Source organism: Phyllobates terribilis, unplaced genomic scaffold (assembly GCF_046119375.1).
Source record: "Phyllobates terribilis strain yellow unplaced genomic scaffold, ASM4611937v1 Scaffold_11__3_contigs__length_659146591, whole genome shotgun sequence".
In the NCBI taxonomy this organism is placed as follows: Eukaryota; Metazoa; Chordata; class Amphibia; order Anura; family Dendrobatidae; genus Phyllobates; species Phyllobates terribilis.
Genome location: NW_027362771.1, coordinates 638,322,284 through 638,394,372, shown reverse-complemented (window position 1 = coordinate 638,394,372; position 72,089 = coordinate 638,322,284). Strand labels below are relative to the sequence as shown.

The following is a 72,089-nucleotide window of genomic DNA, read 5'->3' as shown; positions in this document are numbered from 1 at the left end:
CAACTCTGCCTCTCACCACAAGTCGTGGTGGCTCTTCAGGTCGCATGGGTGCTAAGCCTTGCATAGCCTGGGCATTTTTTCAGATCGATAAAGATGACCCAACTCGTGTTATCTGTAACATTTGTCAGCAAAAGCTAAGTAGAGGCCAAAAAATACATAGTTTGAATACTTCATGCATGAACCGGCACATGGACATGAAGCATAAGTTGCAGTGGGAAGCTCAGTGTGCTACAATGCGGCCTAGCCGGCCGGGCCAACCACCGTCTGCCATATCTTGTGCATCCGCGGCCTCTTCATCCTCTGTGACTGGGGGGACTGCAGTCACACCTGTTTTGGGGCGCAGACCTGCCACCTCTTTACCCGCAACAGCCAGCGTGTTTGGCAGGTCATCATTTTCTTTGGAGGTGGTAACACCAGCTGTTGTTGAGCGCTGTCCGACATCGATAGCACCACCTTTGGATCAAGGCAACCTAACATGTCCGCCTGCATCTTCCTCACAGACCGGCAGTTTGCCGGGGACACCCTTATCAACCCCGTCTAAGCACAATAGCCAGCCCTCGGTCCCTCAGATGTGGACAAGTAAAAGACCATTTCCTCCTAGCCATGAGAAAGCTAAGAGGTTGAATTTCACCATCTGCAAGCTCTTGGCTACAGAAATGCTGCCTTTCCGCCTGGTGGACACAGAGGATTTTCGAGACCTTATGTCCGTCGCAGTGCCCCAGTACCAGATGCCCAGTCGGCACTACTTCTCAAAGAAAGGTGTGCCTGCGCTCCACCAGCATGTCGCACATAACATCACCGCTTCTTTGAGAAACTCTGTGTGTGACAGGGTGCATTTCACCACAGACACTTGGACGAGTAGGCATGGACAGGGGCGTTACATGTCGCTGACTGGGCACTGGGTAACTATGGTGACAGCAGGACAAGGGGCTGCTGTCCAAATCTTGCCGTCCCCACGAGTTGTGCGTCAATCCTCTTTATGTCAAAGTTCCTCCACTGCTTCTGCCTCTTCAACCTCCTCTCGGTCTTCCACCTGCACCCAAAGCCTGTCTGGTCATGCCACAAGCTTTCTAACTGCGCAGAAGGGATCCTGCACAGCTCCTTACTATGCTGGCAGTAGGGCTCAACGTCATCAGGCGGTTTTTACATTGAAATGTCTGGGAAATGTGAGTCACACAGCTGAGGAGTTGTGGTCAGCTCTGGAGAACCAATTTCATGAATGGTTGTCTCCACTGGACCTGAAACCAGGGAAGGCCGTGTGCGACAATGCTGCAAACCTGGGTGCCGCCCTTCGCCGGGGCAATGTCACACACATGCCTTGTATGGCTCACGTGTTGAACCTGGTTGTCCAGCAATTTTTAGCCCACTATCCCAGACTAGATGGCCTTCTGCAGAGGGCACGGTCGCTGTGTGCTCACTTCCGCCATTCGCATCCCGCAGCTCAGCGACTTACATCTCTACAGAAGTCGTTGGGCCTGCCACTTCACCGGCTAAAATGCGATGTGCCTACCCGGTGGAATTCAACTCTGCACATGTTGCAGCGACTGTGGCAGCACCGACAAGCCCTGGTGCAATACGTTCTGACGTATAGCCTGGGCCAACGAGATTCAGAGGTGGGGCAAATCACGCTGGAGGAGTGGTCTCAGATCAGGGACCTATGCACCCTTCTGCACAGTTTTGAAATGGCAACGAAGATGTTTAGTGCTGACGATGCCATTATCAGCATGACTATTCCGGTGATTTACATGCTGGAGCACATGTTAAACAGAATTCGGAGTCAGGTGGTGGCACAAGAGGAGGTGGAGGAAGTAGAGGAGGAGGAGTTGTATGCGGAAGGGCTAACATCTGCAAGGTCCAGACGGTCGGCAGCACCAAGGCGGCAGGCATGTGAGGGTGGGGGAGATGGTTTTACCAGGGCGCATGGTAGCAGCCAAACTAGTGAGGAAGGTGCAGGAGCCCAGGAAGAAGTGGAGGACGAACTGATGGAAGACTCATCAGATGAGGGAGACCTTGATCACATTTCTGTTGTGCGAGGTTGGGGGGAGAGGACAGAGGAAGGAAGCATGATTGTTACCTCGCCACCAACACAACAGGGACTTGGTGCTCCTGGATGCGCAACACACATGAGTGCCTTCTTGCTGCACTACCTGCAACATGACCCTCGAATTGTGAGAATTAGAAATAATCCTGACTACTGGGTTGCCACACTGTTAGATCCCCGGTACAAAAGTAAATTTGCAGAAATTATTCCTGCCATAGAAAGGGATGCACGCATGCAGGAGTATCAGCAGAGACTGTTGCAGAATCTTACATGTGCTTTTCCACAAAATACCAGTGGTGCACGTAGTGAATCTCACAGTTCCAACTTGCCAACCGTGGGACCGTCAAGTGTTCAGCACTCAAACCGTAACAGAACCACAGTATCTGCTGGTAACATCAATTTTGCGGAATCATTTCACCACTTTTTTAGCCCATCCTTTGCAAGGCCACAGGAGACAAGAAGTCTGACACATAGTCAACGCCTAGAGACGATGGAACAGGAGTATCTCCAAGTAAACATTGAAGCCACGACTGTGTCACTGGACCCTTGCTCTTTTTGGGCTTCCAATCTGGATAAATGGCCGGAGCTAGCCACTTACGCCTTGGAGATCTTGTCATGCCCCGCAGCCAGCGTTCTGTCTGAACGTGTGTTCAGCGCTGCTGGTGGTGTGCTGACAGATAAGCGCACGCGGCTCTCCACTGATAATGTAGACAGACTCACATTCATAAAGATGAACAAATCATGGATCCGAAACGACTTTTCTACCCCTGTGTCATCCTGGGGAGAGTAAAAGCTTGATGATTGGTTAAAATCACCCTACCAACCGTTTTAAGCTTTAAAATTACTAATCATGTTTATCTGTATCTTGACTGGAAAATAATTTGGGCTTTGTAGCAGTGTGCAGCACTGATCCTATTAGGCCATCTATACTAAAGCTTCACCAGATTTAAAATTAAAAATAATTTTTAGCTGCATCTAGCCCGGAAAATAATTTTGGGGCTCCGAGATGCGCAAGGCACATAAGTGCCTTCTTGCTGCACTACCTGCAGCATGACCCTCATATTGTCAGAATTCGAAGTAATCATGACTACTGGGTTGCCACACTCTTAGATCCCCCAAACTTTTCGATCAACCTTTTCATTTTAATAAAGACCAAAAAAATGGTCATTTTTGAAATTATAAGCATTAGCAGGTTGTTAGAAACTGAAACTTTATTCTAGGTGATGTTACATTTTCACATAGGACCCCTTGTTTGAAAGGAGCTTCTGAACTCTCTCGTCCATTGAATTTGTCAGGTTTTGGATGGTTTCTGCTTCAATTGTTTTGCATGAGGACAGAATACCCTCCCAGAGCTGTTGCTTAGATGTGAACTGCCTCCCGCCATCATAGACACTCCTTTTAATGATGCTCCAAAGGTTCTGAATGGGGTAGAGGTCAGGGGAGCATGGGGGTCACACCATAAGTTTGTCCCCTTTTATGCCCATATCAGCCAGAGATGCAGATGTTTTATGTGCAGCATGAGATGGTGCATTATCATGCAGAAAAATGATCTTGCTGTGAAATACACGGTTCTTCTTCTTGAACCATGGCAGGAAGTGCTGTTTGAGAAAATCCACATACATTATGGAGTTCATCTTTAGCGCCTTCAGGGATCCTAAAGGGGCCGACAATCTCTCTCCCCATGATTCCAGCCCAAAACATTACTCCACCTCCTCCTTGTTGGCGCTGTAGCTGTGTTTGCGTGGGGTGTCCATCAACCAGCCATCCTCCACTCCATCCATCTGGACCATCGAGCGCTGCACGGCACTCATCCGTGAACAAAACAGTTTTGAAATCAGTCTTCATGTAATGTTTGGCCCACTGGAGCCGTTTCTGCTTTTGTGAAGTGGATAGAGGAGGTCGACAAGATGGCGCATGCACAGCTGCAAACCTCTGAAGGACCCTGCATCTTGTTGTTCGGGGGACGTTGAAGGCACAAGCAGCTTCAAAAACTTGTCTGCTGCTATGACAAGGCTTTTTTGCCGCTGCTCTTTCAACCTGACGTAATTGCCTGTAGGAAAGAGTCCTCAATTTGCCCTTATCAGCACGCACACGTGTGTACTGTGAATCAGCTACATACTTCTTGATTGCCAAGACACTTCATCCTGATCATCGCACAATGTTGATTGTAGTCATGCCTTGACCTAAACACTCCACAATTTGTTGCTTCTCAGCAGCCGACACATCCTTTTTCTTTCCCATTTTGGCAGAAAATGTAAGCTGCTTAATAATGTGAGAGAGCCTTCTTAAGTAGTCTTGCCTTTCATTGGACACACCTGCCAAACTAATTAGCACAGGTGTCTGCAATTGCTTACAGTGATATAAAGAGCCCTGACACACATCACCATCAATGAGTTTAACTGACAAACAAACAAATTCTTCCCTTATCACTCCTAAACACTTTTTGCATAATAATTTGGAACGCAGTGTACATGTGCTTTTCCACAAAACACCAGTGGTTCATGTAGTGAATCTTACAGTTCTAACTTGCCAAAAGTGGTCTGTATGGAGTTGTTCAATAAAGGGCCCAAAATTAAGATAACATAGATGGGAGAGGTCTCTATGAATAGGAATTCCTAAGTATTTGATACCCTGTGAGGGCCAGGCAAAGGGAAAGTTGGACTGGATGTAATCCTATATGGATTTGGGGAGGGAGACATCGAGGGCCTCAGACTTCGCTGCATTGATTTTAAAATTTTACCATGTAACAAAGTGATCTATTTCAGCCATAACAGCATGGATGGATATATGTGATTGAGTGATATATACTAGGACATCATCAGCAAATAGAGAGCACTTGTACTCGGTGCCTCCCACCTCAATCCACCTAATATTGGGGTTATGGCGAATTGATGAGAGCAGGTGCTCCGTCACTAGGATGTATAAGAGAGGGGACAGAGGACATCACTGCCTTGTCCCATTGGTGATTGTGAAAGGTGATGAAAATGTTCTGACGCACCCCCTGGGCCTTGGGACACCCGGAGCCGGACCCTTTTTGGTGGATGCTGGTGGTTGTAGTCTTCGTGGCGGCGACCCGGTTCCGTGGCTCAGGGCGGTCAAACCAGTGGCGGAACTATTTATGTGGTTTTGATGTTTAAATGTCCGACTACGCCACCCGTGGATTGCGGTCAGAGTTAACCACCGCTACAGGGCAGACCGCTGAGGCTGGTGTTGTGGGTGCAGCAGAGCGTAGCATAACTCCCCACGGGAGGAGTATAGCCTCAGGGCAGTGTATGCGGAGGATGGGGGTGATGGTGCAGGGCAGCAGCAGTAACGACACGGAGTCAGTGATGCAGTTCAGGGCCTTTACTCACAGTTCTTATAATCCAGACCACGTCTGCAGGTAACGGCTGCCCACGTCGTACTGTGCTCACCAGGTGAGGGGCTCAGACAACTCCCAGATAACTTTGGAGCACTTCACAGGACCCCCTTTGTGTGTCCTTTGTCTGGCCTTTCTTACCAACACTTCTGTCCGGCTGCCTCGGGCCTCCTCTTGGTAAACTTGGCGCCAGTTTCCCTGACCCTATGTGGTGCCTTCCTAGCGGGTGTAGCGAGGGGCTGCGCCACATAAAATGTCAGAGCCTCCGGTTTCTAGCTGAGGTTCGTTTCCTGCCTCCACTAGTTCGGGGACCGGTCTCCCCCTTTGGCCTGACCCCTCCACACAGGTGGATTCGGGCGTGCGGTGGCGACTCGCCCGTCCGCACCCCTGGGATCCCTTCATTCCTCGTTCCTGGAGCCTTCTCCGCTCCTCTTCCTTCCTTCTCCCTCTTCCAGGCCTGGGCCTCTGTTACTAGGCCCGCCTCCGGAGCAGAGCTCATGCAGAGCCCCTGCTCCCTGCCACTTCTGCTCAGACTTCTCTGCACTGAACTAAGATGGTGCCCACCTTTTATACTCCCTTCTCAATGCACCCAGGAACTGCTTCCTCCCTGCTCCTGCACTACAGGGTTCCCCTTCCTCAGTGTTCCCTCCCCCCACTCCAGCCAGGGACAGGGACTGTCGTGCCCATCTCAGGGGCATATTGGTCACCCTGCCCCACGGCAATGTGGTGTAATGCATGCAGGTGTCGGGTCCTGATCCACACTCCATCCTTACCTGAGAGTGAGATATCACACCTCTGGGTGAGGTGCAATACGTCTGTAGCAACCGAGCCCTCAGGGTGCTACAGTTCCATTTATCTTCAGCCTAGGTGACGTATTGCGATACAGGGCCGTGATTTTGGCTATAAAAGGGTCCCCTAGACCCCTACCCCAAGCTTTTTAAGAGAATCATATATGGCGTGCCAGGAGACTCTATGGAATGCTTTCTCAGCATCCAACGAGAGTATCTAATTACAAATTTTTAACTGCATCTAGCCCAGGAAATACTTTGTGCCTAGTAGCAGTGTCTGCTAGTCAGCGGATTATCCCGGCTGTTAAGCAAGCTGCACCACCTGTAGTTTAGACACTTAATTTTTTCAAAGGAAATGCTTCGGGACCATGGGATACTTAGTGAAGAGCATCAGGAGGCACCCCAAGGCATAGGGGCTGGGACTGGCAGTAGGATGCCTTGCGGTGGACAGCCGAGCTCGATCCTTATAAAAGCTTTTTAACTGCAGCAGCTTTAGTGGACGCTACTGGAGCTGGAATTACCGCGTCTGCTGGCATGAGACTTGCCCTCCAATAGATCCTTGTAATTGGATTTAAAGTGTATTCATTCAAATTAGAGAGACAATTTAAATTAAAAAGCTTAGAGCTGCCTCCACCACAGGGGGGCTCGCTCGACCCACCAGCGGACAGGCACCAGTATTGGGAGAGGGGGGCTGGCCGTCAGGGTTCACCGCGGCTCTGGCACAAACCCGGCGACACGGAGGTGGCACGGGCAGGAGCGGACTGGCCGTGTCGGCTTCTCACTTTTTGGATTTTAGAAGGGCATGACATGCCTATATCTGTGTCTCCCCCTCCTTTTACTCCTCCACCTCTTTTATTTTCGCATGACTATATGTACTTGTCACTTTTCCATGTGTTAGTTATGTCTTTTGAGCAGTTTGTCAGCTTTTGGACACCTTTGAAGGTGTTTTCTATGTGTTTCTATGTGTTTTTGTTTGCCTGCCATTGGTTTTAACGGTGTTCGAAGGTGTTCGACGAACAGTTCGACGAACAGTTCGGCGAACACACAGGTGTTCGACGAACCGAACCGAACTCGAACACTACGGGGGTGGCTCAACACTAATGGTGATGTGTGTCAGGGCTCTTTATATCACTGTAAGCAATTGCAGACACCTGTGCTAATTAGTTTGGCAGGTGTGTCCAATGAACTGCAAGACTACTTAAGAAGGCTGTCCCACATTATTAAGCAGCCTACATTTTCTGCCAAAATGGGAAAGAAAAAGGATGTGTCGGCTGCTGAGAAGCAACAAATTGTGGAGTGTTTAGGTCAAGGCATAACTACAATCAACATTGTGCGATGATCAGGATGAAGTGTCTTGGCAATCAAGAAGAATGTAGCTGATTCACAGTACACACGTGTGCGTGCTGATAAGGGTAAATTGAGGACTCTTTCCTACAGGCAATTACATCAGGCTAAAAGAGCAGCGGCAAAAAATCCTTGTCATAGCAGCAGACAAGTTTTTGAAGCTGCTGGTGCCTCCAACGTCCCCCGAACAACAAGATGCAGGGTCCTTCAGAGGTTTGCAGCTGTGCCTACGCCATCCTGTCGACCTCTTCTATCCACTGCACACAAGCAGAAATGGCTCCAGTGTGCCAAACATTACATGAAGACTGATTTCAAAACTGTTTTGTTCACGGATGAGTGCCGTGCAACGCTCGATGGTCCAGATGGATGGAGTGGAGGATGGCTGGTTGATGGACACCCTACTCATACACGGCTACAACGCCAACAAGGAGGAGGTGGAGTAATATTTTGGGCTGGAATCATGGGTAGAGAGATTGTCAGCCCCTTTAGGATCCCTGAAGGGGTAAAGATGAACTCCATAATGTATGTGGAGTTTCTCAAACAGCACTTCCTGCCATGGTTCAAGAAGCAGAACCGTGTATTCCACAGCAAGATCACTTTCATGCATGATAATGCACCGTCTCATGCTGCACATTGAGCTAAGTATAGATGGCCTAATAGAATCAGTACTGCACACTGCTACAAAGCTCAAATAATTTTCCAGCCAAGATACAGATAAACATGATTAGTAATTTGAAAGCTTAAAACGGTTGGTGAGGTGATTTTAACCAATCATCAAGCTTTTACTCTCCCCAGGATGACACAGGGGTTAAAAAGTCGTTTCGGATCCATGATTTGTTCATCTTTATGAACGTGAGTCTGTCCACATTATCAGTGGAGAGCCGTGTGCGCTTAACTGTCAGCACACCACCAGCAGCGCTGAACACACATTCAGACAGAACGCTGGCTGCGGGGCATGACAAGATCTCCAAGGCGTAAGTGGCAAGCTCCGGCCATTTATCCAGATTGGAAGCCCAAAAAGAGCAAGGGTCCAGTGACACAGTCATGGCTTCAATGTTTACTTGGAGATACTCCTGTACCATCGTCTCTAGGCGTTGACTATGTGTCAGACTTCTTGTGTCCTGTGGCCTTGCAAAGGATGAGCTAAAAAAGAGGTGAAATGATTCCGCAAAATTGATGTTACCAGCAGATACTGTGTTTCTGTTACGGTTTGAGTGCTGAACACTCGACGGTCCCACGGTTGGCAAGTTGGAACTGTGAGATTCACTACGTGCACCACTGGTGTTTTGTGGAAAAGCACATGTAAGATTCTGCAACAGTCTCTGCTGATACTCCTGCATGCGTGCATCCCTTTCTATGGCAGGAATTATTTCTGAAAATTTACTTTTGTACCAGGGATCTAACAGTGTGGCAACCCAGTAGTCAGGATTATTTCTAATTCTCCCAATTCGAGGGTCATGTTGCAGATAGTGCAGCAAGAAGGCACTCATGTGTCTTGCGCATCCAGGAGCACCAAGTCCCTGTTGTGTTGGTGGCGAGGTAACAATCATGCTTCCTTCCTCTGTCCTCTCCCCCCAACCTCGCACAACAGAAATGTGATCAAGGTCTCCCTTATCTGATGAGTCTTCTATCAGTTCGTCCTCCACTTCTTCCTGGGCTCCTGCACCTTCCTCACTAGTTTGGCTGCTACCATGCGCCCTGGTAAAACCATCTCCCCCACCCTCACATGCCTGCCGCCTTGGTGCTGCCGACCGTCTGGACATTGCAGATGTTAGCCCTTCCGCATAAAACTCCTCCTCCTCTACTTCCTACACCTCCTCTTGTGCCACCACCTGACTCCGAATTCTGTTTAACATGTGCTCCAGCATGTAAATCACCGGAATAGTCATGCTGATAATGGCATCGTCAGCACTAAACATCTTCGTCGCCATTTCAAAACTGTGCAGAAGGGTGCATAGGTCCCTGATCTGAGACCACTCCTCCAGCGTGATTTGCCCCACCTCTGGATCCCGTTGGCCCAGGCTATACATAAGAACATATAGCACCAGGGCTTGTCGGTGCTGCCACAGTCGCAGCAACATGTGCAGAGTTGAATTCCAATGGGTAGGCACATCGCAATTTAGCCGGTGAAGTGGCAGGCCCATTGACTAGTGTTGAGCCACCCCCTTAGTGTTTGAGTTCGGTTCGGTTCGTCGAACACCTGTGTGTTCGCCGATCTGTTCGTCTAACTGTTCGTCGAACACCTTCGAACACCGTTAAAACCAATGGCAGGCAAACAAAAACACATAGAAACACATAGAAAACACCTTCAAAGGTGTCCAAAAGCTGACAAACTGCTCAGAAGACACAACTAACACATGGAAAAGTGACAAGTACATATAGTCATGCGAAAAGAAAAGAGGTGGAGGAGTAAAAGGAGGGGGAGACACAGATATAGGCATGTCATGCCCTTCTAAAATGCAAAAAGTGAGAAGCCGACACGTTCAGTCCGCTCCTGCCCGTGCCACCTCCGTGTCGCCGGGTTTGTGCCAGAGCCGCGGTGAACCCTGACGGCCAGCCCCCCTCTCCCAATACTGGTGCCTGTCCGCTGGTGGGTCGAGCGAGCCCCCCTGTGGTGGAGGCAGCTCTAAGCTTTTTAATTTAAATTGTCTCTCTAATTTGAATGAATACACTTTAAATCCATTTACAAGGATCTATTGGAGGGCAAGTCTCATGCCAGCAGTCGCGTAATTCCAGCTCCAGTAGCGTTCACTAAAGCTGCTGCAGTTAAAAAGCTTTTATAAGGATCGAGCTCGGCTGTCCACCACAAGGCATCCTACTGCCAGTCCCAGCCCCTATGCCTTGGGGTGCCTCCTGATGCTCTTCACTGAGTATCCCGTGGTCCCGAAGCATTTCCTTTGAAAAAATTAAGTGTCCAAACTACAGGTGGTGTAGCTTGCTTAACAGCCGGGATAATCTGCTGACTAGCAGACACTGCTACTAGGCACAAAGTATTTCCTGGGCTAGATGCAGTTAAAAATTTGTAATTAGATACTCACGTTGGATGCTGAGAAAGCATTCCATAGAGTCTCCTGGCACGCCATATATGATTCTCTTAAAAAGCTTGGGGTAGGGGTCTAGGGGACCCTTTTATAGCCAAAATCACGGCCCTGTATCGCAATACGTCACCTAGGCTGAAGATAAATGGAACTGTAGCACCCTGAGGGCTCAGTTGCTACAGAGGTATTGCACCTCACCCAGAGGTGTGATATCTCACTCTCAGGTCAGGATGGAGTGTGGATCAGGACACGACACCTGCATGCATTACACCACATTGCCGTGGGACAGGGCGACCAATATGCCTCTGAGATGGGCACGACAGTCCCTGTCCCTGGCTGGAGTGGGGGGAGGGAACACTGAGGAAGGGGAACCCTGTAGTGCAGGAGCAGGGAGGAAGCAGTTCCTGGGTGCATTGAGAAGGGAGTATAAAAGATGGGCACCATCTTAGTTCAGTGCAGAGAAGTCTGAGCAGAAGTGGCAGGGAGCAGGGGCTTTGCATGAGCTCTGCTCCGGAGGCGGGCCTAGTAACAGAGGCCCAGGCCTGGAAGAGGGAGAAGGAAGGAAGAGGAGCGGAGAAGGCTCCAGGAACGAGGAATGAAGGGATCCCAGGGGTGCGGACGGGCGAGTCGCCACCGCACGCCCGAATCCACCTGCGTGGAGGGGTCAGGCCAAAGGGGGAGACCGGTCCCCAAAACTAGTGGAGACAGGAAACGACCCTCAGCTAGAAACAGGAGGCTGTGACATTTTATGTGGCGCAGCCCCTCGCTACACCCGCTAGGAAGGCATCACATAGGGTCAGGGAAACTGGCGCCAAGTTTAAAAAGAGGAGGCCCGAGGCAGCCGGACAAAGGGTTGGTAAGAAAGGCCAGACAAAGGACACACAAAGGGGGTCCTGTGAAGCACTCCAAAGTTATCTGGGAGTTGTCTGAGCCCCTCACCTGGTGAGCACAGTACGACGTGGGCAGCCGTTACCTGCAGACGTGGTCTGGATATTAAGAACTGTGAGTAAAGGCCCTGGACTGCATCACTGACTCCGTGTCATTACTGCTGCTGCCCTGCACCATCACCCCCATCCTCCGCATACACTGCCCTGAGGCTATACTCCTCCCGTGGGGAGTTATGCTATGCTCTGCTGCACCCACAACACAAGCCTCAGCGGTCTGCCATGGAGCGGCGGTTCACTCTGACCGCAATCCACGGGTGGCATAGTCGGACATTTAAACATCAAAACCACATAAATAGTTCCGCCAATGGTTTGACCGCCCTGAGCCACGGAACCGGGTTGCCGCCACGGAGTCTACAACCACCAGCATCCACCAAAAAGGTTCCAGCTCCGGGTGTCCCAAGGCCCAGGGGGCGCGTCAGAACATTTTCATCACCTTTCACAATCACCAATGGGACAAGGCAATGATGTTCTCTGTCCCCTCTCTTATACATCCTAGTGACGGAGCACCTGCTCTCATCAATTCGCCATAACCCCAATATTAGGTGGATTGAGGTGGGAGGCACCGAGTACAAGTGCTCTCTATTTGCTGATGATGTCCTAGTATATATCACTCAATCACATATATCCATCCATGCTGTTATGGCTGAAATAGATCACTTTGTTACATGGTCAAATTTTAAAATCAATGCAGCGAAGTCTGAGGCCCTCGATATCTCCCTCCCCAAATCCATATAGGATTCCATCCAGTCCAACTTTCCCTTTGCCTGGCCCTCACAGGGTATCAAATACTTAGGAATTCCTATTCATAGAGACCTCTCCCATCTATGTTATCTTAATTTTGGGCCCTTTATTGAACAACTCCATACAGACCACGGTTGGAAAGTTAGAACTGTAAGATTCACTACGTGAACCACTGGTGTTTTGTGGAAAAGCACATGTACACTGTGTTCCAAATTATTATGCAAAAAGTGTTTAGGAGTGATAAGGGAAGAATTTGTTTGTTTGTCACTTAAACTCATTGATGGTGATGTGTGTCAGGGCTCTTTATATCACTGTAAGCAATTGCAGACACCTGTGCTAATTAGTTTGGCAGGTGTGTCCAATGAAAGGCAAGACTACTTAAGAAGGCTGTCTCACATTATTAAGCAGCCTACATTTTCTGCCAAAATGGGAAAGAAAAAGGATGTGTCGGCTGCAGATAAGCAACAAATTGTGGAGTGTTTAGGTCAAGGCATGACTACAATCAACATTGTGCGATGATCAGGATGAAGTGTCTTGGCAATCAAGAAGTATGTAGCTGATTCACAGTACACACGTGTGCGTGCTGATAAGGGCAAATTGAGGACTCTTTCCTACAGGCAATTACGTCAGGTTGAAAGAGCAGCGGCAAAAAAGCCTTGTCATAGCAGCAGACAAGTTTTTGAAGCTGCTTGTGCCTCCAACGTCCCCCGAATAACAAGATGCAGGGTCCTTCAGAGGTTTGCAGCTGTGCATACGCCATCCTGTCAACCTCCTCTATCCACTTCACACAAGCAGAAACGGCTCCAGTGGGCCAAACATTACATGAAGACTGATTTCAAAACTGTTTTGTTCACGGATGAGTGCCGTGCAGCGCTCGATGGTCCAGATGGATGGAGTGGGGGATGGCTGGTTGATGGACACCCCACGCAAACACGGCTACAGCGCCAACAAGGAGGAGGTGGAGTAATGTTTTGGGCTGGAATCATGGGGAGAGAGATTGTCCGCCCCTTTAGGATCCCTGAAGGCGCTAAAGATGAACTCCATAATGTATGTGGATTTTCTCAAACAGCACTTCCTGCCATGGTTCAAGAAGAAGAACCGTGTATTTCACAGCAAGATCATTTTTCTGCATGATAATGCACCATCTCATGCTGCACATAAAACATCTGCATCTCTGGCTGATATGGGCATAAAATGGGACAAACTTATGGTGTGACCCCCATGCTCCCCTGACCTCTACCCCATTCAGAACCTTTATAGCATCATTAAAAGGAGTGTCTATGATGGCGGGAGGCAGTTCACATCTAAGCAACAGCTCTGGGAGGGTATTCTGTCCTCATGCAAAACAATTGAAGCAGAAACCATCCAAAACCTGACAAATTCAATGGACGAGAGAGTTCAGAAGCTCCTTTCGAACAAGGGGTCCTATGTGAAAATGTAACATAACCTAGAATAAAGTTTTGAGTTGAAAACTGTTTGATTTCAGTTTCTAACAACCTGCTAATGCTTATAATTTCAAAAATGACCATTTTTTTGGTCTTTATTAAAATGAAAAGGTTGATCGAAAAGTTTGGGGGATCTAAGAGTGTGGCAACCCAGTAGTCATGATTACTTCGAATTCTGACAATATGAGGGTCATGCTGCAGGTAGTGCAGCAAGAAGGCACTTATGTGTCTTGCGCATCTCGGAGCCCCAAAATTATTTTCCGGGCTAGATGAAGCTAAAAATTATTATTAATTTTAAATCTGGTGAAGCTTTAGTATAGATGGCCTAATAGGATCAGTGCTGCACACTGCTACAAAGCCCAAATTATTCTCCAGTCAAGATACAGATAAACATGATTAGTAATTTTAAATCTGGTGGAGCTTATTATAGATGGCCTAATAGAATCAGTGCTGCACACTGCTACAAAGCCCAAATAATTTTCCAGCCAAGATACAGATAAACATGATTAGTAATTTGAAAGCTTAAAACGGTTGGTAGGGTGATTTTAACCAATCATCAAGCTTTTACTCTCCCCAGGATGACACAGGGGTAGAAAAGTCGTTTCGGATCCATGATTTGTTCATCTTTATGAACGTGAGTCTGTCTACATTATCAGTGGAGAGCCGCGTGCGATTATCTGTCAGCACACCACCAGCAGCGCTGAACACACGTTCAGACAGAACGCTGGCTGCGGGGCATGACAAGATCTCCAAGGCGTAAGTGGCTAGCTCCGGCCATTTATCCAGATTGGAAGCCCAAAAAGAGCAAGGGTCCAGTGACACAGTCGTGGCTTCAATGTTTACTTGTAGAAACTCCTGTACCATCGTCTCTAGGCGTTGACTATGTGTCAGACTTCTTGTCTCCTGTGGCCTTGCAAAGGATGGGCTAAAAAAGTGGTGAAATGATTCCGCAAAATTCATGTTACCAGCAGATACTGTGGTTCTGTTACGGTTTGAGTGCTGAACACTTGACGGTCCCACGGTTGGCAAGTTGGAACTGTGAGATTCACTACGTGCACCACTGGTATTTTGTGGAAAAGCACATGTAAGATTCTGCAACAGTCTCTGCTGATACTCCTGCATGCGTGCATCCCTTTCTATGGCAGGAATAATTTCTGCAAATTTACTTTTGTACCGGGGATCTAACAGTGTGGCAACCCAGTAGTCAGGATTATTTCTAATTCTCACAATTCGAGGGTCATGTTGCAGGTAGTGCAGCAAGAAGGCACTCATGTGTGTTGCGCATCCAGGAGCACCAAGTCCCTGTTGTGTTGGTGGCGAGGTAACAATCATGCTTCCTTCCTCTGTCCTCTCCCCCCAACCTCGCACAACAGAAATGTGATCAAGGTCTCCCTCATCTGATGAGTCTTCCATCAGTTCGTCCTCCACTTCTTCCTGGGCTCCTGCACCTTCCTCACTAGTTTGGCTGCTACCATGCGCCCTGGTAAAACCATCTCCCCCACCCTCACATGCCTGCCGCCTTGGTGCTGCCGACCGTCTGGACCTTGCAGATGTTAGCCCTTCCGCATACAACTCCTCCTCCTCTACTTCCTCCACCTCCTCTTGTGCCACCACCTGACTCCGAATTCTGTTTAACATGTGCTCCAGCATGTAAATCACCGGAATAGTCATGCTGATTATGGCATCGTCAGCACTAAACATCTTCGTCGCCATTTCAAAACTGTGCAGAAGGGTGCATAGGTCCCTGATCTGAGACCACTCCTCCAGCGTGATTTGCCCCACCTCTGGATCTCGTTGGCCCAGGCTATATGTCAGAACGTATTGCACCAGGGCTTGTCGGTGCTGCCACAGTCGCTGCAACATGTGCAGAGTTGAATTCCACCGGGTAGGCACATTCCATTTTAGCCGGTGAAGTGGCAGGCCCAACGACTTCTGTAGAGATGTAAGTCGCTGAGCTGCGGGATGCGAACGGCGAAAGTGAGCACACAGCGACCGTGCCCTCTGCAGAAGGCCATCTAGTCTGGGATAGTGGGCTAAAAATTGCTGGACAACCAGGTTCAACACGTGAGCCATACAAGGCACGTGTGTGACATTGCCCCGGCGAAGGGCCGCACCCAGGTTTGCAGCATTGTTGCACACGGCCTTCCCTGGTTTCAGGTCCAGTGGAGACAACCATTCATGAAATTGGTTCTCCAGAGCAGACCACAACTCCTCAGCTGTGTGACTCACATTTCTCAGACATTTCAATGTAAAAACCGCCTGATGACGTTGAGCCCTACTGCCAGCATAGTAAGGAGGTGTGCAGGATCCCTTCTGCGCAGTTAGAAAGCTTGTGGCATGACCAGACAGGCTTTGGGTGCAGGTGGAAGACCGAGAGGAGGTTGAGGAGGCAGAAGCAGTGGAGGAACTTTGACATAAAGAGGATTGACGCACAACTCGTGGGGACGGCAAGACTTGGACAGCAGCCCCTTGTCCTGCTGTCACCATAGTTACCCAGTGCCCAGTCAGCGACATGTAACACCCCTGTCCATGCCTACTCGTCCAAGTGTCTGTGGTGAAATGCACCCTGTCACACACAGAGTTTCTCAAAGAAGCAGTGATGTTGTGTGCGACATGCTGGTGGAGCGCAGGCACACCTTTCTTTGAGAAGTAGTGCCGACTGGGCATCTGGTACTGGGGCACTGCGACGGACATAAGGTCTCGAAAATCCTCTGTGTCCACCAGGCGGAAAGGCAGCATTTCTGTAGCCAAGAACTTGCAGATGGTGAAATACAACCTCTTAGCTTTCTCATGGCTAGGAGGAAATGGTCTTTTACTTGTCCACATCTGAGGGACCGAGGGCTGGCTATTGTGCTTAGACGGGGTTGATAAGGGTGTCCCCGGCAAACTGCCGGTCTGTGAGGAAGATGCAGGCGGACATGTTAGGTTGCCTTGATCCAAAGGTGGTGCTATCGATGTCGGACAGCGCTCAACACCAGCTGGTGTTACCACCTCCAAAGAAAATGATGACCTGCCAATCACGCTGGCTGTTGCGTGTAAAGAGGTGGCATGTCTGCGCCCCAAAACAGGTGTGACTGCTGTCCACCCAGTCACAGAGGATGAAGAGGCCGCGGATGCACAAGATATGGCAGACGGTGGTTGGCTCGGCTGGCTAGGCCGCATTGTAGCACACTGAGCTTCCCACTGCAACTTATGCTTCATGTCCATGTGCCGGTTCATGCATGAAGTACTCAAACTATTTATTTTTTGGCCTCTACTTAGCTTTTGCTGACAAATGTTACAGATAACACGAGTTGGGTCATCTTTATCGATCTGAAAAAATGCCCAGGCTATGCAATGCTTAGCACCCATGCGACCTGAAGAGCCACCACGACTTGTGGTGAGAGGCAGAGTTGTGTTTGAGGATGCAGTTGTTGACGTGCTTCCAGTACTACGTCTCTGTCCAGGAAGGCGCAACCTGACCTCGTCGTCACTAGCATCTTCCTCCACCTCCTCTGCTGACCTCATCTCTTGGCTGACTGTGGGTTGACAGTAAGTGGGATCTCCAACCTCATCATCATCACCCTGTGAGTTATCACACCCGTCGTCCTCAGAGCCAACCTGTTCCTGCCCTGACAAAAAACTAAAGTTGTCGCTCCAATCAGGTATTTGAGTCTTATCATCATCTTCCTCATTGTCTCCACCAACAGGAGTTACAGTTTGGGAATGAGGGTCTACATTATGGTCAGAACCTTCTGCGTCTGGTCCTGGATCCGACTCATAAAGATTCTGGGCATCAGTGCAGATCATTTCCTCGTCTGGATTCACAGAAGCGCTGGAGTCGACCTCTGATTCCCAGGCTATAGTATGAGTAAACAGCTGTGCAGACTCAACCATCTGTTCTACCTCATACTCAGACGGGCAGCTGGAGATTTGGGAGCTGTGAGGAAGCAAGTGCGATTGGGGTGACACCTTTGAGGACTGGAGTATTTGTGATGTTGAAGTTGATGTGGAGGAGAGCCCACTTAAAGGAGCACTTGATATCCGTTGAAGCACCTGCTGTTTTTGTGCCTCATCTGGAATTTGTAGCGATTGGCGTGGCCGTAAGAAAGGGATCTTATCACATTGTCCGCTAAAAGAAGTAGACATTTTAGTTTGGCTGGAAGATGGTCTTTCTTCTGCAGATGTTACTGTTGCTTTAATACCTACCCCACGGACACAACTTTTTTTCCCCTTCCCAACACGCCTATTCCCCTTTCCACCAGCAGCAGGCCTTTTTCCACTCATTTTGGTGGTTAACTAATTAACAACTCTGGAGTTGTTTGCACAAAAAAACAATGGATGGTAACCGAGCAGAGCTGAGTGGCCAAACTGTGGTATTAGGCCAAAACTATTGGCTGGGTTAGATGCAGAAAAAAATTATATTCAATTTGCAACCTGATGGAGGTCAGTATAGATGGACTAATAGAGAAAGTCCCACACACTGCTAGAAGGCCAAATATTTTTTCAGAGCTAGATGCAGATAAAAATTATTTTTAATTTGCAACCTGATGGAGGTCAGTATAGATGGACTATTAGAGAAAGTCCCACACACTGCTAGAAGGCCAAATATTTTTTCAGAGCTAGATGCAGATAAAAAATTATTTTTAATCTGCAACCTGATGGAGGTCAGTATAGATGGACTAATACAACAAGTCCCACACACAGCTAGAAGCCCAATATTTTTTCAGAGGTAGATGCAGAAAAAAATATATTCAGTTTGCAACCTGATGGAGGTCAGTATAGATGGACTAATACAACAAGTCCCACACACAGCTAGAAGCCCAATATTTTTTCAGAGGTAGATGCAGAAAAAAATATATTCAGTTTGCAACCTGATGGAGGTCTGTATAGATGGATTAATAGAACAAGTCCCACACACAGCTAGAAGCCCAATATTTTTTCAGAGGTAGATGCAGAAAAAAATAAATTCAGTTTGCAACCTGATGGAGGTCAGTATAGATGGACTAATACAACAAGTCCCACACACAGCTAGAAGCCAAATATTTTTTCAGAGGTAGATGCAGAAAAAAATATTTTCAGTTTGCAAACTGATGGAGGTCAGTATAGATGGACTAATAGAATGATGCTATGCCCAAAAGATTTTACTTCACTAGGTGCAGTAAAAAAATTGGTATTCTATACACAGGTGGTATATCTTGCAACACAGATAGGCTACTCCACTGACTAACACACTCTGCAATAGGCCAAAAAGGATTAGCTTTGCTAGATTCAGCCAAATGCTGTGAAAAAAACTTGCACAGCACTGGCACAGACCTGCCTGGCAAAAACTGATAGGAACTGATGTAACCTAGTCCTGAAAAGGACTCCAATTACAATTAGTCTTTACTCCCACAATCTATCTATTTAAGAGCACAGACCTGCCTGATAAAAGTCGTAGGAAATGCTGTAACCTAGTCCTTAAAAGGACTGCAATCACAACTATTCCCTACTCCCAAGCTATCTGTAGATTTGTGCGAAAATTGGCTTGAAATTAACAAGGTATAGCACACACAGCAACAGCGGTGCCATCTAACACGCAGCTGCAGCAGTGAGAAAATGGTGGCGACGGGGAAAATGGCTTGGTCTTATAGGGCAAGGACATGTGACATACACTGCCAATGACACATGCCCTTGCTTGTGTGAAAAAAAGCACTTCGCTCCGTGTGTGCGCTGCTGATAAGCTGACAGATTGCACCTCCCCACTGTAAATGCGGGAAAGAGAAAAAAAAAATGGAGATCTTCATTGTTCCTGCAGAGATCCATCCCCTGCCCCTCCCCCCACCCCGCTGTACACTCAAACTGCGTATTAACATTAATTTTCATCATTACTGAGAAAAAATCCAGTTATGATTTTGGTGCACGAACAGTTATCGAACATAACCTCGAACAGCTGAATTTTTCTCAAATTGTTCGTGTTCGCCGAACGGCTCGAACACCGCCCAAAACAGCTCGAATTTGAGATTGGCGAACAGTTCGAGTAGAACAACGCTCATCTCTACCAATGACTTCTGTAGAAATGTAAGTCCCTGAGCTGCGGGATGCGAACGGCGGAAGTGAGCACACAGCGACCGTGCCCTCTGCAGAAGGCCATCTAGTACGGGACAGTGGGCTAAAAATTGCTGGACAACCAGGTTCAACACGTGAGCCATACAAGGCACTTGTGTGACATTGTCCCGGCGAAGGGCCGCACCCAGGTTTGCAGCATTGTCGCACACGGACTTCCCTGGTTTTAGGTCCAGTGGAGACAACCATTCATGAAATTGGTTCTCCAGAGCTGACCACAACTCCTCAGCTGTGTGACTCACATTTCCCAGACATTTCAAAGTAAAAACCGCCTGATGACGTTGAGCCCTACTGCCAGCATAGTAAGGAGGTGTGCAGGATCCCTTCTGCGCAGTTAGAAAGCTTGTGGCATGATCAGACAGGCTTTGGGTGCAGGTGGAGGACCGAGAGGAGGTTGAGGAGGCAGAAGCAGTGGAGGAACTTTGACATAAAGAGGATTGACGCACAACTCGTGGGGACGGCAAGACTTAGACAGCAGCCCCTTGTCCTGCTGTCACCATAGTTACCCAGTGCCCAGTCAGCGACATGTAACACCCCTGTCCATGCCTACTCGTCCAAGTGTCTGTGGTGAAATGCACCCTGTCACACACAGAGTTTCTCAAAGAAGCGGTGATGTTGTGTGCGACATGCTGGTGGAGCGCAGGCACACCTTTCTTTGAGAAGTAGTGCCGACTGGGCATCTGGTATTGGGGCACTGCGACGGACATAAGGTCTTGAAAATCCTCTGTGTCCACCAGGCGGAAAGGCAGCATTTCTGTAGCCAAGAGCTTGCAGATGGTGAAATTCAACCTCTTAGCTTTCTCATGACTAGGAGGAAATGGTCTTTTACTTGTCCACATCTGAGGGACTGAGGGCTGGCTGTTGTGCTTAGACGGGGTTGATAAGGGTGTCCCCGGCAAACTGCCGGTCTGTGAGGAAGATGCAGGCGGACATGTTAGGTTGCCTTGATCCAAAGGTGGTGCTATCGATGTCGGACAGCGCTCAACACCAGCTGGTGTTACCACCTCCAAAGAAAATGATGACCTGCCAATCACGCTGGCTAATGCGGGTAAAGAGGTGGCTGGTCTGCATCCCAAAACAGGTGTGACTGCTGTCTCCCCAGTCACAGAGGATGAAGAGGCCGCAGATGCACAATATGGGGCAGACGGTGGTTGGCCCGGCCGGCTAGGCCGCATTTTAGCACAGTGAGCTTCCCACTGCAACTTATGCTTCATGTCCATGTGCCAGTTCATGCATGAAGTACTCAAACTATGTATTTTTTGGCCTCTACTTAGCTTTTGTTGACAAATGTTACAGATAACATGAGTTGGGTCATCTTTATCGATCTGAAAAAATGCACAGGCTATGCAAGGCTTAGCACCCATGTGACCTGAAGAGCCACCACGACTTGTGGTCAGAGGCAGAGTTTGGTTTGAGGATGCCGTTGTTGACGTGCTTCCAGTACTACGTCTCTGTCCAGGATGGCGCAACCTGACCTCATCGTCACTAGCATCCTTCTCCACCTCCTCTGCTGACCTCATCTCTTGGCTGACTGTGGGTTGACAGTAAGTGGGATCTCCAACCTCGTCATCATCACCCTGTGTGTTATCACACCCGTCGTCCTCAGAGCCAACCTGTTCCTGCCCTGACAAAAACTAAAGTTGTCGCTCCAATCAGGTATTTGAGTCTCATCATTGTCTTCCTCATTGTCTCCACCAACAGGAGTTACAGTTTGGGAATGAGGGTCTACATTATGGTCAGAACCTTCTGCGTCTGGTCCTGGATCCGACTCATAAAGATTCTGGGCATCAGTGCAGATCATTTCCTCGTCTGGATTCACAGAAGCGCTGGAGCCGACCTCTGATTCCCAGGCTATAGTATGAGTAAACAGCTCTGCAGACTCAACCATCTGTTCTACCTCATACTCAGACGGGCAGCTGGAGATTTGGGAGCTGTGAGGAAGCAAGTGCGATTGGGGTGACACCTCTGAGGACTGGAGTATTTGTGATGTTGAAGTTGATGTGGAGGAGAGCCCACTTAAAGGAGCGCTTGATATCCTTTGAAGCACCTGCTGTTTTTGTGCCTCATCTGGAATTTGTAGCGATTGGCATGGCCGTAAGAAAGGGATCTTATCACATTGTCCGCTAAAAGAAGTAGACATTTTAGTTTGGCTGGAAGATGGTCTTTCTTCTGCAGATGTTACTGTTGCTTTTACACCTAAGCCACGGACACAACCTTTTTTCCCCTTCCCAACATGTCTATACCCCTTTCCACCAGCAGTAGGCCTTTTTCCACTCATTTTGTTGGTTAACTAATTCACAACTCTGGAGTTGATTGCACAAAAAAACAATGGATGGGAACCGATCAGAGCTCAGTGGCCAAACTGTGGTATTAGGTCAAAACTATTGGCTGGGTTAGATGCAGAAAAAAATTATATTCAATTTGCAACCTGATGGAGGTCAGTATGGATGGACTAATAGACCAAGTCCCACACACTGCAAGAAGCCCAAATATTTTTTCAGAGCTAGATGCAGAAAAAAATTATATTGAATTTGCAGCCTGATGGAGGTCAGTATAGATGGACTAATAGAACAAGTCCCACACACTGCTAGAAGCCCATATATTTTTTCAGAGCTAGATGCAGATAAAATTATTTTTATTTTACAACCTGATGGAGGTCAGTATAGATGGACTAATAGAACAAGTCCCTCACACTGCTAGAATCCCAAATATTTTTTCAGAGCTAGAGCTTTATTATTTTACTTTTATTGCAGGAGATCGTTGGCTTCAGCTGGAATGGGCGAGATGGTAAGTATTGTTTAATTTAGAACAATAAAGAATTCTGTCTATATTTCAATTAAAGGACTTTATTCTGGGTGTTTGTGTTTTTTTTAACTTTGACTATGGGGTTAGTAATGGGGGTGTCTTATAGACGCCTCTCCATTACTAACCTGGGCTTGATGTCAGCTGGCATTATAAGCTGACATCAACCCCAGCCCTATTACCCCACTTCCACCGCTACAGGGCAGTGGGAAGAGCGAGGCTAAGGGCCAGAATTGGCGCATCCTATGGATGCGCCATTTCTGGGGCGGCTGACGGCTGGTGTTTCTAGCCTGGGAGGGGGCCAACATTCATGGCACCCTTCCTGAGCTATTAATATCAGGCCCCAGCTGTCTGCCTAGCCTTTGCTAGCTATTAAAATAGGGGGGATCCCACGTCATTGTTTTTAGGGGGTCCCCCATTTTAATAGCTAGTAAAGGCTAGGTATTCAGCTGGGGGCAGATATTAGTAGCCTGGGAAGCTCCGTGGGTATTACCCCCTTCCCAGGCTTCAAACATCTGCCCCAGCCGTCTGCTTAACCTCCGCTAGAGACTAAAATTACGGGGAGCCCCATGCCAATTTTTTTTTTTTATAAATCCTTTATTTTAACACTAAATGACAAGTACAGTAATCAACACTGTCACTGTACTTCATATATATGTGACTGACATGTTTCTATCTATCTAATCTATGTGTGATGCTCTATCTTTCTGTTCTAAACTGTCGGGTACTGCTGATGAATTGCCGGCCGGCTTTTTTAAAGAGACGGTGCACGAAAACACTATTATATTTTTTAATAAATCCTTTACACTAAATGACAAGTACAGTAACCAACACTGTCACTGTACTTATTATATATGTGACTGACATGTTTATATCTATCTATGTGTGAAGCTCTATTCTTTCTGTTCTAAATTGTCGGGTAAAGCTGCTGAATTGCCGGCCGGCTTTTTTAAAGAGATGGTGCACGAAAACACTATTATTTTTTTTAAGAAATCCTTTACACTAAATGACAAGTACAGTAAGCAACACTGTCACTGTACTTCTTATATATGTGACTGACATGTTTCTATCTATCTAATCTATGTGTGATGCTCTATTCCTTCTTGTCTAAATTGTCGGGTACCGGTGTATGCCGCTGCTGAATTGCTGGCCGGCTTTTTTAAAGAGAGCGTCTTCTGAGCAGTTTGTCAGCTTTTGGACACATTTGAAGGTGTTTTCTATGTGTTTCTATGTGTTTTTGTTTGCCTGCCATTGGTTTTAACGGTGTTCGATGGTGTTCTAAGGTGTTCGACGAACAGTTCGATGAACAGTTCCTCGAACATCCCGGTGTTCGACGAACCGAACCGAACACGAACACTACGGGGGTGGCTCAACACTAGTCTTTAACTCCCAACCTATCTATTTAAGAGCACAGACCTGCCTGATAAAAGTCGTAGGAAATGCTGTATCCTAGTCCTTAAATGGACTGCAATCACAACTATTCCCTACTCCTAAGCTATCTGTAGATTTGTGCGAAAATTGGCTTGAAATTAACAAGGTATAGCGCACACAGCAGCAGCGGTGCAGTCTAACACGCAGCTGCAGCAGTGAGAAAATGGTGGTGACGGGGAAAATGGCTGGGTCTTATAGGGCAAGGACATGTGACATACACTGCCAATTACACATGCCCTTGCTTGTGTGAAAAAAAGCACTTTGCTCCGTGTGTGCGCTGCTGATAGGCTGACAGATTGCACCTCCCCACTGTAAATGCGGGAAGGAGAAAAAAAAATGGAGATCTTCATTATTCCTGCAGAGATCCATCCCCTGCCCCTCCCCCCGCCCCGCTGTACACTCAAACTGTGTATTAACATTAATTTTCATCATTACTGAGAAAAAATCCAGTTATGATTTTGGTGCATGAACAGTTATCGAACATAACTTCGAACAGCCGAATTTTTTTCAAATCGTTCGTGTTTGCCGAACGGCTCGAACACAGCCCAAAAGAGATCGAATTTGAGATTGGCTTACAGTTCGAGTCGAACAACGCTCATCTCTACCAGTCAGACCTTGGGATGGAACACGTTCTCCAGATGCAGAGGATTGTGGGCCCTGGGTCAATCAGGGTTGCCCCCACATTCTCTCCTCCTCTTCTGACTCCTTCTCCGAAATAACTACATCAGTCGCAATCTGGAAGCACTGCCTCACTACCTCGGCCAAGCGGCAACAGGCTGTGCTGAAGCTAAAATTCTTAGGTGACAAACTGCACAATATTGAAGAGTTGTGGACAGCTCTGAAGCAGCAGGCATATTTGTGGCTCACACTGCTGAACCTACAGCCAGGCATGGTCATATGTGACAATGGCCGGAACCTGGTGGCTCCGAGGCGAGGCGAGCTCACACACATACCATACCGGGCCCATGTGCTGAACTTCGTGGTTCAGCGGTTTATCAAAACCTACCGAGATATGTCAAATCTACTTGTCAAAGTACGTTGCCTGTGTGCCCATTTTAGAAAGTTAGCTACAGCTTTCACCGCCCTTGCCGTGCTTCAACAGGGTTTTCAGCTTCCAGCCCACTGACAGATCTGCGATGTCCCCATGCATTGGAACTCTGCATTGCAGATGTTGGGAAGGACCTGTGAGCAGAAGAGGGCAGTTGTTGACTACCAGCTTTAACAAGGCCTTCGGTATTCAGGTCAGACTCCACACATAAAATCTCAGGAGTAGACATGGATGTCAGACATATGTACCATCCTCCAAAACTTTGAGTACTTCACCAAAGATGGTGAGCGACGATGACGCAATAACTAGCATCACCATCCCCCTTCTCTGTCTTCTGAAATGCACTCTGCTCACAATCAAAGATTATGCATTGCAGGCAGAGAACGTTGAGATGGAACAAGGAACCATGCATTGTGGTTCCACATAGTCCAGCCTCATCCCATCCCAATGTGGATTGGGTGACATTGAGGAAGGGGAGGATAAAAAAGGGAGCTAGTTTCCTGAGCTATAGATGGTACTACATGCACAACTCTCATACCGTCTGCTAAGCATGGATGGCATGAGGAAAGTGAAGAGGAGGAGGATGAGGAGGAGAGCATGATCAGTCATCCTCTTGGTGAGAACACAGAAGTCTTGCCACTTTGCAGTCTCTCACACATGGCTGAGTTAATGTTACGCTACCTCTCCTGTGACCTTCGCGTTCTCCATATTTTGGGTGACAGTCATTATTGGTTGGTGATATTTTTAGACCAATGCTACAAGGAGAACCTGCTGTCTTTTATTCCCTTGCAGGACAGGCCTAATAAAATGGCGCAGTATGAGAAGGCCATTGTTGCAGGATTTTAAAAAGAATTCCCATCTGAAAACGTTGGCGACAGAGGTCACAGTTCATTTAACAACCAAGGAGAATAGGCGAGAGAGACACAAATACAATCGAGCAGAGGCACAGAAACACTGTCAAAGTTCTGGGACGGTTTTCACAGACCCTTCCATCGCACAAGACCTGATGTGCAGGGTACTCTCTCAACAAGGGAAAAGTTGCGTAATATGCTGAGGGAGTACCATGCCGACTGTACCAATGTCCTCCGTGATTCCTCTGTGCCTTATAATTACTGGGTATCCAAGCTGGACACGTGGCATGAACTGGCTCTCTATGCCTTGGAGGTCCTGGCCTGTTCTGCCTCTAGTCTTTTGTTAGAGTGGGTTTTTAGTGCCGCCGGTGATATTATAATCGATAGGCGCATCCCCCTGTCAATTGAAAATGATAACAGGCTGACTCTTATAAAAATGAACCAAGGCTGGATTGGGCAAGACTTCTCAACACCACCGAATGATAGCAGCGTAACATAAACTCAAATAAAGTGTCTTTTTTTGGGAGGTCTAACTCTATTTCCATGCACCTCTGACTTCACACTAAGACATGGATATACGCTTCCTGATTTTGCTCTTGTCCTCCGCATTCTCCGCATCCTCATCCTCCACCACCATATCACCACCATATGTACCATATCAACATATCTACGTCTCTTGCAAGGGACATTGGCGTTCTTCCAATTTTTGGCAGCCATTGCTTCACTTCATAGGCAAACAATATGGGAGACCCTCTTCTTAATAATGGGAACATTGTTTTTAGGAGGCCCTCCGACCTCTATGTCTCTTGCAAGAGGTATTGGAGTTCCTTCAAATTTTTGGCAGCCGTTGCTTCACTGCATAGGCAAACCATAAGGGAGACACACTTCCTTATAATGGTAGCATTTTTTGCATTAGGCCCTCCAACCTCTCTGTCTCTTGCAAGGGGAATTGGACTTCCTCCAAATTTTTGGCAGCCATTGCTTCAGTGAAGAGGCAAACAGTATGGGAGACAGACTTCCTAATAATGGGAGCATGTTTTGCAGGAGGCCCTGCAACCTCTACATCTCTTGCAAAGGGGCATTGGAATTCCGCCAAATTTTTGGCAGCCATTGCAGTCACTGCATATGCAATAACAGTATAGGAGACCCACTCATTAATAATGAGAACAACAAAGCATAGCGGACTGCTGGCCCTTTAAGAATAGTAAGGGCCGCCTGATGGCCCTATAAAAATAGTCTTTGTGACTTTCAGCATCCCTCCATCCTAAATTAAACAGGATATGTCTGATGATGTGTCACAAACAACATGGCCAGATAAGGTAGTAAAATGTTAAAATGCATTTGTCTTGGTTGAAAGCAATGCAAAAGTGCAAAAACACAACAAAAACACTACTTGTGAACATAGCTCAAGATGTGGAGGAGCAGTTTTGTTTTTGGTTATTTATTTTGCCCTATATACAAGTCATTACCCTGGAAAGGATGTTCCTTAACTTATTTCCCTGGAAAATCCATTTTGGTTTCATTTTTCTATGTTTTATTGGGAGTCCGTAAACGTGGCGTAATACCTCTGACAACATTGTTGACAGCAGTAACCTGGGAGTCAGAAATGCTTCCAGCGGTCTTCCCAATCGATTTCCCATCGATTTGGGCAATTTTAAGGCCCTCTGCTGACCTCTGGGGGGAGCCGCCGGAAAAATTCTGGTGTTTCTAGACTTATATTGGGCTCATTATTTGGTCTGAGCACTCGAGCATTCAAATTTGCTTGACTCAAACAATGAGCACCCGAGCATTTTAGTGTTCGCTCTTCACTAGTAACCACTCTATGATTGTTTGTCATCAGATCACTTTGATCTCACTTAAGAAGCCATTGATTCATTCCATTCTCCCAAACTTCTCATTGTGTCATCCCCGACCGTAGGCATTCCAAACTATCATGAGCCATTTTTTTTGCCCTGCACTGACCAAGCAGGTTATTCAACAACGTTCCTAACATAAAAACATGGTGACAAAGCTTACCATTCATCACAATTAGACCCAGTGATCAGAGGGTCTCCTTTGTGTGTCTATACTGTAGCGGCTTCTGCAGGACTGGTTGGGAAAGCATGTGGGATCACACGGACATTTTCTTTGTAAATTTATTCCCCACATGACATCCATGCCATAATCGAATAAGTCCAACCAAAATACCTGTCTATGTCCAGACAGTTCAGACCTGAATGTGCCCTTATGATTCCTTAACATGTCACCCTCAAAAGATGTAATTTTCTGAATCCAACAAACTTTCTGCCTGAGGAGTCAGAAAAGGGGGAAGTGGTGACAGTGTCAGCAAGTGTGGAGGATTACTTTGACATCTCACACAAACATGAGTGTATAGAACTGATGAGTTGGGAGACAGCGGGTTTTTCACATGTCCATGATAAACCTGTTCCTTATATAGATTTTGAGTTTTTTGTGGATGGCACCAGATACCTCCTAGATGGGTGATTCTACACTGAATATGCAGTATTTTCCTCACATGAGGTAATCTGAGCTGAACTACTCTTTGGTCACATGACAGCGCAGGAGGCAGAGCTGAAGGCACTCACTGAAGCCTGTAGATTTGCAACAGGTAAAATGGCCAATATTTACACAGACTCTCATTATACATTTGGGATCTCACATGAAAATAGCCCTATCTGGAGAAGCAAAGCTTTTCTTGCATCAGCTGAAAAGACCTTTAAACATGTAGAATTGAGGAAGCAATTAACGAAAGCACTGATGTTACCAGTCTGGGTTGACATAATGAAAGTGAAAGTGAAAGACTCAAAAAGTCACATGTGTACCATGGTAAATGCCTTCTGGATCGATCCTGTTTTCAGTCACATAGATGCCAAATTCCTGCCTCATCTGTGCACAACACAACCCAGGTAAAACAGTAAAAGACCCAAAGAAAGCGACACCGAGGCCTCTCTACCCATTTCAGAGACTGCATATTGACTACATAAAACTACATGTTTTCATCCATTCCAGATCCTAATTCAAATGCTGTGCATCGAGTGAATCCAGTTTATAGTGTGGTGATATGCAGATACGTGAGAAAGAGCCTAGATCAATGGTTTGATGACCTGTTCCAAGTCCAGCTGACCTGTTCCAAGTCCACCTCAATGAAACTTGTGGGAAAATCCATCTGAATCCATGCCAATCACTGTAAAAAGTTCACTTCACTGGTAGAATAAGTGTCCTATTATTTGTTCTGCCCGGATTAGCACGGCTAATAAAGATATTGGATCAAGTTTTAAATATGGACCAGTAGAATAAACTTATACAACACCATACTTCTCTTATAACGCAAATGGAAAGAGAAAAGCCAAAGGTCTCTGGTTCTTCATACTCAGTCAATATCTTCCAGGACTGAGTTGACTTTAGCCTTACCTCTGGAACTGTGGGAGAAATGAACACCACACTTCATACACAATGAAACCTGGATTCAATCTAAGTTTTGAAAAAAAGATATGTCTTGTGACGTATCCGCCACATTAATGATAGCTGGGTCAGAAACTTACCCCTGGTTCCAGTTAAATATAACACGACCTATGGGACAGATGTGGCGGAGTGTATACAATCTGGATGTAGCGGGTCTGATTACCAAAATAAGGACTGGGATTCAACATTCAAACCTCATCCCCCACAATAAATTATGATTCAGTCTTCAACACACTGTTGTCGGTATCTTTTGAAAGAACAACAATTGCTCCCTCCTGTTGCCATTTTATTGACCCTGCAGGGATTCTCAAGGTCAAAGCAGAAATCAATAAAATAAGTGAACTTAGAGATAAATAGTTAGTGACTCTTGATGGGGGAATACATTCTCCTTTTTCGAATCCGGCCAACTGGTTTATGGGCCTAGTTGGTTGGGTTTCTGGCATTATACAGACTATCATGCAGATTCTATTGTTATTATATTATATATTAGAAGCAGGAATTTTCTCATCTTGATTCCTCTGTAAAGTAGTGAGAATATTATTTTTCAAATCCTAAAGACTGGATCTGTGGTAATACGTGCTCAAATAGATTAGTATTATATATTGTGACATGACTTCATTTACATTGCAAAGATGCTTTTTTTCCCATCGTATATCTAAAATATCCATACATAATATTACAAATATTCTTTTAACTCTCCTAAACACGGCTACATTTTCAAGAAATTCTTAGAGATGAATATAATAAAGCAAGCTGTTAATGATTTATTTTTATCACCTTTGTTGCCTGAAATGAAGGCGACTTGTGGGACAATGGAAAGTCTCCCATGATTTGTTTCACCTGGTACTGAGACTTCTGCTTAATATATAAGTATCCAGACTTTCATCCATTCAGGCCCATATTCATGTGTCTAGTGATGGCGTACTGAGGCACGATTGTGATGTTGCCTGTTGCCTCTGGTGAAATTCTTCATATAAGAAATGAGATTTGTAAAATATAATATATCTATGTGATATTTACTAATGATGAATAATAAAGAAGCTGCTGATGTAAGTATTGCCAGTGAACATCTTTGTGATAATACCTAATGCAGATTGCTTAAGATTCATTTCAAAATTATTGATTTACAATATTAAAAAAAATAGGAAAAAGTATTACTATTATCTAATTTGGAATATGACAATCAAAATGAATTCTCTCATAATTAACTATTGTATACAGGTGAGTAAATCTGCCAAAATTCAAATTTGGCAAATTCTAAGAAATTCAGGGTGGAAATTCAATTTGCATCAAATTTATATTCAATGCTATTCAAATGAGCCCCAATCACAGTTGGAAGTCTCCCAATCCCAAAGTATAATACATTGATGGGTGGAAATTGTTAAAAAAACAGAAACAAAACATACTCACCTTGCTCCTCACCTGTAAGTACCACCACAGCTCACCGATATCACAGCTCACCTCTAGTTTTGGATTTTTCTGCCTTTGCTCCAGTGCTGGTCTTCTCTTCATTCTTCTCCATCTCTTCTGTCCATTGAGGTAATGTAGGCTGATACATTACATGATGTTATGGAGTCATAATATCAGAAAGTTGGCCTAGACCTACCTGGTGCCAAAAGCGATCTTGAAGAGTTAAAGGACACTTGAGCGAAGCTGGTGCCTGAGGAAGGTAGCAGAGAATCATCATTAAGCTTCTGCAGCAGGGAGGGGTGAAAGGTAGGTGACTATGACTTGTTACTTTTTTTAACCTTATCCTGGCCCATATTTATCCAGTAAAACAGTAACTGACAAACCAGAATTTTACTGGATTTACGTAAATTAAATTGTCGAAAATCCAGGTTGGGAAGTTTGGTAAATTTTAACAAATTCAATTAGTTTAGATTTTGAATTGTTCATACTTATTACTGTATTTTAGATGCTTTTCTAAACTTCTAAACAATGTACAAAAAGCTTCAAAGCGAGCACCACTTCATAATTTCTTTCATTTAATTGCAAAAAAAATCTACTCACATATTATAGAGACAGTTTTGATAGATAGAAGTCTAGTTATATGAAACACTCTCCCCCTAACTGATAAAATGAAGGTGCTGAAGTCTAACGATGGTTTGGATAGACAGTCTATGGAGCTCGTCTCTGGTGTCTGAAGAGGCCGTGCTCATCTGAGTTCTTCTGTTTCTTTGTCTTAGCAATTAGGATCCACCAGGAATTCTATAGCTATCTAGAGCAGGAATCTTGTAGCCATCAAGCTATTTTATTTTGCTGTTTTCAGTTTATTACATTATAATTAAAATTTGCTTTGTGTACAGGAGAACAATCTGACTGTGGTGACTGAGTTTTTCCTTTTAGGCTTTCAAATCAGACAAAGTTTAAGAATTCCACTGTTCTGTCTTCTCCTCGTGGTTTTCTGTGGGACAATATGCGGAAATCTTCTGATCACCACTCTGGTGTCCACCACAAAAAGCCTTCAAACTCCAATGTACTTCTTCATCTCCCAGCTGTCCATCAGTGACATTCTGGTGATTACAAATATTGTTCCTAATTTGCTTCAAATTCTTCTCAATAATGGGGGATCCATTGCTTTTATTGATTGCTTCACTCAGCTGTACTTTTTATGTGCCCCAGAAGTGTTTGAATGTTTTCTCCTCGCTGTGATGTCTTATGACCGATATGTGGCCATCTGTAATCCTCTCCGTTACTCCACCATCATGACAATAGCACTTTGTGTCATATTATCTGTTATCTGTTGGATGCTTGGATTTTCTTTTGTTTTGATTTACATTATAAAAATGGCAAAACTAAACTTTTGTGGTCCAAATATCATTGACCATTTATTCTGTGATATTGTTCCCCTACTAGATCTTTCCTGTTCTGACACATTCATTGTTCACTTGGAGATTTATCTTATGGTCATTCCAATTGTAATAATTCCAACCATAATCATAGTATTGTCTTATACTTATATTATATCAGCAGTCTTAAAGATTAAATCTAGTGTTAGTAGACAGAAAGCCTTCTCCACCTGTAGCTCCCACCTCACTGTGGTCTCCATATTCTACTGGACCATGTTTGGTGTTTATGTTTTCCCAACAAAAGGTCGAACACTCACCATGAGTAAGATCCTATCCCTGCTATATACTGTGTTTACTCCTTTCATCAATCCCATTATATACAGTCTGAGAAACCAAGACATTAGGAAAGCCATCCTTAAGCATGCAACCTGGTAAATTACCAACTAGAGATTTTTCAACTTGATTTGTTACTGTTCCCAATTTTCCAGATCAGGACATCCTTTCGTTACAGCACAATTAGTCATCTATGATGGACAGGGCCATGCCGAATCACACCCAGGGCTTAACCAACTTCAATGGGAACAACATACAAATGATCTGCTGCACTGCCCTAAATTCACTCCTGACTGTTGCTCTCAGAAGCTCCCTTCCCTTTACAGCTTTGAAGGGTAGGACATCAAAATAACCATACACACACCATGAAACAAAATATAGTTATTATTGATGTGTGCATATTTGCCAAAACTAGTAAATAATAAAAATATGTATCTTATGAAATGAATCCTAAAACAGGAAAAAGTTTCTCCAAGAAAATACAATAAAAAGTGGTCAAAAATTTGCATGTACGAATATTCTCCTGTAGTTACCAGGCTCCTGATGTCTCTCCGTGCCTCGAATAACAGCTCCAGGAGAGCGTAAACCATTGTATTTCAGATGAGCTGCTGCTGAGTGGGCTCAGGTATGGTGAGACCCACGAAATCCTGCTGATGGGAATTCCAGAAGGAGTGGCTGCCATCTTCTGAACCTCGCTGGCGGCGCTGTGGATGGGTGTCAACTGAGGTAAAAGATTTCACAATTGAAATGTATAAAATAACATGGTAGGTAAGAGGTCTTAAATCCCTTCTTAAAAGGGTTAAGGTATTTTTGCAGATAAAAGGTTGTAATCCACATATGTTAGCATTAGTAGAAATGCACCTCACTATGGATTCAGTCAGATAATTAAACCATGGGTACTGTGGTCGCTACATTCCTTCCATACAAGTTACTCGAGAGGTGTGTCGCTTCTAATACTCCAAGCTGTCAGATGGGAGCTTGGGGAGGCTCCAGAAGGGTGAATTGTTTTTGTAAATGCCATGGTAAATTCCAAAGAATATGTGTTGTTTTGTACAGTATATACTATTTATCCCCTACTAATTTTACAATTATCCAAAATGCAGTAAACTTTGAGCTGAACTACCCAGATGCTCATATTTAGCTGTGTATTACAAGGTACTAGTCCCCAAGTCTTTCTTTACATCTCTTAACACGCTGATGTCCTTGTTTATTTGGGGAAGTATCAGACCAAAGTTTAAATGATCCACTCCTCAGACACCAAAAAATATGGCAGTGGAGGCACTTCCATTTTTTTCCCTGTACTATCTGGTGGGTCAACTTAAGGCACTCCATAGCTGGATGCCAGATTCTTAGTTACCAAACTCAGAGAATCATCTTGCTTGAGCAGCAAGAACCAATTATTTCCTGTTTTTTTTTTTTTAATTAAATAAATCTACCGCCCCCAAATTTATTACCCTTACTTAAACTGGCAGGTGCAGTGTGGAGATAGACTAAGAATTGAGTTAGTTTTAGCCACTGACAGTGAAGGATAGATGATGACGCTACATCCCTAATATCCATGAGAAGGAAAGAGAGGGGATTCTGGAGTCCTCTACTCTTCTTTCCCCTTTGACCATTAACAAAATGATTCAACTCTATACTATTCATCAGACATATCTTACTCATCTCAAGCTATTCCGAATGGGGCAATCTCCTACCTCAAAATGTCTATGGTGTGATACCTTGGATGCAGATTTCATACATATGATTTGGGCTTGCCCAATTGCTTCATCCTTTTGATGGGAGGTGACTACTCTATTAACTTCTGTAATATCTTTTCCAGGCAATATGTTGGATGGGTAATTCACAGTCAACACTGCGATCTTGGATCTCACTGGTTAATTTAATAATTCTATATGAAAAAACAGTCAGAATAGAGGAGGTCCTTTAAAGTTTTCTATAATTTGGGACTTTTGAAACTCTTCATATCTTAAAGTCTCTACTCGTGAGATGAGGGTACAAGTGTTGGGATACTTTTAAATTTGGCATATAGTTGGGATAAAGTGCTACTCATTAAGAAGATAGACTAAATTTGTGTGTGGATATATACTTATTAGTGTTGAGCGAGCAATAAAATGCTCGGGTGCTCGAAGCTCAGGTTGAGCTCAGTGTGATACTCGGGTGCTCGACCCGAGCAACGAGCCCAATGTTAGTTTATGGGAGACCCGAGCATTTTTGCGGTGGCACCCCCGGCAGTCTTTTAAAAGCCTAACAAGTGCCCAAAACAATAGTGACAGTGCTAAAATGACATGGGGACAGCATGGGGATCGCACCAGGAAGCATTTCTGACCCCCAGGTCACTGCTGTCAACAACATGGTCAGAGGTATTAAGCCACTTTTAAGGGCTCACAATAAAATGTTCAAAAACGAAACTGAAACTGCTTTCCTGTGAAATATGTTAAGGAAGTTCCTTTCCATAGTAAAGACTGGTGTATAAGGTAAAATAAATAACCAAAAACAAAAATACTCCTCCACACCTTGGGCTATGTTCACAAGTAGCATTTTTTATGCGTTTTTGGACTTTTGTATTTCTTTCAACCGTGACAAATGCATTCACCGGGAAATGTAATTTTAACATTTTACAACCTTATGTGGCCATGTGCTGTGTGACACATGCATACAGTGCTGAAAAGACATGGGAACAGCATGGGGAAGACCCCTGGAAGTATCTCTGACACCCAGGTCACTGCCTAAAAGTGTGCCCATCAGAAGTGCTCCTTGTCGCATCAGAAGATCTAGACTTGCAACAATCCCCGTGCAAGTCCTTGTCCCAGGGCAGTGTTTAATTGTAGCTCCCCCATTCCTTGCAATGCAAGCACAAATATGCAGCCAACCACCTACCCACCAACCTGCAGGCTGCAATGCTATACTGCTAGCTTGCACTTGAAATGGGGATTTTTAGTTTGGAGGAGCCGAAGCTGACCACTACCTCATGGCTGCTTCGGCAGCGAGGTATCCATACTCAGTTCCCAGCCGCCCCGCGGCCGGGTGTCCACACACGGTTCCCAGCTACCTGGGGGCGGCTGGGTGTCCATAAACAGTCCCCAGCCGCCCCTATATCTCCTTTCACCTTCCCACACACTTTTCTTAGCCTGGCCTGCTTTAGGAGATCATTGGACTAAGCCCACCAGAGAACCATACTCCTCCGGTGGGCCCTGGCTTCTCCATCAGGGGAGGTGAGAGTGCCAAGGTGAGGAGCATGATGATGATGATAGAATTTAGCATCTGCTTTGTTTTCTTTTAATGCAAGCGTAAATGTGCAGCCTGCCACCCACCCACCCCCAGGCTGCAATACCAATACTGCTAGCTTGCACTTGAAAAGGGGCCTTTTAGTTTGGAGGAGGCCGAAGCTGGCCACTAACTCATGAATGCTTCGGCAGTGAGGTATCCATACTCTGTCCCCAGCCGCCCGGCGGCTGGGTGTCCACGCTCGGTCCCCAGCTATCAGGGGGCAGCCGGGTGTCCATACTCGGTCCCCAGCCGCCCCACGGCCGGGAGTCCACACATGGTCCCCAGCCACCTGGGGGCGGCCGGGCGTCCATACTCGGTCCCCAGCCGACCCACGGCCGGGTGTCCACACATGGTCCCCAGCCACCTGGGGGCGGCCAGGTGTCCATAAACGGTCCCCAGTCGCCCCTATTTCTCATGCAACCTTCCCACACACTTTTCTTAGCCTGGCCTGCTTTAGGGCAGCATTGGACGAGCCCACCAGAGAACCTGACTCCACCGGTGGGCCCTGGCTTCTCCATCAGGGGAGTTGAGAGTCCATAAACGGTCCCCAGCCGCCCCTTTTTCTCCTGTCACCTTCCCACACACTTTTCTTAGCCTGGCCTGCTTTAGGGCAGCATTGGACGAGCCAACCAGAGAACCTGACTCCTCCGGTGTGCCCTGAATTCTACATCAGGGGAGTTGAGAGTGCTAAGGTGAGGAGCGTGATGATGATGATAGAAGTTAGCATCTGCTTTGATTTCTTTTAAAGCAAGCGTAAGTGTGCAGTCTGCCACCCACCCACACGCAGGCTGAAATACCATACTGCTAGCTTGCACTTGAAAAGAGGCCTTTTAGTTTGGAGGAGGCCGAAGCTGGCCACTAACTCATGGATGCTTCGGCAGTGAGGTATCCATACTCTGTCCTCAGCTGCCCGGCGGCCGGGTGTCCACGCTCGGTCCCCAGCTGCCCCGCGGCCGGGTGTCTACACATGGTCCCCAGCCACCTGGGGGCGACCGGGTGTCCATAAACGGACCCAGCCACACCTATTTCTCCTGTCACCTTCCCACACACTTTTCTTAGCCTGGCCTGCTTTAGGGCAGCATTGGATGAGCCCATCAGAGAACTAGACTCCTCCAGTGGGCCCTGGCTTCTCCATCAGGAGAGTTGAGTGTCAATGTGAGGAGCATGATGATGATGATAGAAGTTAGCATCTGCTTTGTTTTCTTTTAATGCAAGCGTTAGTGTGCAGCCTGCCACCCACCCACCCCCAGGCTGCAATGCCATACTGCTAGCTTGCGCTTGAAATGGGGCCTTTTAGTTTGGAGGAGGTCGAAGCAGGCCACTACCTCATGGCTACTTCGGCAGTGAGGTATCCATACTCAGTCCCCTGCCACCCGGCGGCCGGGTGTCCACGCTCGGTCGCCAGCCGCCAGGGGAAGGCCGAGTGTCCATACTCGGTGCCCAGCCGCCCCGCGGCCGGGTGTCCACAAACGGTCCCGAGCCACCTGGGGGCGGCCGGGTGTCCATAAACGGTCCCCAGCCGCCCCTATATCTCCTTTCAACTTCCCACACAATTTTCTTAGCCTGGCCTGCTTTAGGGCAGCATTGGACGAGCCCACCAGAGAACCTGACTCCTCCGGTGGGCCCTGGCTTCTCCATCAGGGGAGTTGAGAGTCCATAAACGGTCCCCAGCCAACCCTATTTCTCCTGTCACCTTCCCACACACTTTTCTTAGCCTGGCCTGCTTTAGGGCAGCATTGGACGAGCCCACCAGAGAAACTGACTCCTCCGGTGGGCCCTGGCTTCTCCATCAGGGGAGTTGAGAGTGCCAAGGTGAGGAGCATGATGATGATGATAGAAGTTAGCATGTGCTTTGTTTTCTTTTAATGCAAGCGTAAGTGTGCAGCCTGTCACCCACCCAACCCCAGGCTGCAATACCATACTGCTAGTTTGCACTTGAAAAGGGGCCTTTTAGTTTGGAGGAGGCCGAAGCTGGCCACTAACTCATGGATGCTTCGGCAGTGAGGTATCCATACTCAGTCGCAAGCTGCTAGGCGGACGGGTATACACGCTCTGTCCCCAGCTGCCCCGCGGCCGGGTGTTCTCACATGGTCCCCAGCCACCTGGGGGCGGCCGGGTGTGCATAAACTGTCCCAGCCACCCCTATTTCTCCTGTCACCTTCCCACAAACTTTTCTTAGCCTGGCCTTCTTTAGGGCAGCATTGGATGAGCCCACCAGAGAACCAGACTCCTACTGTTGGCCCTGGCTTCTCCATCAGGGGAGTTGAGAGTGCCAAGTTGAGGAGCATGATAATGATGATAGAAGTTAGCATCTGCTTTATTTTCTTGGAATGTAAGCGTAAGTGTGCAGCCTGCCACCCACCCACCCCTAGGCTGCAATACCAAACTGCTAGCTTGCACTTGAAATGGGGCCTTTTTGTTTGGAGAAGGACAAAGCTGGCCACTATCTCATGGCTGCTTCGGCAGCGAGGTATCCATACTCAGTCCCCAGCCGCCCCTATTTGTCCCGGTGTGCCTTATACATAAGATTAAGCGCGCATACCAAAACCTTACCTGTGCCCTCCCCAGTGCATTTAGTGGGAAGGACAGCCCATTTCGCTGTAGTGTGTGCATGCCAAAGCCCTGCTCATGGTACATGTGAAGATGCCTCCCACCATGCACCTGTCATTGCAGACTTGCAACTATCCCCGTTCAAGTCCTTGTCCCAGGGCAGTGTTCATTTGTACCTCTCCTATTCCTTGCAATGCAAGTGCAAGTATGCAGCCTGCCACCCACCCACCCCAATGCTGCAATACCATACTGCTTGCTTGCTTGTACTTTAAATTTGGCATTTTAGGCATGTCGAGGTGGAATCTGGCCACCACGTCATGGCTGCATTGGCGGCCTGGTATTCATACTCAGTCCCCAGCCGACCGGCGGCCGGGTGTCCACGCTCGGTCCCCAGCCACCAGGGGGCGGCAGGGTGTCCATACTCGGTCCCGAGCCGGCCGTGGCCGGGTGTCAACAAACGGTCCCCAGCCACCTGGGGGCGGCCGGGTGTCCATAAACGGTCCCCAGCCGCCCCTATTTCTTCTGTCACCTTCCCACACACTTTTCTTAGCCTGGCCTGCTTTAGGGCAGCATTGGACGAGCCCACCTCCTGACTCCTCCGGTGGGCCCTGGCTTCTCCATCAGGGGAGTTGAGAGAGCTAAGGTGAGGAGTATGATGATGATGATAGAAGTTAGCATCTGCTTTGTTTTCTTGGAATGCAAGCGCATGTATGAATTAGCGGCTAGGCCTGAGGTGGTCAGCGTTTTAGCGCATATCCTACCTCTTCCGAGTATTGCTGGTAGTTTTCCTGCTACTATCCCAGTTCTATGACTCCCATTAAAACAAAGCTTCAGGTGATAAATGATGGATGAGGTGGTGGCAAATGAGAAAGGGCAGGAGGAACAGGGACCATTCACATCAATATCATGCTAGTCAACCACACATGTCTTGCAGGATATGTTTCTGTAACAAAAGGAGCGGATCGGCTACCCAGTTATAGGGCATACAGTGAGTGCAATGCCTACCAAAAATTTCGAGCCACTACAATGCCCCTTGGAAAAGACATGGAGGTCAGAGGGCCTTAGCTAAGCTGTTTTTTCCATTTATAGCAACTGGGTCTCCTGTACACTGTTAGCCTAAGCAGTGAATGCAAGGCTTTCCAAAAATTATGAGGAACTGCAATGCCCCTTGAAACAGACGTGGATTACAGCTTGCTAAAAACCTTCTACCCATTATTGTGGAGTGGGTCTCCCTTAGTTTTTGCCTTTGCATTGAAAAGCAAAAGCTGACTAAAATTTGGAGGAAATGCAATGCCCGTTGGAAGAGTCGTGGAGGTTAGAGGTAATTAAAAACAACATTTCAATGCCCCTTGGAAGAGCTGTGGAGTTCAGAGTGGTTTAAAAAGACGCTTTTAATGACCCTTTGAAGAGACATGGAGGTCACAGTAGCTTAACAAGACGGTTTTAATGCCCCTTGGAAGAGACGTGGAGGTCCCAGTAGCTTAACAAGACGGTTTTAATGCCACTCGGTAGAGACGTGGAGGTCCCAGTAGCTTAACAAGACAGTTTGAATGCCCCTTGGAAGAGACATGGAAGTCCCAGTAGCATAACAAGATGGTTTTAATGCCCCTTACAAGAGCCATACAGTACAGCATCTTTAAAACATTATTCCCATTATTGGGTAGTGGGTCTCCCATAGTCTATGCTTATGCCTTCCAAGCAAAAGCTGCCAAAAATTATGACAGAGGAACATGCAATGCCCCTTACAAGAGCCATGTAGTACATCATATTACAAACATTATTCCCATTATTGGGGAGTGGGTCTCCCATAGTTTATGCTTATGCATTCCAAGCAAAAGCTGCCAAAAATTAGGAGGAAATGCAATGCCCGTTCGAAGAGTCTTAGAGGTTAGCGTTAATTATAAACAACATTTCAATGCCCCTAAGAAAAGCTGTGGAGTTCAGAGTGGTTTAACAAGACGCTTTTAATGCCCCTTGGGAAAGTTGTGGAGGTCGCAGTAGCTTAACAAGATGGTTTGAATGCCCCTTGGAAAAGGGGTGGAGGTCGCAGTAGCTTAACAAGACGCATTTAATGCCCCTTCCAAGAGACAAACAGTACAGCATATTATAAATATTATTCCCATTAATGGGGAGTGGGTCTCCCACAGTCTTTGCTTATGCCTTCGAAGCAAAAGCTGACAAAAATAAGGACGGAGGAACTTTCAATAATGGCAATATGGACCACAGTCACCCTGGTGGTATAGTGGTGGTGGAGGCTGAGGATAAGGAGAAGAACATAAAACAGCCGAAATGAGGAAGCATATACCCATGTGTTGGTGTGAAGTAGTGCATGTGAATACACTTCCCGAAATAACACAGTGGATTTGACTTTATATTACTATGCTGTCATTTGGTGTTGATGAGAAGTTTGTCCCAATCCAGCCCTTGTTCATTTTGATAAGGGTCAGCTTGTCAGTTGACAGGCGAGTGCACGTATCAGTTATAATTCTCCCAGCGGCACTAAAAACACGCTCCGATAACACATTAGCGGAAGGGCAGGCCAGGACCTCTAAGCGTACAGAGAGAATTCATTCCAAGTGTCCAGCTTGGATACCCAATAATTAAAAGGCATAGAGGAATCACGGAGGACGCTGGTACGGTCGGCAAAGTACTCCCTCACCATCTTTTGAAACTTTCCACTCCTTGTGAGAGTACCCCGCGCCTCAGGGTCTCTCCGAAGGGAGGGTCTGAGAAAACTGTCCCAGAACGTTGACAGTGTTCCCCTGCCTCTGCTGGATTGGAGTTGCGTCTCTCTCGCATGTACGCCTTGGTTGGGCAATGAACTGTGACCTCTGCCGCAAGTGTGTTCAGATGGGAATTTTTTTAACAGTTCTGCAGCAAGGGCCTTCTGATACTGCCCCATTTTTGTAGACCTCTCCACATCAGGAATAAGAGAGTGAAAGTAGTCCTTGTAGCGGGGGTCTAAAAGTGTCACAAACCAGTAATGACTATCACGCAACATTTTGACAACGCGAGGGTCACGGTTAAGGCAGCGTTACATATTTTTAGCCATGCGTGCCAGACTGGTAACGGGCAAGACTTCCATGTACTCACCAAGAAGATGACTGACCATGCTCTCCTTCTCCTCCTCCTCCCCCCTGTCCTGTGACCACCCACGCTGAACCGACTGTATGACAGTTGTACAGGTACTATCATCTACATCACATGATACAAGCTCCTGTTCTTCCTCCTCCTCCTCCTCCTCTCCCTCATTGTCCCCCAATGCACATTGGGAAGAGATGAGGCTGGGCTGTGTGTAATCGACCTCTACGGCTTCTTGATCCATCTCATCATACTCTGGTTGCAATGCCTCCTATTTAATTCTCTGCAGAGAGCGTTGCAAAAGACAGACAAGTGGAATACTGACGCTAATGATGGCGTCATCGCCACTCACCATCTTGGTGGACTCGTCAAAGTTTGTCAAGGTGGTACACATGTCAGACATCCAGGTCCACTCCTGAGGTCTTATGTGTGGAGTCTGACCTAAATATCGATGGCCTTGTTGCAGCTGGTACTCAACAACTGCTCTCTTCTGCTCACAAATCCTTTGCAACATGTGGAGGTTAGAGTTGCAACGTGTGGGGACATCACAGCAAGGGCGGCGGAAGCTGTAGCGGACTTGCGAAAATCAGCTGACAGGCGGCGAACTTTGAGAAGCAGATCTGGCAACTCGGGGTACGAATTAAGAAACTGCTGAACCACAAGGTTAAGCACATGAGCAAGGCATGGTACGTGTGTGATCTCGCCTCGCCTCAGAGCCGCCACCAGGTTACGACCATTGTCTCACACGACCATGCCGGGATGTAGGTTCAGCGGTCTCAGCCACAGCTATGCCTGCTCTTTCACAGCTATTCACAACTCACAAGCAGTGTGAGGTTTCTCACCTAAGCTTATGAGTTTCAGCACAGCCTGTTGCCGCTTGGCGGAGGCAGTACTGCAGTGCTTCCAGCTTGTAACTGATGTGGTGATATCTGAGATGGAGGCTGAATATGAGGAGGATGATGCGCAGGAGTTATACACTGTGGGGGCAACTCTGACTGACATAGGGCCTGAAATTCTTGGTGTGGGGAGGATGTGTTCCGTCCCAAGGTCCCACTGGGTCCCGGCTTCCACTATGTTTACCCAGTGTGCCGTCAGGGAGATGTACTGTCCCTGGCCACAAGCAATTATCCACGTGTCCGTTGTCAGGTGGAATCTCCCAGTAAATGCGTAGTTGAGGGCATGGCAGATATTTTGGACACGTGCTTGTGTAGTGCGGGGATGGCACACCGGGCAAAATAGTGTCGGCTGGGGACCGAGTACCGAGGGACAGCCACCCATAAGGTTGCGGAAGGATTCCGTCTCCACCAGCCTTAAAGGCAGCATTTCCAACGCAAGCAATAGTGAAATGTGCAAAATTAACTGTGGCCTGTGGGGCGTTGGCTGCGAATTTCTGCATTCACTCGAAGTTCTGGGATAAGGACAATTGAACGCTGTGGTGGGATATGAACGTGGACATTGATGCTGTTTCTTGAGAAACTACCATAACAAGTGAAGACTGAGAGGAGGGGACATCTTTGCATGCAGTATGGACAGGGGATTGCCTTGCACACACAACAGGGGGTTCTATTGCATGCACAACAGCGGAAGAAGAAGTGGTGACACCCGCTGACACTGGTCGTGGACCCTGGGGTTGAGCCAACAAAGTCGGGTGCTTTGCTGCCATGTGCACTGATCATGCTGGTGGTGCTCAGGCTGGTAGTTTTGTCACCTTTGCTTATGCTGGCATGGCAGGTGGTACAAATGGCCTTTTTGGGGTTATCAGCAGAGTCTTTAAAAAAATTCCAGACTCTGGAAGAACTACAGGTTGCATTGGCAACGTCCCTCATATTGGTGTTATGGGGAACTGTTGCCTGCCTTCTGTGTGTGGCCACCACACTTCTACTTCCTGCCTGTTGGGGTACTCTGCCTCCCTCACCGTGTGTGCTGCTGGCCTCACTCTGCATGTCCTCATGCCACGTTGGGTCAGTTACTAGATCATCCACCACCTCCTCCTCTTCCTCTTGTACACCACTATCCTCCTCCTCACTTCCAGGCAATTGTGTCTCGTCATCGTCCACCTCTTGTGACAAATTGCCAGTGTCGACTTCCTGTGGCCGTGGCTGTTAAAATATTTGTGCATCGCTACTTCAGAGTGTCCAAGTGTGGGATCGGTTGCTGTCTGACGACACTCGGTATGGTGGGAGGAAGGAGCATCAGGGTGAGGAGGATTATGCGGTCGAGACTCACGGCTACTAAGATTTGACCGTGTGGAAGACAGACCGGAGGTGGTGGTGCCCAGGTAACTGGAAGTATTATCTGCTATCCAATTAATAACCTGTTCACACTGATCAGTTCACAATACTGGTGTTGTTCTGTGCTTCCCTAGTAATTCGGTGAAGAAGTGGGAGCGAGAAGATGTGGCTGTTGGTTGTGGCACATTTTCACCTTGGCCACGGCCCCATCCCCTGCACGTACCATCACCAGAACGTCCAGTTCCACTTCCCTTGCCACGCGCCTTGCCCTTTGTAAAGGAAGTAAAATAGCTTACACTCGCACTATCAATGGAAAAATGGTAATAGAAAGTAGATTAGAACCGTGGAAGAGGAAATCCGCAGTTCTATTTCTCTGGCCTACACCCGAGTCTTTTAAACAATCTGAACAATCAGGGAGAAACTTTTAATGTTTTTTATTACGGAAAAAATACCAAAAGGTGAATAATAGAGATTTTTTACCGTGGAATAGCAAAACCACAGTTATTGTTTACTGGGGTATACAAGACAATTTTAAATAGATATATTTGCGGCTGAACAGTGAGCAACACACTCAAAATGTTTTTTTTTAGGTAAAAATGGCCCAAAAGTGGATAATATAGAGGTTTGAACCATGGAACTGCAAAACCCCACTACTATTTCTCGGGCCTACACCAGACTATTTTCAACAAATATATTTGTGTTTGAAAAATCAGGGAGACACTGTTAGTTTTTTTTTTACGGCAAGAAATGCCAAAAGCAGGATAATAGAGATTTTTTACCGTGGAACAGCAAAACCACAGTTATAATTTACTGGTGTACCAGACTTTTTTAAATATATATATTTGCTGCTGAACAGTGAGCGACACACTCAAACTGTTTTTTTTTAGATACAAATGGCCCAAAAGTGGATAATACAGAGATTTGAACCGTGGAACTGCAAAACCACACTTCTGTTTCTCTGGCCTACACCAGACTCTTTTCAACAGATATATTTGTGTCTGAAAAATCAGGGAGACACTATTAGTTTTTTTTTTTACGGCAAAAAATGCCAAAAGCAGGATAATAGAGATTTTTTACCGTGGAACAGCAAAACCACAGTTATAATTTACTGGTGTATACCAGACTTTTTTAAATATATTTATTTGCAGCTGAACAGTGAGCGACACACTCAAACTGTATTTTTTCCAGATACAAATGGCCAAAATTGGATAATACAGAGGTTTGAACCGTGGAAACTGCAAAACCACATTTCTGTTTCTCTGGCCTACACCAGACTATTTTCAACAGATATATTTGTGTCTGAATTGTCACAGACACACATTTTTTTTTTTTTTTGGGGGGGGGGGGGGAACGACAACGAAAGGTTACTAAGATGGGTATTTGTACAGTGTGAAGGAGGAAAAAACAAAGAGGATTTAGATGAAAAAAAAAGGATTTTTCCTGGCCCCCGAGACCTGGAGCTAAGTCCAGCAATTTCAGAAACAGGAGCGCACACAGGACTGTAATTCAGCGTTTGCTGGTATAACCATATAACCACTGCATCTCCTATACAGCCTGCCTGCCTGCCTGATATCTGGGATGGATATTAGTCCTGAGAAGAACAGTTTGTTTGATCTGGCAGCCTTTACAGACCCTACAGTAACTATTTTGCAGTATATATCTCTCCCTAAATCTGCAGCGCTGTCCCTACACTGTCTGATCCCAGCCGTCTGTGTCCAAGATGGCGGTGCCCGGTTTTAAATACTCGAGGTGACGCTGTGCGGCCAGTCAATCAATGTAATGCCCACAACCAACATGGCTGCGGCATTACAGTGACTGGCTGGCAATCCCTGCATGTTCATTGGTTCTGTAAAGAGCGCCAAACATGCAGGGCGGAGACCCGAGCTCCCACCCGAGAAACCCGGAAATGCTCGGTGCTCGCCGAACATCCCGAGTAGCGTGATGCTCGGGCGAGTACCGAGCAGTGTCGAACATGTTCGCTCAACACTAATACTTATCTATACCATGATAAGATGTGATATGAATATGGAGGTAATCATGGCAGCAAAGTTGAAATTGATGTTGTTGTTGTAAGTTTAAAGTTTGAGAAAAACCTACCGTAAGTTGTATTACTCTTGCATCCTTTTAGGCTATAACTTATTTATCCAGAACAATCAGCGATCATATACAGTGCCTACAAGTAGTATTCAACCCCCTGCAGATTTAGCTGGTTTGATAAGATGCAAATAAGTTAGAGCCTTCAAACTGCAAACGAGAGTAGGTTTTATGAACAGAAGCATAAATCTTACAATCCAAAAAGTTATGTTGCTCAGTTGAATTTTATTAAATTTTAAACATAAAAGTGTGGGTCAATTATTATACAACCCCTATGTTTAATATTTTGTGGAATAACCCTTGTTTGCAATTACAGCTAATAATCGTCTTTTATAAGACCTGATCAGGCCGGCACAGGTCTGTGGAGTTATCTTGGCCCACTCCTCCATGCAGATCTTCTCCAAGTTATCTAGGTTCTTTGGGTGTCTCATGTGGACTTTATTCTTGAGCTCCTTCCACAAGTTTTCAATTGGGTTAAGGTCAGGAGACTGACTAGGCCACTCCAACACCTTGACTTTTTCCCTATTGAACCAGGCTTTGGTTTTCTTGGCTGTGTGCTTTGGGTCTTTGTCTTGTTGGAAGATGAAATTACGACCCATCTTAAGATCCTTGATGGAGGAGCGGAGGTTCTTGGCCAAAATCTCCAGGTAAGCTGTGCTATCCATCTTCCCATGGATGCGGACCAGATGGCCAGGCCCCTTGGCAGAGAAACAGCCCCACAGCATGATGCTGCCACCACCATGCTTGACTGTAGGGATGGTATTCTTGGGGTCGTATGCAGTGCCATCCAGTCTCCAAACGTCACGTGTGTGGTTGGCACCAAAGATCTAGATCTTGGTCTCATCAGACCATAGAACCTTGAACCAGTCTGTCTCAGAGTCCTCCAAGTGATCATGAGCAAACTGTAGACGAGCCTTGACATGACGCTTTGAAAGTAAAGGTACCTTACGGGCTCGTCTGGAACGGAGACCATTGCGGTGGAGTACGTTACTTATGGTATTGATTGAAACCAATGTCCCCACTGCCATGAGATCTTCCCAGAGCTCCTTCCTTGTTGTCCTTGGGTTAGCCTTGATTCTTTGGACAAGCCTGGCCTCGGCACGGGAGGACACTTTCAAAGGCTGTCCTGGCCGTGGAAGGCTAACAGTAGTTCCATAAGCCTTCCACTTACGTATGATGCTCCCAACAGTGGAGACAGGTAGGCCCAACTCCTTGGAAAGGGTTTTGTACCCCTTGCCAGCCTTGTGACCCTCCACGATCTTGTCTCTGATGGCCTTGGAATGCTCCTTTGTCTTTCCCATGTTGACCATGTCTGAGTGCTGTTCACAAGTTTGGGGAGGGTCTTAAATAGTCAGAAAAGGCTGGCAAAAGAGATCTTTAATCCACACATGTGAAGTTCATTATTCTTGGTGCCTGAACTACTTCTTAATACTTTAGGGGGACCAAACAGAATTCTTGTGGTTTGAGGGGTTGAATAATAAATGACACTCTGAATTAACTTTTTACGTTTTAAAAAAACAAAAAACAAAAAAACTAAAACAAAATTTGCTGCAGTGCATTTCCCACTTCCAGGCTGATCTACAGTACAAATGTCACAATGCCAAGTTAATTCCGCATGTGTCAACCAGCTAAATCTGCAGGGGGTTGAATACTACTTGTAGGCACTGTAACAAAACACAAATGTGCAACCTGTTCTTTTCCTTCTTCTTTATTGATAACATATGTCACAAGTTATCCAATAATATGCTGTTCTCTACATGGTTTATTATGATTTGTTTGTAAAATTATTTAATAAAGCAAATTAAAAAAAAAATGTTACATGTACTCCAAAAGTGTATCAATACATATCTTAGGTCAACAGCGAAAAACAATCCCTCATTCCGGACTTTTGATGAGAAGTTGAAAAATGTTGTGCATCTATAAAATGTACTTTAACCCCATAATATATTTTATACAATCATGTTTTCTTTTTTCCAAATTTTTTTTTCTTTAGCAAACTTTATTACTTTATTATCACCATGCACGCATTAGATTTTTTTGGGCGCACCCAGTGGGCTTTTTGCTGCCCTGCTGCACTTTTTGAACATTTTAATAATAATAAAAATAATAATATTAATATTTATATTTATATAGCACCAACATATTCCGCAGCGCTTTACAATTCAGACAATTTACAGACATTATCGGCGCTATCCCCATTGGTGCTCAGAATCTACGTTCGCTATCTCTATGTTTTTTTGAGTGAAACCCCTTACTGCTCTTAGTTCTGTTTTTGTTTCATTATGAATGTTCTTGAGAAAAAAATCAGTTGGGTTGCAAAACGCGTTGACAAATAAACTGCTTTATCCTTTTCACCAGCACCAAGTTTGGATGTTTATTTATATGGGGCTCACAACAATAAATATTATTAGTCTTACCCAATCACTGAATATAAACTAATGGGAAGACATTTTAAAATTATATATTTATTAAGATATAAAGTTAAAAACATTCCAAACTATTATGCAAAAAAAACACAGAACCCGACCCACAGACTAACAGAGTAAACTTTGTACCCTAATTACCTATCAAACAGAATCCCCCCAAACCAATAACCTAGGTTATGATCATGGTTCAGCCTCCCATCTGCTGTTAGTAGTCATATTGTTCGTGGTCAGCCTATACTCTACCCGGTATACCTAAACAAGCAGTATATTGGTTAGATGATTTTCAGTATGACAAATATCTATAACCATCCACTCAAAGGAAGATGCCTCGTTCCCAATTTCAAATATAACCATTCATTCAGATGAAAAATGCTTAATGCCCAAAAAATGCTTAATGCCTGTTGCATTTCACCACTAACTGTCGTAGCGGCTCTTCAGGGGCAACACAAGTTAACAAGCCAATATATGGTTGTGTATAACACATTACAGATAACAGTTTCCGTTTACTTCACTGAGAAATCAGCATATAAGTCTTCTTCCAGTGTCTTTCTTGCTGCAGCTTTTATTTAGAGATTCATCTAGTGTTCCCCAGGACCTATAGAATTTGCTATTCCATCATAATTTAGAAACACTCATCAGATCAGAGCCAATACTCCTTTTGATGATATCGACCTGAGTTTGTCCTGCGTGACATATTTATGGGCGGAGCCGATTTTTTTGACGCGAACAAGCCCAAACACCGAACACGAATTTGAAATGCCAAACAAATTCGCTCAACAATACTCAATTTGCAATTTGGTCATGGAGGATGAGGAGAAGGAGGAGGACAAGAGCAAATAGAAAAATTCAGGAAGCGTATACCCATATCTGGGTGTGAAGACAGAGGTGCATGGGAATAGAGCGAGACCTCCTCCAAAAAAAGACACCGTATTTGAGTTTATGTTACGCTGCTATCATTCGGTGGTGTTGAGAAGTCTGGCCCAATCGAGCCCTTGCTCATTTTTATAAGAGTCAGCCTGTCAGCATTTTCAGTTGACAGGCGGATGCACCTGTCAGTTATAATTCTACCGGTGGCACTTTAAACCAGCTCTGACAAAATGCTAGCGGCAGGGCAGGCCAGGACCTCCAAGATGTAGAGAACCAGTTCATGCCACATGTCCAGCTTGGATACCCAATAATTATAAGGCACACCATGGAGGACATTGGTACAGTCAGCAAGGTACTCCCTCAGCATCTTCCGTAACTTTTCCCTCCTTGGGAGAGTATCCCGCGCATCATGGCTTGTGCGATGGGAGGGTCAGAGAAAACTGTCCCAGGGCTTTGACAGTGTTCCTCTCACTCTGCTTGATTGCATGTGTCTTTCTCGTCTGTACTCCTTGGTTGTCCAGCAAAATGTGACCTCTGCCGCCAGCGTTTTCAGATAGGAATTTTTTTTAATAATTACGCAGCAAGGGCCTTCTTGTACTGCCCCATTATATTAGGCCTGTCCTGCATGGGAATAAGAGACAGAAAGTTCTTCTTGTAGCATGAGTCTAGAAGTATCACCAACCAATAATGACTGTCACCCAAAATTTGGACAACGCGAGGTTTACGGTAAAAGCAGCGTAACATAAACTAACCCATGTGTGCCAGACTGCAAAGAGGCAAGACTTCCATGTCCTCACCAAGAGGACAATTTACCATGCTCTCCTACTCATCCTCCTCCTCTTCCTCCACCTCCTTGTCCTCAGGCCAACCACGCTGAACAGACGGTATGACAATTATGCAGGTAGTACCATCTACAGCACAGGAAACTAGCTCCTGTTCTTCATCCTCCTACTCCTCTTCCTCATTGTCACCCAATCCATGTTGGGATGAGATGAGGCTGGGCTGTGTGGAATCTTGCTTTATGAATCATTGCTCCATGTCATCGTGCTCCGCCTGCAATGCATCCTTTATAATTGCGAGCAGAGAGTGTTTCAGAAGACAGAGAAGCAGGATGGTGCACTAATTATGGCGTCATCGCCGCTCACCATCTTGGTGGAGTCATCACAGTTTTGGGGGATGGTACATAAGTCTGACATCCATATCCACTCCTGATGTTTTATGTATGGATTCTGACCTGAATACCAATGGCCTTGTTGATTCTGGTAGTCAACAACTGCCCTCTAAGCTGAAGGATGCAAACACTGCTGAAGCATGGCAAGGGAGACAGAAGCTGTAGCTGACATTCTAAAACGGGCAAACAGGCGGCGTACTTTGACAAGCATATACAACAGTTCCGGGTAGGTTTTGAGTAGCCACTGAACCAGGTCAAGCAAATGGGCCAGGCATGGTACATGTGTGAGCTCGCCTCGCCTCAGAGCCACCACCAGGTTTCGGCCATTGTCACTCATGACCATGCCTGGCTGTAGGGTCAGCGGTGTCAGACACAGATCTGCCTGCTCTTTCAGAGCTGTACACAACTTTTCAGCATTGTGCGGTTTGTCACCAAAGCATATTAGCTTCAACACAGCCTGCTGTTGCTTGGCCGAGGAAGTGCTGCAGTGCTTCCAGCTTGCGACTGATGTGATCATTATGGACATGGAGGCTGAAGAGGAGAAGGAGAAGGTGCAGGAGCTATAGAATATGGGGTCAACTGTAATTGACCCAGGGCCCGCAATCCTTGACGACGGGAGGATGTGTTCCTTCCCAAGGTTCGACTGGGTCCCGCCTTCCACTATGTTAACCCAGTATGCCATCAGCGAGATGTACCGTCCCTGTCCACAAGCACTTGTCCATGTGTCTGTGGTTCGGTGGACTTTCTCATTAACTGCGATGTTGAGGGCACGTCTAATGTTGTGTGACATGTGCTCGTGTAATGGGGGAACACACACCGGGAGAAATAGTGGCGGCTAGGGACCAAGTACCGAGAGATGGCCGCCGCCATCAGGTTGCAGAAATCTTCCATCTCCACGAGCCTAAAAGGCAATATTTCGAGTCCAAGCATTTGCGAATTGTGTGAATTTAGTAATATGGCCTGTGGGACGTTGAATGAAAATTTGCGCTTGCATTCCAAGGACTCGGTAGGGACAACTGAATGCTGTGCTGGGACAAAGACATGGAAGTGCTTTTTGATGGTGCTAGGTGAATGTGTTCAATGACTGTTGCAGGGCAGGAGGCATCTTGGCATGCACCATGGACAGGGGATTGGCGTGCACGCACAACAGTGGAACCTTGGGGATTGGCCCACTAAGTCGAGTGCTTTGCTGCCATGTACCTGATCATGCTGGTGGTGGTCAGGTTGCTCGTTTTGCTACCCCTGCTGATGCTGGCCTGGCAGTTGGTGCAAATGGCCTTTTTGGGATTATCTGCAGCGTCTTTATAAATCATTCAGACTCGGGAACTGTACTGGCAACTTCCGTCGTGTTTACGTTACGGGAACAGTTTCCCGCATTGTGTCTGCGGCCACCACACTGCTTCTTCCTGCCTGTTGTGGTGCTATGCCTCTCTCCTCTTGTGTTCTGCTGTCCTCGCTCTGTATGTCCCCTTTCTAGGTTGGGTCAGTTACTTTATCATCCACCACCTCGTCTTCCACTTCCGCACCCGGGTCTTCCTCCTGACTTTCTGGCAATTGTGTCTCATCATCATCATTACCACATCTTACGACAGTAATTGCACTTTCCCACCATCGCCATCATGTGACCATGGCTGCTCCAATATTTGGGCATCGCAACACGCGTTCTCCTCTTGACTCGCTTGAAGCTGGCCGGGTTACAGGCCCGAGTCTACAAATGGAAAAATGAACAGCTCTTCTGAGTGTCCAAGTGTAGGATAATTTTCTCTGGGCACTTGGCATGGTGGGAGGAAGGAGGTTCAGGGTGAGGAATATGCGGTCCAGACTCATGGCTTCCGAGACTTGACCATGTGGAAGATATGGTGGTGGTGGTGGTGTACTGCGGTCCCCTATTAATTGGGACTGGAAGGTTGAGTGACAAAATATGGGTGTTTGTTGAGGCACAACTTCAGCTTGCCCATGGGCACTTCCTCGGCCTCGGCCTCTGCATGCACAGTCACCATCACGTCAACTTCCCCATCCCTTGCCACGCACCTTGCCCATTTTTAATTGAGGACAATATTTTCCACGTTTACGAGAAATGGCTGATTTTGGAACGCAGTTATATGTGATACTTTTCACAGGGAACCACAATTTTAAATAGCAGGCCTGTAATTTACTAATACTATTTGACACAGAGATGTAGTGTGAATAGCTTGACCGACACACTGCAATGAAATGAAAATGGAAGAAAAGTCTGATTTTGGATCACTCTTATAGGTGTTATGTCTGACAGAAAACCCCGGTTTTAAATAGCAGGCCTGTAATTTGCTAATAATTTTCCTCTTAGATATCTAGTGTGAATAGCTTGACCAATACACTGCAACGGAATGAAAATGGAAGAAATGTCTGATTTTGGAACTGTCTTATAGGTGTAATGTCTAACAGAGAACCACGGTTTTAAATAGCAGGCCTATAATTTGCTAATACTATTCTTCACCGACACCTCATGGGAATAGCTTGACCGACACATTGTAACGTAATGAAAATAGAAGAAATGTCTGATTTTGGGACCGTCTTATAGGTCATATGTCTGACAGAGAACCACGGTTTTAAGTAGCAGGCCTGTAATTTGCTAATACTATTCTTCACAGACACCTAGTGTGAACAGCTTGACCGACACACTGCAAAAGAATGTAAAAGGAGGCCAATATTTTCCACGTTCAGTTTAAATTTCTTGATTTTTATCGCTGAAATATGGAACAGATCTAGCTGTATTCTGCAGTGACAACAAGCAAATGGAGCAGAAAAATGGTGTACTCTGGATTGCTTTTTAAGCAAATAACCAGGGTTAAGATCATTTTCTTTGCCTTTCTATGTCTAGAAATACCTGTAATTATTACAGCATCAGCAGACCGGATATTCAATGGACCCTCTTCTGCTGTACACTGCAGTTTGCCACATACATTGCTTGCCTGCCTAGCACTGATTATATGCAGCTGGATTAGTCCTCAGAAGGAATTTTAGTGCAGATGGATATACAGTACAGACCAAAAGTTTGGACACACCTTCTCATTTAAAGATTTTTCTGTATTTTCAGAACTATGAAAATTGTACATTCACACTGAAGGCATCAAAACTATGAATTAACACGTGGAATTATATACTTAACAAAAAAGTGTGAAACAACTGAAAATATGTCATATATTCTAGGTTCTTCAAAGTAGCCACCTTTGCTTTGATGACTGCTTTGCACACTCTTGGCATTCTCTTGATGAGCTTCAAGAGGTAGTCACCGGAAATGGTTTTCACTTCACAGGTGTGCCCTGTCAGGTTTAATAAGTGGGATTTCTTGCCTTATAAATGGGGTTTGGACCATCAGTTGTGTTGCGCTGAAGTCAGGTGGATACACAGCTGATAGTCCTACTGAATAGACTGTTAGAATTTGTATTATGGCAAGAAAAAAACAACTAAGTAAAGAAAAACGAGTGGCCATCATTACTATAAGAAAAAAAATTGGGCAAACTTTGAAAGTGTCCCCAAGTGCAGTTGCAAAAACCATCAAGCGCTACAAAGAAACTGGCTCACATGAGGACCGCCCCAGGAAAGGAAGACCAAGAGTCACCTCTGCTTCTGAGGATAAGTTTATACGAGTCACCAGCCTCAGAAATCGCAGGTTAACAGCAGCTCAGATTAGAGACCAGGTCAATGCAACACAGAGTTCTAGCAGCAGATACATCTTTTCAACAAGTGTTAAGTGGAGACTTTGTGCAGCAGGCCTTCATGGTAAAATAGCTGCTAGGAAACAACACCTAAGGACAGGCAACAAGCAGAAGAGACTTGTTTGGGCTAAAGAACAAAAAGAATGGACATTAGACCAGTGGAAATCTGTGCTTTGGTCTCATGAGTCCAAATTTGAGATCTTTGGTTCCAACCACCGTGTCTTTGTGCAACGCAGAAAAGGTTAACGGATGGACTATACATGCCTGGTTCCCACTGTGAAGCATGGAGGAGGAGGTGTGATGGTGTGGGGGTGCTTTGCTGGTGACACTGTTGGGGATTTATTCAAAATTGAAGGCATACTGAACCAGCACGGCTACCACAGCATCTTGCAGCGGCATGCTATTCCATTTGGTTTGTGTTTAGTTGGACCATAATTTATTTTTCAACAGGACAATGACCCCAAACACCTCCAGGCTGTGTAAGGGCTATTTGACCAAGAAGGAGAGTGATGGGGTGCTATGCCAGATGACCTGGCCTCCACAGTCACCATACCTGAACCCAATCGAGATGGTTTGGGTTGAGCTGGACCGCAAGTGAAGGCAAAAGGTCCAACAAGTGCTAAGCATCTCTGGGAACTTCTTCAAGATTGTTGGAAGACCATTTCCGGTGGCTACTAGAGATGAGCGGTGTTCGACTAGAACTGTTCGCCAATCTCAAATTCGAGCTGTTTTGGGCGGTGTTCGAGTTGTTCGACGAACCCGAACGATTTGCAAAAAATTCGGCTGTTCGAGGTTATGTTCGATAACTGTTCGTGCACCAAAAGCGTGTCCTGCATGTCTGGCGCTATTTAGAGCACCAATCATGCAGGGATTGTCTGCCACTCACTGTAATGCCACAGCCATGGTGGTTGTGGCATTACAGTGATTGCCCAAATCGATGGGAACAGTGCCAACAGTGAAACATGAAAAGCCGGCAATTCAGCAGCGGCATACACCTGTACCCGACAATTTAGAACCGAAAGAATAGAGCTTCACACATAGATTAGATAGATATAAACATGTCAGCCACATATATACAAAGTACAGTGAAAGTGCTGCTTACTGTACTTGTCATTTAGCGTAAAGGATTTATCAAAAAAAATAATAGTGTTTTCATGCACCGTCTCTTTAAAAAAGCCGGCCGGCAATTCAGCAGCGGTACCCGACAATTTATAACAGACAGAATAGAGCTTCACACATAGATTAGATAGATAAAAACATGTCAGCCACATATATACGAAGTACAGTGACAGTGTTGCTTACTGTACTTGTCATTTAGCGTAAAGGATTTATCAAAAAAAATAATAGTGTTTTCATGCACTGTCTCTTTAAAAAAGCCGGCCGGCAATTCAGCAGCGGTACCCGACAATTTATAACAGACAGAATAGAGCTTCACACATAGATTAGATAGATAGAAACATGTCAGTCACATATATATGAAGTACAGTGATAGTGTTGGTTACTGTACTTGTCATTTAGTATTAAAATAAAGGATTTATTATTAAAAAAATTGGCGTGGGGTTCCCCTTAATTTTAGGCTCTAGCGGAGGTTAAGCAGACGGCTGGGGCAGATGTTTGAAGCCTGGGAAGGGGGTAATACCCACGGAGCTTCCCAGGCTACTAATATCAGCCCCCAGCTGAATACATAGCCTTTACTAGCTATTAAAATGGGGGACCCCCCAAAAAAAATGACGTGGGGTCCCCCCTAATTTAATAGCTAGCAAAGGCTAGGCAGACAGCTGGGGGCTGATATTAATAGCCCAGGAAGGGAGCCATGAATATTGGCCCCCTCCCAGGCTAGGAACACCAGCCGTCAGCCGCCCCAGAAATGGCGCATTCATGTCCAATGAACTCAGCTCACCTCCTGCACGTCACTGACAGCGTGGGAAAATTCTCCTGCAATCAGCGCTTCAGCGTGAGAATTTTCCCACGCTGTCAGTGACGTGCATGAGGTGAGCCGAGTTCATTGGACATGACCTCGGCTCATCTGGATGCCGTCACAGCGAGACAGTGAGGAGCGCAAGCATGCCTTCTCTTCTCAGTGTCTGCGGGATGACAGGCTGGATGGCAGCGTTCTGCTGCGGTCCAGCCAGTCATCTCGATGTAGCAGAGCTGAAGCTGTCGTGGGAACCATGGAAAGGTAAGGATGAGGTTGCTTTATTATTTTTCTTTTATTGCAGGAGATCGTTGGCTTCAGCTGGAATGGGCGTGACGGTAAGTATGGTTTAATTTAGAACAATAAAGAATTGTGTCTTTATTTCAATTAAAGGACTTTATTCTGGGTGTTGTGTTTTTTTTAAATACTTTACTAGAAATTCATGGCGGTCATGTCTAATACTGGCGTGACCCCATGAATTTTGGGCTTGGGGCCAGCTGATAATACCAAGCTGGCCCTAACCCCTTTATTACCCAGTGAGCCACCGCACCAGGGCCCTGGAATGGGTGTGATGGTAAGTATGGTTTAATTTAGAACAATAAAGAATTGTGTCTTTATTTCAATTAAAGGACTTTATTCTGGGTGTTGTGTTTTTTTTAAATACTTTACTAGAAATTCATGGCGGTCATGTCTAATACTGGCGTGACCCCATGAATTTTGGGCTTGGGGCCAGCTGATAATACCAAGCTGGCCCTAAACCCTTTATTACCCAGTGAGCCACCGCACCAGGGCCCTGGATGAGTTGGGTACAGCGCCAGAAGATGGCGCTTCTATGAACGCGCCATTTTCCGGGGTGGCTGCGGACTGCAATTTGTAGCGGGGGGGGGCCCAGAAAGCTTGGGCCTGCCTGCGCTGCAGATTCCAGCCCCCAGCTGCCTAGTTGTACCAGGCTGGACACAAAAATAGGGCGAAGCCCCACGTACTTTTTTTTTAATTATTTCATGAAATTCATGAAATAATTAAGAAAAAAAGGCCTTCCCTATATTGTTGTGTCCGGCCAGGTACAAATAGGCAGCTGGTGGTTGGGGGCAGCCCGTTCCTGCCTGCTGTACCTGGCTGGACACAAATATAGTGCGAAGCCCCACTTCAATTTTTTTTAATTATTTCATGAAATTCATGAAATAATTAAGAAAAAAAGGGCTTCCCTATATTGTTGTGTCCGGCCAGGTACAAATAGGCAGCTCGTGGTTGGGGGCAGCCCGTTCCTGCCTGCTGTACCTGGCTGGACACAAATATAGTGCGAAGCCCCACTTCAATTTTTTTTAATTATTTCATGAAATTCATGAAATAATTAAGAAAAAAAGGCCTTCCCTATATTGTTGTGTCCGGCCAGGTACAAATAGGCAGCTGGTGGTTGGGGGCAGCCCGTTCCTGCCTGCTGTACCTGGCTGGACACAAATATAGTGCGAAGCCCCACTTCAATTTTTTTTAATTATTTCATGAAATTCATGAAATAATTAAGAAAAAAAGGCCTTCCCTATATTGTTGTGTCCGGCCAGGTACAAATAGGCAGCTGGTGGATGGGGGCAGCCCGTTCCTGCCTGCTGTACCTGGCTGGACACAAATATAGTGCGAAGCCCCACTTCAATTTTTTTAAATTATTTCAGGAAATTCATGAAATAATTTAAAAAAAATTGACGTGGGGCTTCGCACTATATTTGTGTCCAGCCAGGTACAGCAGGCAGGAACGGGCTGCCCCCAACCACCAGCTGCCTATTTGTACCTGGCCGGACACAACAATATAGGGAAGCCCTTTTTTTCTTAATTATTTCATGAAATAATTTAAAGAAAATTGACGTGGGGCTTCGCCCTGTTTTTGTGTCCAGCCAGGTACAACTAGGCAGCTGGGGGCTGGAATCCGCAGCGCAGGGAGGCCCAAGCTTTCTGGGCCACCCCCGCTGCAAATTGCAGTCCGCAGCCACCCCGGAAAATGGCGCGTTCATAGAAGCGCCATCTTCTGGCGCTGTACCCAACTCATCCAGGGCCCTGATGCGGTGGCTCACTGGGTAATAAAGGGGTTAGGGCCAGCTTGGCATTATCAGGTGGCCCTAAGCCCGAAATTCATGGGGTCACGCCAATATTAGACATGACCACCATGAATTTCTAGTAAAGTATTTAAAAAAAACTCAACACCCAGAAAAAAGTCCTTTAATTGAAATAAACACACAATTCTTTATTGTTCTAAATTAAACCATACTTACCATCACGCCCATTCCAGCTGAAGCCAACGATCTCCTGAAATAAAAGAAAAATAATAAAGCAACATCATCCTTACCTTTCCATGGTTCCCATGACAGCTTCAGCTCTGCTACATCGAGATGACAGGCTGGACCGCAGCAGAACGCTGCCATCCAGCCTGTCATCCCGCAGACACTGAGAAGCGCAGGCTTGCTTGCGCTCCACAGTGTCTCTCTGTGAGGGCATCCAGATGAGCCGAGTTAATGTCCAATGAACTCGGCTCACCTCATGCACGTCACTGACAGCGTGGGAAAATTCTCCTGCACTCAGCGCTTCAGCGTGGGAGAATTCTCACACTGAAGCGCTGAGTGCAGGAGAATTCTCCCACGCTGTCAGTGACATGCAGGAGGTGAGCTGAGTTCATTGGACATGAGCTCACCTTATGCACGTCACTGACAGCGTGGGAAAATTCTCCTGCACTCAGCGCTTCAGCGTGGGAGAATTCTCACGCTGAAGCGCTGAGTGCAGGAGAATTCTCCCACGCTGTCAGTGACGTGCAGGAGGTGAGCTGAGTTCATTGGACATGAGCTCACCTTATGCACGTCACTGACAGCGTGGGAGAATTCTCCTGCACTCACCGCTTCAGCGTGAGAATTTTCCCACGCTGTCAGTGACGTGAATGAGGTGAGCCGAGTTCATTGGACATGAACTCGGCTCATCTGGATGTCGTCACAGAGAGACGCTGAGCAGCGCAAGCAAGCCTGCGCTTCTCAGTGTCTGCGGGATGACAGGCTGGATGGCAGCGTTCTGCTGCGGTCCAGCCTGTCATCTCGATGTAGCAGAGCTGAAGCTGTCGTGGGAACCATGGAAAGGTAAGGATGAGGTTGCTTTACTATTTTTCTTTTATTGCAGGAGATCGTTGGCTTCAGCTGGAATGGGCGTGATGGTAAGTATGGTTTAATTTAGAACAATAAAGGATTGTGTCTTTATTTCAATTAAAGGACTTTATTCTGGGTGTTTGTGTTTTTTTTATCTTTGACTATGGGGTTAGTAATGGGGGTGTCTTATAGACGCCTCTCCATTACTAACCTGGGCTTGATGTCAGCTGGCATTATAAGCTGACATCAACCCCAACCCTATTACCCCCTGCCACCGCACCAGGGCAGCGTGGAAGAGCGAGGCTAAGTGCCAGAATTGGCGCATCCTATGAATGCGCCATTTCTGGGGCGGCTGACGGCTGGTGTTTCTAGCCTGGGAGGGGGCCAATATTCATGGCTCCCTTCCTGGGCTATTAATATCAGCCCCCAGCTGTCTGCCTAGCCTTTGCTAGCTATTAAATTAGGGGGGACCCCACGTCATTTTTTTGGGGGGGTCCCCCATTTTAATAGCTAGTAAAGGCTATGTATTCAGCTGGGGGCTGATATTAGTAGCCTGGGAAGCTCCGTGGGTATTACCCCCTTCCCAGGCTTCAAACATCTGCCCCAGCCGTCTGCTTAACCTCCGCTAGAGCCTAAAATTAAGGGGAACCCCACGCCAATTTTTTTAATAATAAATCCTTTATTTTAATACTAAATGACAAGTACAGTAACCAACACTATCACTGTACTTCATATATATGTGACTGACATGTTTCTATCTATCTAATCTATGTGTGATGCTCTATCTTTCTGTTCTAAATTGTCGGGTACCGCTGCTGAATTGCCGGCCGGCTTTTTTAAAGAGACAGTGAATGAAAACACTATTATTTTTTTAAATAAATCCTTTACACTAAATGACAAGTACAGTAAGCAACACTATCACTGTACTTCATATATATGTGACTGACATGTTTCTATCTATTTAATCTATGTGTGAAGCTCTATTCTGTCTGTTATAAATTGTTGGGTACAGATGTTGAATTGCCGGCCGGCTTTTTTAAAGAGACGGTGCATGAAAACACTAATATTTTTTTTAATAAATCCTTTACACTAAATGACAAGTGCAGTAACCAACACTGTCACTGTGCTTCTTATATGTGTGACTGACATGTTTCTATCTATCTAATCTATGTGTGATGCTCTATTCCTTCTTGTCTAAATTGTCGGGTACCGGTGTATGCCGCTGCTGAATTTGCCGGCCGGCTTTTTTAAAGAGAGTGTCTTCTGAGCAGTTTGTCAGCTTTTGGACTTTGCAGGTGTTTTCTATGTGTTTCTATGTGTTTTTGTTTGCCTGCCATTGGTTTTAACGGTGTTCGACGGTGTTCTAAGGTGTTCGACGAACAGTTCGACGAACAGTTCCTCGAACATCCCGGTGTTCGACGAACCGAACCGAACCCGAACACTACGGGGGTGGCTCAACACTAGTGGCTACCTCTTGAAGCACATCAAGAGAATGCCAAGAGTGTGCAAAGCAGTCATCAAAGCAAAAGGTGGCTACTTTGAAAAGCCTAGAATATAAGACATATTTTCAGTTGTTTCACACTTTTTTGTTAAGTATATAATTCCACATGTGTTAATTCATAGTTTTGATGCCTTCAGTGTGAATGTACAATTTTCATAGTCATGAAAATGCAGAGAAATCTTTAAATGAGAAGTTGTGTCCAAACTTTTGGTCTGTACTGTATATATATATATATATATATATATATATATATGTGTGTTGTTGAATACCTATACTAACAGGCCGTTCAATGGACCATCTTGCACTATATGCACTGAAGTTTGCCACATACACTGCCTGCTTGCCTAACTCCTGCTATCACCACTGAATATATGCAGCTGGATTAGTCTTCAGGAGGACTGGGAGTTCAGTTGTATATACACTGCTCAAAAAAATAAAGGGAACACTTAAACAACAGAATATAACTGCAAGTAAATCAAACTTCTGTGAAATCAAACTGTCCAATTAGGAAGCAACACTGATTTACAATCAATTTCACATGCTGTTGTGCAAATGGAATAGACAATAGATGGAAATTATTGGCAATTATCAAGACCCACTCAATAAAGAAGTGGTTCTGCAGGTGGGGACCACAGACCACATTCCGGTACAAATGCTTTCTGGCAGATGTTTTGGTCACTTTGAATGTTGGTTGTGCTTTCACATTCGTGGTAGCACGAGACGGACTTTACAACCCACAGAAGTTACTCAGGTAGTGCAACTAATCCAGATCTAGTGTCCAGAGGCTGGAGGTGCTACCTGGAGACAGGCCAGTACACCAGGAGATGTGGAGGGGGCCATAGGAGGGCAACAACCCAGCAGGCAGCAGGACCACTACCTCCACCTTTGTGCAAGAAGGAAAAGGAGGAGCACTGCCAGAGCCCTGCAAAATGACCCCGAGTAGGCCACAAATGTGCATGTGTCTGCACAAACGGTTAGAAACTGACTCCATGAGGGTGGTATGAGGGCCTGACATCCACAGATGGGGGTTGTGCTCACAGCCTAACACCATTCAGGATGCTTGGCTTTTGCCACATAACACCATGATTGGCAAAGTCACCACTGGCACCCTGTGCTCTTCACAGATGAAAGCAGGTTCACACTGAGCACTTGTGACAGACGTGACAGAGTCTGGAGACACCGTGGAGAGCAATCCTCTGCCTGCAACGACCTTCAGCATGACCGGTTTTGCAGTGGGTTAGTATTGGTGTGGGGTGGCATTTCTTTGGAGAGCCGCACAGCCCTTCACATGCTCGCCAGAGGTAGTCTGACTGCCATTAGGCACCGATATGAGATCCTCAGACTCCTTGTGAGACCATATGCTTGTGCGGTTGGCCCTGGTTTCCTCCTAATGCAGGGAAAAGCCAGACCTCATGTGGCTGGAGTGTGTCAGCAGTTCCTGCAAGATGAAGGCATTGAAGCTATGGACTGGCCCGCCCGTTCCCCAGACCTGAATCCGATAGAGCACATCTGGGACATTATGTCTCGCTCCATCCACCAATGCCACGTTGCACCACAGACTGTCCAGGAGTTGGCAGATGCTTTAGTCCAGATCTGGGAGGAGATCCGACAGGAGACCATCCACAACCTCATCAGGAGCATGCCCAGGCGTTGTAGGGAGGTCATACAGGCACGTGGAGGCCACACACAATAATGTGCCTCATTTTGACTTGTTTTAAGGACATTACATCAAAGTTGGATAAGCCTGTAGTGTGATTTTCCACTTTAATTTTGAAGGTGACTCCAAATCCAGGCCTCCATTGGTTAATAAATTTGATTTCCATTGATGATTTTCGTATGATTTTGTTGTCAGCACATTCAACTTTGTACAGAACAAAGTATTCAATGAGAAGATTTCATTCATTCAGATCTAGGATGTGTTATTTGAGTGTTCCCTTTATTTTTTTTGAGCAGTGTATATATATATATATATATATATATATATATATATATATATATATATATACAGTATACTCTCCCTGACTCAGCAGCACCTCTCCCTACTCTGCATGATTCCGGAGTGACTGTGACGAGCATGGCGGCGTCAGTTCTTATATATATACCTGATGAAGCTCTGTGGCCAGCCAATCACTGTAATGCCCACAACCAACATGGCTGCGTCAGTACAGTGTGTGGCAGGCAATCCCTGCATGTTCATTGGTTTTCTAAAGAGAGTCAAACATGTAGGGAGGAGACTCGAGTTCCCACCTGAGCAACCCAGTAATATTCGCCGAGCTTGTCGAGCAAAGTCATGCTCGGGCGAGTACCGAACAGTGGCGAGCACGTTCGCTCATCACTAATCTCCATGTTTACACCTCCAAACTTATTGGTTATTGTCGTAAAATCATTGGAATTATATATTGAGGTTTGGGGTTAGACATCAAAAAACAATAGGCCTCAAGTTAAACTGGATTTTGTCTTTTTAACCAGAGATTTAAGTATTTTCTTAAGCAAACTTGCAAAGGGAGAAAGGTTTGAATAAGTGGAGATTACTATGGACTTTCACAATGGTTTATATAATATTTTTTATCGTTTTTAAATAATAAGTATGATGTGGAGATTATATGGTGATGTTTCTGTAAGTATTTGAACATTTTAGAAACAGAAGCCTTTTCGTCTAAATTTCTCTGTAAAATAATGACACTTATTTTTCAAATAATAAAGACAGGATCTGTAGAGATACATGTTCAAATAAACAGGTACACTGAGATTTTAATAAAGATGTTTTTAATCACCTTGCACTAGGTCAGTTTTGAAATTTAGTTGGGATTTATCCAATAAATGCTTTGATACACAACCTATAACCTACATTTTGATCCAGATGAAGGTAAAAACCCATTGTGGCAGATACTAATTGCCCCATATTATAAAAAAAAAAACTTCTGTCTTCCTCATACAGCAATCAGACTAGTTGCCTGGAGCAAAGTTCCATCACAGAATCTAACGCCCATATACTGTAACATACACTGTGTTCCAAATTATTATGCAAATAATATTTTCTCAGATTTTCCCAAATTACCTATATGAATTGCAGTCATTGTAATTTTCCAGTCAAATAACTATTAGAGTAAAATTGAAAGGTTTTTGTACAAACTGCCTATGATAACAGGATATTTTTTAAAAAAGTAAAAAACTCAAACTGCACTCAAAATGCATGTTTCAAGTTATTATGCACAGCAGAGTTTTCAACCTTTTCATTTTAATAAAGAACAAAAAAATGGTCATTTTTGAAATTATAAGCATTAGCAGGTTGTTACAAACTGAAATCAAACAGTTTTCAACTCAAAACTTTATTCTAGGTGATGTTACATTTGCACATAGGACCCCTTGTTGGAAAGGAGCTTCTGAACTCTCTCGTCCATTGAATTTGTCAGGTTTTGGATGGTTTCTGCTTCCAATTGTTTTGCATGAGGATAGAATACCCTCCCAGAGCTTTTGCTTAGATATGAACTGCCTCCCGCCATCATAGACACTCCTTTTGATGATGCTCCAGAGGTTCTCAATATGGTTGAGGTCAGGGGAGCATGGGGGCCACACCATAAGTTTGTCCCATTTTATGCCCATAGCAGCCAGAGATGCAGATGTGTTATGTGCAGCATGAGATGGGGCATTATCATGCATGAAAATGATCTTGCTGCGGATTGCACGGTTCTTCTTCTTGAACCATGGAAGAAAGTGCTTTTTGAGAAACTCAACATACATTATGGAGCTCATCTTTACCCCTTCAGGGATCCTAAAAGGGCCGACAATCTCTCTCCCCATGATTCCAGCACAAAACATTACTCCACCTCCTCCTTGTTAGCGCCGTAGCCATGTTTGCATGGGGTGTCCATCAACCAGCCATCCTCCACTCCATCCATCTGGACCATCGAGATCATTTCATGAATTATAATGCCCCGTGTCATGCTGCACATAACGCATCTGCATCTCTGGCTGCTATGGGCATAAAAGGGGACAAACTTATGGTGTGGAACCCATGCTCCCCTGACCTCAACCCCATTGAGAACCTCTGGAGCATCATCAAAAGGAGTGTCTATGATGGCGGGAGGCAGTTCACATCTAAGCAACCGCTCTGGGAGGGTATTCTGTCCTCATGCAAAACAATTGGAAGCAGAAACCATCCAAAACCTGACAAATTCAATGGACGAGAGAGTTCAGAAGCTCCTTTCGAACTAGGGGTCCTACGTGCAAATGTAACATCACCTAGAATTTAGTTTTGAGTTGAAATTTCGTTAAAGGTTATCTGTTAATATTATACAAAAGAACAGTGCAATATATATATAATACATATGGAATCAAAGACAATATTGATAACTGATAACAGGACGGAGAAATAAAATAGTATAATATGTAACATTCCAGTCAAGGACAGATATAATGATATTACTTATAATGGCAGTAGCACAGTAGATATCCTAAGTATAAACGTGATGGGAAGCATTTGAAACATTTCCAGGGTAAAAAATTATTACCTGATATGTACTGTAGACAGTCACTCTGGGGCTGTCACGCACAGTCTAGTAAGTCTAAGTATCAGCGGTCTATTCTAGATGCTGCTGTAATTTTAACTGTGTTATTTCCCCTAGTACTGCATGAATTAATGCCAGTACTATTGCCATGTCCTGGTGGATGTAAGTTAATGTGTGAGTCTCCTTCCCCTAGCCTTTAAGTAGCCTCTCCTTCCACCAAGTGATGCTGCTGATAGAATTTCACTCTATATCTGGAAGCTGTGCTGTGCTGACCTGCTTGTTTGTGCCGCTGAAGTCCTTTCCTTTTGAAGTTGCTGTACCTTTTCAGTGGAGAGAGTGAGGGGGATTAACACAGGGCTTGTGGAGGAGTTAGGGCTTAGGGTGGAGACAAGAACCATCTCACCATCAAAGATACCTTTGGAGTCAGGGCTATTCAGTGTTCTGAGTTTAGGGACAGACTAGTTTTCCCTGCTCACCCTGCCCGTATCTTCCTTTTCCTCACCAGCATTCCCCCTACACCGTGACATTATCAGCAGCCTTTACCATTTTCCTTGAGTCACTATGTCGCAGACTGCGTCAGCTGATGCATTTTCTCTCCTGATGCAGACCATCTCTGAAGAGGAAGCTGGTCTGCAAACTCAGGTAGGGGAACAGCTCCAGCAAGTTGTGGGTTACCTGGCCTCGGCTTATGCTCAGGCCATGTCAGAACCCAAGGTCTCTCTTCCAGATAGGTTTTCTGCGGGATGAGACAAATTTTTTGTTTTCCGTGAAGCCTGTAAGCTTCATTTCAGGCTCCAGTCCCATTCATCTGGAAGTGAGGAACAGCGGGTGGGGATTATAGCCTTTCTTCATAAGGGGGACCCCCAGACCTGGGCCTTCTCCTGTCCAGCCGACTCACCATCGCTGCGGTCAGTTGACGGGTTTTTTGCTGCCCTGACTCAGGTGTATGGTAAACCTGATAGGGTTTCCTTTTCCGAGTCTAATCTCTGTAAACTCAAGCATGGAACATGGGCAGTGGAGGAGTACTGCTCGAAGTTTCGGAGATGGGCGACTGACACCCAGTGGAACAACCAGCCCTCAGGAGTCAGTTCAGCTTGGGTTTGTCAGCTACACTGCAAGACATTCTGGTTCAGTACACTGCACCTGAGTCATTGGAGGCTGCAATGTCTCTAGCCATATGGGTTGACCGACATCTGAGGGAGATATCGAGACCTACTTTGTCTCCGATTCCTATCCCTGGTGAGGAGACTATACCCGATGAACCCATGCAGTTGCGGGTAGTAGGTTCTCATGTTAAACCTCCTGTGACTACTTTTCCTCAAGTGGGTGGAGCTTATTTTTTCTGTGGAAAATCTGACCATTTTATTAAGGTTTGTCCACTTCGCTCCAAGACAACCATGCAGTCTCAGAAGCATCCTCCTTGGGTCATTCGGGAGGAGATGACCAGAAGGTTTATATTTCCTTCCTTGCTATGTCTCCATTCACACTATCTGCCGAGGTTGTGGTGGGAGGTAAAACCGAGACTGTACCAGTACTGGTCGATAGCAGAGTGGGTGTCAATTTGGTGGATTCTCGTTTTGCTCATGTTCATGGACTCGCCAGCAGTGCTTTATTGATACCCATTCCCATTGCTTTGATCGAATCAGTTCCTCTCAGCCAGAAGGTCCTCTCCCAAGTGGTGGGTAATGTGAACCTGAGCATAGGAACTCTCCACCAGGAGCTCCTGTCCTGTCACGTCTTGGAGAATTTGCCCACTCCCATTGTATTGGGCCTTCTGCTGGAGAAACACAACCCGGTGGTTGACTGGAGGGCCAGAAAAGTTGTAAGTTAGGGGGCTTTCTGTGTGACTAATTGCCTAGCTACAACTATTTCTACTGTACTGGTTGGATCAACTCCTACCCCACTACCAGAAGTGTTTGGGAGTGAGCTTGGAAAAGGGGGTGGAGTCCAGACTATGCTTCAGATTAATGGTGGGTCTAGGCGTCGTTCCAGGAGGAGGGGCCGGGGAGGGATGGATCTTCCTACTGTGCTCTCCAGGGAAGGGAGCACTGGGCCTGAGGGGACACTGCTGCTTTTTTCGGTTCTGAGTTTGAGCCCTCTGAATGTAACCGCAGATGTGGAAATATACGTGCAGGTCCAAACCTGAGAGTGAACGAGTATGTGTGCGTGTTGTCCAAGCACGTCAGTTGGAGGCATGGTGTTGCGGGTCCTAGCTCCGGGATTATTGCTCCATTTAGGATATCGGCCATTTATAACCCTGTGTTATACCAACTTGAACTACCCCAAGTGTTGGAAACTCGTAATGTTTTTCATATCTCGTCACTCAGGAAATGTGGACCTTTTCCGGACGTGTCTGGTTTTGAGTCCGGAGGCCTCAAGAGGGGGTACTGTCACGCGCTGTCTAGTGCTAAGTATCTGCGGTCTATTCGAGGTGCTGCTTTAACTTTAACTGTGTTATTTCCCCTAGTACTGCATGAGTTAATGCCAGTTCTATTGCCGGGTCCTGGTGGATGTGAGTTAATGTGAGTCTCCTCCCCCTAGCCTTTAAGTAGCCTTTCCTTCCACCAGGTGGTGCTGCTGATAGAGTTTCACTCTATACCTGGAAGCTGTGCTGTGCTGACCTGTTTGTTTTTTCCACTGAAGTCCTTTCCTTTGAAGTTGCTGTACCTTTTCAGTGGTGAGAGGTGAGGGGGATTAGAACAGGGCTTGTGGAGGAGTTAGGGCTTAGGGTGGAGACCCGAACCTTCTCACCATCAGAGATACCTTTGGGGTAAGAGCTATTCTGGGCTCCCAGTCTAAGGACAGACTTGTTTTCCCTGCTCACGCTGCCTGTATCTGCCTTTTCCTCACCAGCATTCCCCCTACACCGTGACAGGAGCCTGCTGTAGAAGTTCACTGCGCTTGTCATTGCAGACACCTTCTTGATTCCCTCATCTCTGTTTTATTGTTATATCCTTCTGCCTTTAGGACACAGCGGCCTCCACCTTCTGCTGCTGATTGACGCACCCTTGCTGGGTAGTTTAAAGGTCTCAGTTTCTCAAGAGAGTCAGCGGCGATAGTTCTATGCACCTAAGTGTAGGCTTGGAGCACTAGCAGTTGGCTAGATTCTACTCTGGTGCCCATGGAGGACAGTTGGCATCATCTCTCCAGTGTCTGCTCAAGCTAAGTGTATCCCCTTTGTTTGTCTACCTTGTTGTCTTCAGTTTTTAGTGGGGTTTTACTAATGCTCACCCTGCCCCCTACCTATCTAGGGACAAGCTCTAGGGTTATTCAGGGCTTAGGTTTCTGTTCGGCGATAGGTGTGGAACCTATATAGGGATGATAGGGTAGGCAGGGTGATATTAGATCTGACTAGGGGTCTCCACTATCCCTTTCCCTAGTGTTTGGGCTTCCTCTCCCTCTTCCCTTCATGTTTCACTTAGTCTTTCCCACACCTAGCGTGACACTTCAACATGCCCATCAATATTCTGGATTTGCCTCTGCGCATAACAACTGAAGAGTGGGCATGGATAGCTGACATTTGTGCGGTTCTCCAAGGCTTTGAGGACTCGACAAAGATTGTGAGCAGCGATGACGCAATCATCAGTGTAACAATCCATCTTCTGTGCCTACTTAGCAGTTGCTGCTGACAATCAAACATGAAGCTTTGCATGCTGATCTGGTGGAGATGGAGAAAGACATTAGACAGGTAGATACTACCCAGCCAATTGGTGCACATGCAGCATGTAAGGGCATAGTCACACATGGCCATTAAACAGAAAAAACAAAGACAGAAACACAATACACAAATACCCTGCAATAAATAAATAAACCGCAATAGTGCATGAAAATACTAAAGGGTACTTAGTTAACATAATTTTGATCAAAATAATGCGAAAGCCATCCCGCCTCGTCACGGCGGCCCTTATGGGACAGTCCTAACGCTAATATTCATAACATTACCGTTAGTCAAGTGACATGCATGTGGATAAGGGCTGAGAGACTGAACCCTATGAGTAGACACAGAGATCTGGGAAGCAAGATAAATAAACGTTGTTTTTGTTTGTGTATTGTGTTTCTGTCTTTGTTTTTCCGTGCAGATTGGGCAACAATGAGGAGGTGGAGGCTGAGGAAGAGGAGGAGCAACAGGAGCTGGCCAAGAGCACAAAAGAGGCTAGTACCCACACAAACTTCGTCCCGTCTCTCCTATGGACTGAGAAAGGGAATGAGGAGGAAGAGATGGAGGATGAGGAGGAGGAGTTGGAGAGAAGAAATCATGAAATCATGATGGAGACAGGGAAGTGTTGGCAGTAGGGACCTTGGCACATATGGCAGACTTTATATTCCGCTGCCTTTCCCGTGACCCTCGCGTTACATTCATCTTGCACAAAAAAGGTTACTGGATGTTCACCCTGCAAGACCCATGCTACAAGGAGAACTTTGCATCTCACCTTCCTATCGGGGAGAGGTCTTCTAAAATGTTGCTATGCCAAAAGTCCATTGTGCAAAATATGTTGAAAAAATTCCCATCAGACAACGCTAGCGGATGGGGGTAAGCTTCCTTGCCCAACCAAGGAGGAGATGTGAGGGGGACACACAGCAGAGGCAGGGTTACACTGTTAAAGGTCTGTGCCAATTTCATGACACCCTCCCAGTGACCATGCCCTGCTAACCGGATATTTTTAACAAAGAGGGAAAAGTTTTTAAAGATGGTCAACCAATACCTGGCCAATAAAACCAAATTCCTTTACGACCTTCAGCTATTGGATTTCAAAGCTGGACACTTGGCATGAGCTGTCCCTCTATACCTTGGAAGTGTTGTGCTGCCTGATGCTAGCATCTCGTCTGAGCGGGTTTTTAGTGCCACCATGGGGGGTCATAAAAGACAGGCACTTTTGTCTGTCAACAGAATGTGCTGACATCATTGATAGCAATGAAAAAAAGCCTGGATTAGACCAAACCTTTCCACACCACCAGATGACAGCAGCACATAACATGTTTTTAATATTTAATATGTGAATGAGGCCTGGGAGTAGTGTTGAGCCACCCCCGTAGTGTTCGAGTTCGGTTCGGTTCGTCGAACACCCATGTGTTCGCCGAACTGTTCGTCGAACTGTTCGTCGAACACCTTCGAACACCGTTAAAACCAATGGCAGGCAAACAAAAACACATAGAAACACATAGAAAACACGTTCAAAGGTGTCCAAAAGCTGACAAACTGCTCAGAAGACACAATTAACACATGGAAAAGTGACAAGTACATATAGTCATGCGAAAAGAAAAGAGGTGGAGGAGTAAAAGGAGAGGGAGACACAGATATAGGCATGTCATGCCCTTCTAAAATCCAAAAAGTTCAGTCCGCTCCTGCCCGTGCCACCTCCGTGTCGCCGGGTTTGTGCCAGAGCCGCGGTGAACCCTGACGGCCAGACACCCTCTCCCAATACTGGTGCCTGTCCGCTGGTGGGTCGAGCGAGCCCCCCTGTGGTGGAGGCAGCTCTAAGCTTTTTAATTTAAATTGTCTCTCTAATTTGAATGAATACACTTTAAATCCATTTACAAGGATTTATTGGAGGGCAAGTCTCATGCCAGCAGCCGCGTAATTCCAGCTCCAGTAGCGTCCACTAAAACTGCTGCAGTTAAAAAGCTTTTATAAGGATCGAGCTCGGCTGTCCACTGCAAGGCATCCTACTGCCAGTCCCAGCTCCTATGCCTTGGGGTGCCTCCTGATGCTCTTCAGTGAGTGTCCCCTGGTCCCGAAGCATTTCCTTTGAAAAAATTAAGTGTCCAAACTACAGGTGGTGTAGCTTGCTTAACAGCCGGGATAATCCGCTGACTAGCAGACACTGCTACTAGGCACAAAGTATTTCCTGGGCTACATGCAGTTAAAAATTTGTAATTAGATACTCGTTGGATGCTGAGAAAGCATTCCATAGTCTCCTGGCACGCCATATATGATTCTCTTAAAAAGCTTGGGGTAGGGGTCTAGGGGACCCTTTTATAGCCAAAATCACGGCCCTGTATCACAATACGTCACCTAGGCTGAAGATAAATGGAACTGTAGCACCCTGAGGGCTCGGTTGCTACAGAGGTATTGCACCTCACCCAGAGGTGTGATATCTCACTCTCAGGTAAGGATGGAGTGTGGATCAGGACCCGACACCTGCATGCATTACACCACATTGCCGTGGGGCAGGGCGACCAATATGCCTCTGAGATGGGAACGACAGTCCCTGTCCCTGGCTGGAGTGGGGGCAGGGAACACTGAGGAAGGGGAACCCTGTAGTGCAGGAGCAGGGAGGAAGCAGTTCCTGGGTGCATTGAGAAGGGAGTATAAAAGGTGGGCACCATCTTAGTTCAGTGCAGAGAAGTCTGAGCAGAAGTGGCAGGGAGCAGGGGCTCTGCATGAGCTCTGCTCCGGAGGCGGGCCTAGTAACAGAGGCCCAGGCCTGGAAGAGGGAGAAGGAAGGAAGAGGAGCGGAGAAGGCTCCAGGAATGAGGAATGAAGGGATCCCAGGGGTGTGGACGGGCGAGTCGCCACCGCACGCCCGAATCCACCTGCGTGGAGGGGTCAGGCCAAAGGGGGAGACCGGTCCCCGAAACGAGTGGAGGCAGGAAACGACCCTCAGCTAGAAACCGGAGGCTGTGACATTTTATGTGGCGCAGCCCCTCGCTACACCCGCTAGGAAGGCAACACATAGGGTCAGGGAAACTGGCGCAAAGTTTACCAAGAGGAGGCCCGAGGCAGCCGGACAGAAGGGTTGGTAAAAAAGGCCAGACAAAGGGCACACAAAGGGGGTCCTGTGAAGCGCTCCAAAGTTATCTGGGAGTTGTCTGAGCCCCTCACCTGGTGAGCACAGTACAACGTGGGCAGCCGTTACCTGCAGACGTGGTCTGGATAATAAGAACTGTGAGTAAAGGCCCTGGACTGCATCACTGACTCCGTGTCGTTGCTGCTGCTGCCCTGCACCATCACCCCCATCCTCCGCATACACTGCCCTGAGGCTATACTCCTCCCGTGGGGAGTTATGCTACGCTCTTCTGCACCCACAACACCAGCCTCAGCGGTCTGCCCTGCAGCGGCGGTTCACTCTGACCGCAATCCACGGGTGGCGTAGTCGGACATTTAAACATCAAAACCACATAAATAGTTCCGCCACTGGTTTGACCACCCTGAGCCACG

At 46.2% G+C, this 72,089-nt stretch overlaps 1 protein-coding gene across 1 annotated transcript; it reads left to right on the top strand.

Annotated features, from left to right (window-relative positions):
• Positions 1-28,531: 28,531 nt before the first annotated feature.
• Positions 28,532-69,223, top strand: LOC141167582 (olfactory receptor 1500-like). The gene is made up of 4 exons (XM_073654971.1): positions 28,532-28,744; positions 31,687-32,600; positions 67,258-67,314; positions 69,010-69,223. Exons 1-4 carry the CDS (start codon positions 28,532-28,534, stop codon positions 69,221-69,223), a joined length of 1,398 nt encoding a protein of 465 aa, XP_073511072.1.
• Positions 69,224-72,089: the final 2,866 nt, after the last annotated feature.

Excerpts from the sequence above, each read along its gene's own strand:
- LOC141167582 (XM_073654971.1), top strand. The coding sequence starts at position 28,532 with ATGGCCAATATTTACACAGACTCTCATTATACATTTGGGATCTCACAT. Across the intron at positions 32,601-67,257 it reads ATCCTTAAGCATGCAACCTG|GAAATGTGGACCTTTTCCGG; the intron begins GTAAATTACCAA and ends CTCGTCACTCAG. Across the intron at positions 67,315-69,009 it reads TCCGGAGGCCTCAAGAGGGG|ATTGGGCAACAATGAGGAGG; the intron begins GTACTGTCACGC and ends TTTTCCGTGCAG.